The 72089-nt window shown below is 47.4% G+C and overlaps 2 protein-coding genes across 4 annotated transcripts in view; both read right to left on the bottom strand.

The window, feature by feature from the left end:
* The window catches only part of LOC115091768 (protein sel-1 homolog 3-like), a gene marked incomplete in the record, with an annotated part of 137261 nt that extends 119859 nt beyond the window's left edge, over positions 1-17402 (bottom strand). Inside the window, 1 exon segment of the mRNA XM_029601966.1 lies at positions 17091-17402.
* Positions 17403-26847: 9445 nt separating this feature from the next.
* On the bottom strand, positions 26848-70279 carry CHRNA10 (cholinergic receptor nicotinic alpha 10 subunit). Of its 3 annotated transcripts, XM_029601967.1 has the most exons (5): positions 70132-70279; positions 46355-46500; positions 36498-36652; positions 31737-32269; positions 26848-27864 (listed from the first exon to the last, which is right to left on the bottom strand). In XM_029601967.1, exons 1-5 carry the CDS (start codon positions 70187-70189, stop codon positions 27224-27226), a joined length of 1533 nt encoding a protein of 510 aa, XP_029457827.1. In that variant the 5' UTR covers positions 70190-70279; the 3' UTR covers positions 26848-27223. The 3 variants fall into 3 exon arrangements, with proteins under 3 accessions (XP_029457827.1, XP_029457829.1, XP_029457828.1); XM_029601969.1 differs by lacking the exons at positions 36498-36652; positions 46355-46500 and having other exon boundaries at positions 70132-70277; XM_029601968.1 differs by lacking the exons at positions 36498-36652; positions 70132-70279 and having other exon boundaries at positions 46355-46498.
* Positions 70280-72089: the final 1810 nt, after the last annotated feature.

Below are 72089 nucleotides of genomic sequence, written 5' to 3'. Positions count from 1 at the left end.
AAAGAGAGAGCTGCAAGGCAGCCCAAGGGCTCTTAGTCTGAGACTTCCCTTGTTGAAGCGTGCAGAGGACTAGTGCCAGGAGCAGGGCTCGTGTCATGCTCCAAGGACAATATAAATATACACTTATTTCTCACTGGAAAATGGACTGATGGGAGAGAGTTACTGTACGGGTCCAGCAACCATCAGACTGCACGAGCCGGGTGACGTCAGGCAGAGAGAGGGTGGCAGGGTAGGCGGATGCCACCTGCCCCCCGTAGATTGTGTGCCCATACAGCTCCGGGTCCGGGCGGCAGGCTGAACCAGCCCTGATTTTATCCCATTCAGTGACTGAGATGGAGATCTGATTTCCCTATCGCACTCTCTAAGAAAAGCAAGACTGCGTCTCCCTGCATGCCATGGGGAAAATGCAGAACTGACTCCAGCTCTCCCCCTGGACTTGAAGCAATAGCGCCACCCTACACACACACACATGCAAGGCTTCCATTCTCATTCACACACACACACACACAACCAGGCTCCCATTCTCTCTCTCTGACACACACACACACACACACACAACCAGGCTCCCATTCTCTCTCTCTGACACACACACACATACACACACACAACCAGGCTCCCATTCTCTCTCTCTGACACACACACACACCACCAGGGTCCAATTCTCTCTCTCTGATACACACACACACACACAACCAGACTCCAATTCTCTCTCTCTGACACACACACACACACACACAACACCAGGATCCCATTCTTTCTCTCTCTCACACGCACACAATCACAACCAGGCTCCCATTCTTTCTCTCTCTCACATTCACACACACAAAACCTGGCTCACATTCTTTCTCTCTCTCACATTCACACACAAAACCTGGCTCCCATTCTTTCTCTCTCTCTCTCTCTCTCTCTCACATACACACACACACACAAAACCTGGCTCCCATTCTTTCTCTCTCTCTCTCTCTCCCTCTCACATACACACACACACACACACAAAATCAGGCTCCCATTCTCTCTCACACACACAACCAAGCTCCCATTCTTTCTCTCTCTCTCTCTCTCACACACACACACACACCCTTAAGCTCCCTTTATCACACACACACACACACACAAAACCAGGCTCCTATTCTTTCTCTCACACACACACACCCTTAAGCTCCCATTATCACACACACACACACACAAAACCATGCTCCCATTCTTTCTCTCTCTCTCACACACACACACACAACCAGGCTCTCTCTCTCACACACACAAACAACCAGGCTCCCATTCTTTCTCTCTCTCACACACACACACACACACACATAACCAGGCTCCCATTCATTCTCTCTCTCACACGCACACACACACACAACCAGGCTCACATTCTTTCTCTCTCTCTCTCTCATATGCACACACACAACCAGGCTCCCATTTTTTCTCTCTCTCACACACACACACACACAAAACCAGGCTCCCATTCTTTCTCTCTCTCTCTCTCTCTCTCTCTCTCACATACACACACATACACACAACCAGGCTCCCATTCTTTCTCTCTCTCACACGCACACACACACACACACACAACCAGGCTCCCATTCTTTTTCTCTCCCACACGCACACACACACAAAACCAGGCTCCCATTCTTTCTCTCTCACACACACACACACACAACCAGGCTCCCATTCTTTCTCTCACACACACACACACACACAAAACCAGGCTCCCATTCTTTCTCTCTCTCACACGCATACACACAACCAAGCTCCCATTCATTCTCTCTCACACACACACACACAACCAGGCTCCTATTCTTTCTCCCTCTCTCTCTCTCTCTCACACACACACACACACACACACACACAAAACCAGGCTCCCATTCTTTCTCTCTCTCACACACACACACACACAACCAGGCTCCCATTCTTTATCTCTCTCACACACACACACACACAACCAGGCTCCCATTCTTTATCTCTCTCTCTCTCTCAGACACACACAAAATCAGGCTCCCATTCTCTCTCTCACACACAACCAAGCTCCCATTCTTTCTCTCTCTCACACACACACACCCTTAAGCTCCCATTATCACATACACACATGCACACACCCAGGCTCCCATTCTCATTCACATAAACTGCTAGACTCCCATTCTCTCACACATACACACACACACAATCAGGGTCCCATTCTCTCACTCATACACATACACACACACACACACTCAGGGTCCCATTCTCTCACACATAAACACACACACTCAGGGTCCAATTCTCTCACACATACACCCTTAGGCTCCCATTTTCACATACACACAGCCAGCTCCCATTCTCATTCGCACATACCCCCAGGCTCCCATTCTCTCTCACACACACACACACACACTCAGGGTCCCATTCTCATACACACACACACACACTTGGGGTCCTATACTCAGATGCACACATACAAAGGGCTTCTCTTTCACCACCACGTCAATGGGATCTACAGCAGCCTTGCTGCACCAGGCCCTCTTCTTCGTCACTGTAGGGATGGGCTTCTGCAGCGGCCATTCTTCAGGCCTCTTCTGGTGTTGGATGGCCCTGATTGGGTGGGCCTGAGCCCCAAGCGGGTGGGCCATGGCAACGCCACTGTTTTGCACGCGTACCTCTAAGTATGTATGTACGGCGATGGAGGGGGAAGTGATTCGATCAAGGTCTCAGACATGGTCAGTGGGAAAGTAGGATTTCCCCCCTGGCTTTCTGGCTCCCCGGCTGCTACTGTAAGCACTGGGCCATCCTGGACATCCTCCTCTCTTTCTATTCCCAGACTGTGCAAGCAGCTCTCGCAATCTCAGTTCCCAGTGGCTCAGGTTGTGACCGAATGTCATGTGGAAGAGGCTGATCCAGTCTTGGCTCTACCCTTATGGCGTTCTGATTTCCCCACCCCTCACCCTCCTGTCCCTTCTGCTTTTCATGTTTTCTGTACCAGACTGCGGCCCCTTTTGCCTATTGTCAAATTGCGTATTGCTGCTGCAGTTCTGGCTGTATTTCTCCCCTCGCTGACTTATTTTGGGCTGCGCCACATCCAGGACACTGGTCCTCCTTTAGCACCTTCGTCCTGGCTCTGGAGAAGGTCAGCTGCCCCCCAAGACCACGAGGCAAGGCTCGGAAGGAGGAATGCGCTTGGTGCACCAGGCGAAGGTCTGCTCTCTCCTCCGAGCAGAGCGCTGCATCCTGGTACCTTTCGCTGACCAACGTGCTCTGCTCGGTTCCTGTCCCTCCGGGTTACGTTTTGTCTTTGAACATTTAATATTTCCTGAGCCGTGATTTACCGTACAGTCCGTTACCAGTTTCTGCCTGGTGTTGGTTTAGATGCTTTTTTTCCCCTTTTTTCCACTTTGAAGGAGATGCTATGTTTGCATGCATTATTGACCCCAGCGGTGGGTGGCATCAGACGTCTAGAGATGTGATAAGAATCCAATTTTCCCACAGACAATCAGAAGTAAAAAAATTCCTTCATGCACTTGGAAAGCTTTCAGGCAGCTGCAGAGCCCGCCCTGCACTCTCTCTGCTGGTGCAAACGTCACACAGGTAGTGTGAGTCACCTAGGAGAGGTTAGTGGTCCAAGTCTTGCAGGCCAGGCTGAGTCAGTCAAGAAAGCAGGTGTTCCCCTCTCCAGAAAAGGAACAGGGACAAAATTCATAGCGCATCAGCCCTGTACCTTGTTTTACAAGAGCTGCTAGCCCTGTGTCAGGGAAAACCTCATTGCAGCTCAGAGATCAGTCCGGTCACGAGTTTCCAAGGTATCAGCCAGCCGGCAGTTCTGAGGGAGAGCTATAGAAGGGACAAGTATCCCAATCCCCAGGCTCAGGAAGACCCTCCAAATTACAAAACTTCTAACTAGAAAAATATAAAGAAATAGTGATGAAATAATAACTGCAGGGAATATCTGTGTACATAAAATCCACAGGTATCACCAGAGAGAATGTCTGTGCACCTATGGAATCCCGGATAATTTCAGAGGGAATATCTGTGCACCTATAGATCCCTGGATATCACCAGAGTGAACGTATGTGCACCTATGGAATCCCGGATAATTTCAGAGGGAATATCTGTGCACCTATAGATCCCTGGATATCACCAGAGTGAACGTCTGTGCACCTATGGAATCCCAGATAATTTCAGAGGGAATATCTGTGCACCTATAGATCCCTGGGTATCTCCAGAGTGAACGTCTGTGCACCTATGCAACCCTGGGTAATTTCAGAGGGAAGGTCTCTGCACCTATAGATACCCAGGTATCTCCAGAGGGAATGTCTGTGTGCCTATAGATCCCTGGGTAATTTTGGAGGGAATGTACATGCGCTTATAGATCCCGGGTAAATTCAGAGGGAATGGCCGTGCACCTATAGATCTTCATGTAATTTCAGAGTGAATGTCAGTGTGCCTATAGATCGCCAGGTAAATTCATATGGGATGTCCATGCAACTATAGATCCCCAGTTAATTTCAGAGGGAATGTCCATGCATCTATGGATCCCTGGGTAATTTCAGAGGGAATGTCTGTGTGTATATAGATCCCTGGGAATCTCCAGAGGGAATACCTGTATACCTATAGATCTCTGGGTATCTCCAGAGGGAATGTCTGTACATATATAGATCTCTGGGTATCTCCAGAGGGAATGCCTGTATATCTATAGATCCCTGGGTATGTCCACAGGGAATGTCTGTGTGTATATAGATCCCTGGGTCCCTCCAGAGGGAATGTCTGTGCATATATAGATCTCTGGGTATCTCCAGAGGGAATGCCTGTATATCTATAGATCCCTGGGTATGTCCAGACGGAATGTCTGTGTGTATATAGATCCCTGGGAATCTCCAAAGGGAATACATGTATACCTATAGATCCCTGGGTATATCTAGAGGGAATGTCTGTATATCTATAGATCCCTGGGTATGTCCAGAGGGAATGTCTGTGTGTATATAGATCCCTAGGTATCTCCAGAGGGAATGTCTGTGTGTATATAGATGCCTGGGAATCTCCAGAGGGAATACCTGTGTACCTATAGATCCCTGGGAATCTCCAGAGGGAATGTCTGTGTGTATATAGATCCCAGGGAATCTCCAAAGGGAATACATGTATACTATAGATCCCTGGGTATGTCCAGAGGGAATGTCTGTATATCTCTAGATCCCTGGGAATCTCCAGAGGAATGCCTGTGTGTATATAGATCCCTGGGAATCTCCAGAGGGAATGCCTGTGTGTATATAGATCCCTGGATATCTCCAGAGGGAATGTCAGTGTGTATGCAGATCCCTGGGTATCTCCAGAGGGAATGCCTGTGTGTATATAGATCCCTGGGTATCTCCAGAGGGAATGTCAGTGAGTATATAGATCCCTGGGTATCTCCAGAGGGAATGTCTGTGTGTATATAGATCCCTGGGTATCTCCAGAGGGAATGTCAGTGAGTATATAGATCCCTGGGTATCTCCAGAGGAATGCCTGTGTGTATGTAGATCCCTGGGTATCTCCAGAGGGAATGTCTGTGTGTATATAGATCCCTGGGTATCTCCAGAGGAAATGTCAGTGTGTATATAGATCCCTGGGTATCTCCAGAGGGAATATCTGTGTGTATGTAGATCCCTGCGAATCTCCAGAGGGAATGTCTGTGTGTATGTAGATCCCTGGGTATCTCCAGAGGGAATGTCTGTGTGTATATAGATCCCTGGGAATCTCCAGAGGGAATGTCTGTGTGTATATAGATCCCTGGGAATCTCCAGAGGGAATGTCTGTGTGTATATAGACCCCTGGGTATCTCCAGAGGGAAAGTCTGTGTGTATATAGATCCCTAGGAATCTCCAGAGGGAATGCCTGTGTGTATATAGATCCCTGGGAATCTCCAGAGGGAATGTCTGTGTGTATATAGATCCCTGGGTATCTCCAGAAGAAATGTCTGTGTGTATATAGATCCCTGGGAATCTCCAGAGGGAATGTCTGTGTGTATATAGATCCCTGGGTATCTCCAGAGGGAATGTCTGTGTGTATGTAGATCCCTGGGTATCTCCAGAGGGAATGTCTGTGTGTATATAGATCCCTGGGTATCTCCAGAGGAAATGTCAGTGTGTATATAGATCCCTGGGTATCTCCAGAGGGAATATCTGTGTGTATGTAGATCCCTGCGAATCTCCAGAGGGAATGTCTGTGTGTATGTAGATCCCTGGGTATCTCCAGAGGGAATGTCTGTGTGTATATAGATCCCTGGGAATCTCCAGAGGGAATGTCTGTGTGTATATAGATCCCTGGGAATCTCCAGAGGGAATGTCTGTGTGTATATAGATCCCTGGGAATCTCCAGAGGGAATGTCTGTGTGTATATAGATCCCTGGGTATCTCCAGAGGGAATGTCTGTGTGTATATAGACCCCTGGGTATCTCCAGAGGGAATGTCTGTGTGTATATAGATCCCTAGGAATCTCCAGAGGGAATGCCTGTGTGTATATAGATCCCTGGGAATCTCCAGAGGGAATGCCTGTGTGTATATAGATCCCTGGGTATCTCCAGAAGAAATGTCTGTGTGTATATAGATCCCTGGGAATCTCCAGAGGGAATGTCTGTGTGTATATAGATCCCTGGGTATCTCCAGAGGGAATGTCTGTGTGTATGTATATCCCTGGGTATCTCCAGAGGGAATGCCTGTGTGTATATAGATCCCTGGGTATCCCCAGAGGGAATGCCTGTGTGTATATAGATCCCTGGGTGCCTGTGTATCTCTGCTAAGGGTTCCCTCTGTAATGCCGGCTTCTCTTTTATCCAAACCCACATAAGAACATAAAAAAATGCCACACTGGGTCAGACCAAGGGTCCATCAAGCCCAGCATCCTGTTTCCAACAGTGGCCAATTCAGGTCACAAGTTCCTGGCAAGTACCCAAACATTAAATAAATCTCAAGCTACTATTCCTTATTGATTAATAGCAATTTATGGACTTCTCCTCTAGGAACTTATCCATAGAAACATAAAAATGACGGCATAAAAGGACCAAACGGTCCATCCAGTGTGCCCTGCAAGCTTATGGTAGTAACTGCTGGCCGTACAAGCCACCTTTACAATTATTAGGTTCCCAGACTATCAAAGTCAGGGCCCTTGTTGGGTGCTGTCTGAATCTAATTCCCCTTTTCCTCCCCTGCCGTTGAAGCAGAGAGCAATGATGGAGTTGCATCAGCAGTATGAAGGCTTATTGGTTAAGGGCAGTAACCACCACACCTGCAAGTTACCCCCATGCACTCTTTTCCTCATTCCCATCCTCTAACCTTTAGGCATCCACAGTGTTTATCCCATGCCCCTTTGAATACTTTCACTGTTTTTGTCTTCACCACCTCCTCCGGAAGGACGTTCCAGGCATCCACCACCCTCTCCATGAAGAAATATTTCCTGATGTTGGTTCTGAGTCTTTCTCTCTGAGTTTCATTAGGTGACCCCTAGTTCTACTGATTTTCTTTCCAACGGAAAAGGTTTATTGTTGATTGTGCATCATTAAACCTTCCAGGGTATCTGAAGCTCTGTATCCTATCTCCCCCGCACCTCCTCTCTTCCAGGGTATCTGAAGCTCTGTATCCTATCTCCCCCGCACCTCCTCTCTTCCAGGGTATCTGAAGCCCTGTATCCTATCTCCCCTGCACCTCCTCTCCTCCAGGGTATCTGAAGGTCTGTATCCTATCTCCCCCTGCACCTCCTCTCTTCCAGGTATCTGAAGCTCTGTATCCTATCTGCCCCGCACATCCTCTCTTCCAGGGTATCTGAAGCTCTGTATCCTATCTGCCCCGCACATCCTCTCTTCCAGGGTATCCGAAGCTCTGTATCCTATCTGCCCCGCACATCCTCTCCTCCAGGGTATCTGAAGGTCTGTATCCTATCTCCCCCTGCACCTCCTCTCTTCCAGGTATCTGAAGCTCTGTATCCTATCTGCCCCGCACATCCTCTCTTCCAGGGTATCTGAAGCTCTGTATCCTATCTCCCCCTGGACCTCCTCTCTTCCAGGGTATCTGAAGCTCTGTATCCTATCTCCCCCGCGCCTCCTCTCTTCCAGGGTATCTGAAGCTCTGTATCCTATCTCCCCCGCACCTCCTCTCCTCCAGGGTATCTGAAGGTCTGTATCCTATGTCCCCCGCACCTCCTCTCTTCCAGGGTATCTGAAGCTCTGTATCCTATCTCCCCCGCACCTCCTCTCTTCCAGGGTATCTGAAGCTCTGTATCCTATCCCCCCCGCACCTCCTCTCTTCCAGGGTATCTGAAGCTCTGTATCCTATCCCCCCTGCATCTCCTCTCTTCCAGGGTATCTGAAGCTCTGTATCCTATCTCCCCCGCACCTCCTCTCTTCCAGGGTATCTGAAGCTCTGTATCCTATCTCCCCCGCACCTCCTCTCTTCCAGGGTATCTGAAGCTCTGTATCCTATCTCCCCCGCACCTCCTCTCTTCCAGGGTATCTGAAGCTCTGTATCCTATCTCCCCCCGCACCTCCTCTCTTCCAGGGTATCTGAAGCTCTGTATCCTATCTCCCCCGCACCTCCTCTCTTCCAGGGTATCTGAAGCTCTGTATCCTATCTCCCCCCGCACCTCCTCTCTTCCAGGGTATCTGAAGCTCTGTATCCTATCTCCCCCGCACCTCCTCTCTTCCAGGGTATCTGAAGCTCTGTATCCTATCTCCCCCGCACCTCCTCTCTTCCAGGGTATCTGAAGCTCTGTATCCTATCTCCCCCGCACCTCCTCTCCTCCAGGGTATCTGAAGCTCTGTATCCTATCTCCCCCGCACCTCCTCTCCTCCAGGGTATCTGAAGCTCTGTATCCTATCTCCCCCCTGCACCTCCTCTCTTCCAGGGTATCTGAAGCTCTGTATCCTATCTCCCCCGCACCCCCTCTCTTCCAGGGTATCTGAAGCTCTGTATCCTATCTCCCCCGCACCTCCTCTCTTCCAGGGTATCTGAAGCTCTGTATCCTATCTCCCCCACACCCCCTCTCTTCCAGGGTATCTGAAGCTCTGTATCCTATCTGCCCCGCACCTCCTCTCCTCCAGGGTATCTGAAGCTCTGTATCCTATCTGCCCCGCACCTCCTCTCTTCCTGGGTATCAGAGGGAGTGTCCATGTACCTAGAGACCCCCAGGTAATTTCAGAGGGAGTGTCCACGTACCTATAGATCCACTCTAAGCTCTAGAAATTAAGTTCAAATTGTGCTAAACTGAAAGAATGAATGTACAGTTCAAGCAGAACCTGACCCATAACAGTACATCTGGTCTAAACAAAGCATTGAGTGTACAACCTAGGAAAATAAATTAAGTAAGCATAATTCTTGTTGGAGAATGGTTACAGGGAGGTGGAATTTACCTTCGCGTGGAAAAAAGGATTTACATTCAGACAACATCCAACAAGGCACTGATCTGTGCAGCCTGGGTAAACAAGCATCGGGGTAACTTGCTTGATGCGGCGGTTACTACCCTTAACCATTAAGCCTTATGCTCACCTTTGATGCAACTCCAACATTACTCTCTACATCAACGGCAGGGGGAAATGTGGAAAAGAGGATTTACATTCAGACAACAACCAACAAGGCATTGATTTGTGCAGTCTGGGTAAACAAGCATCGGGGTAACTTGCTTGATGCGGCGGTTACTACCCTTAACCATTAAGCCTTATGCTCACCTTTGATGCAACTCCAACATTACTCTCTACATCAACGGCAGGGGGAAATGTGGAAAAGAGGATTTACATTCAGACAACAACCAACAAGGCATTGATTTGTGCAGTCTGGGTAAACAAGCATCGGGGTAAATTGCTTGATGTGGCGGTTACTACCCTTAACCATTAAGCCTTATGTTTCACCTTTGATGCAACTCCAACATTACTCTCTGCATCAATGGCAGGAGGTGGCAGGAAATTTGAATCAAACAGTTACCAACAAGGGCCCTGAACTTGGTGGTCAGTGAAACAGCTAAGGATGGGAAAATAAGTGTGGGAGCTTGCTGGGCAGACTGGATGGGTCGATTGGTCTTTGTTCAATAGATCCCTATAATAGATCTGTTCAATAGATCCCTAGAAACGGGAGTGGTGCCGAATGATTGGAGAAGAGCGGTGGTGATCCCGCTTCACAAGAGTGGGAACAGAGAGGAGGCTGGTAACTACAGACTGGTTAGCCTCACTTCGGTGGTGGGAAAAGTAATGGAGTCACTGTTGAAAGAGAGAATAGTGAACTATCTACAGTCCGGAGAATTGCTGGACCAGAGGCAGCATGGATTCACCAGAGGAAGGTCCTGTCAGACAAATCTGATTGACTTTTTTGACTGGGTAACCAAGGAATTGGATCGAGGAAGAGCGCTCGATGTCATCTACTTGGATTTCAGCAAAGCTTTTGATATGGTTCCGCACAGGAGACTGGTGAATAAAATGAGAAGCTTAGGAGTGAGTGCCGAGGTGGTGACCTGGATTGCAAACTGGTTGACGGACAGAAGACAATGTGTGATGGTAAATGGAGCTCTCTCTGAAGAGAGAGCGGTTTTAAGTGGTGTACCGCAAGGATCGGTGTTGGGACCGGTCCTGTTCAATATCTTTGTGAGCGACATTGCAGACGGGATAGAAGGTAAGGTTTGTCTTTTTGCGGATGACACTAAGATCTGCAACAAAGTGGACACACCGGAAGGAGTGGAGAGAATGAGACGGGATTTAAGGAAACTGGAAGAGTGGTCGAAGATATGGCAGCTGACATTCAATGCCAAGAAGTGCAGAGTCATGCATATGGGGAGTGGAAATCCGAATGAACTGTATTCGATTGGGGGGGGGGGGGAAAGGCTGATCTGCACGGAGCAGGAGAGAGACCTTGGGGTGATAGTGTCTAATGATCTGAAGTCGGCGAAACAATGCGACAAGGCGATAGCAAAAGCCAGAAGAATGCTGGGCTGCATAGAGAGAGGAATATCGAGTAAGAAAAGGGAAGTGATTATCCCCTTGTACAGGTCCTTGGTGAGGCCTCACCTGGAGTACTGTGTTCATTTCTGGAGACCGTATCTACAAAGAGACAGAGACAAGATTGAAGCGGTACAGAGAAGGGCGACCAGGAAGGTGGAGGATCTTCATCGGATGACGTACGAGGAGAGATTGAAGAATCTAAATATGTACTCCCTGGAGGAAAGGAGGAGCAGGGGTGATATGATTCAGACTTTCAGATACTTGAAAAACTTTAATGATCCAAAGACAACGACAAACCTTTTCCGTCAGAAAAAAATCAGCAGAACCAGAGGTCACGAACTGAGGCTCCAAGGAGGAAGACTAAGAACTAATGTCAGGAAGTATTTCTTCACGGAAAGGGTGGTGGATGCCTGGAATGGCCTTCCGGAGGAAGTGGTGAAGTCTAAAACTGTGAACAACTTCAAAGGGGCGTGGGATAAACACTGTGGATCCATCAAGTCTAGAGGGCGTGAATAAAGAGGAGGCAGCAAAACACTGCACGGAGCGGCAGTAGCCACAGAGGCATTCACAGAGCGGGATGCCAGTGGCCAGTAGTTGGTGTTCCGCCTTCACGGAGCGGAAGGATGGAGGGCTGCTATCTCCAAAAAAATTAAAAAAAAATAAAAAAAACAAAACAAAACAGGGGTGGGTAAGGGTGTGGCCTGCTTGTTACAGCAGTTGCTACCCCTAATTGAGCTGGATGTCACTTGGATGCAGATACGGCGGCGCTGCTCTCTACATTGGTGGTGGGGTGGAGGGGAATTAGGGCTGGAGGGTACTGGAAGCCAATAGCAACAGGTGGGACAGAGAAAAAGGGGAAAAAAATGGATACAGTGCGTAGCTTGTTGGGCAGACTGGATGGGCCGATTGGTCTTTTTCTGCCGTCATTTCTATGTTTCTATATAAGACACAACCCAGTGATAGTAGAATTCTGGCTGTACAATTGATCAGGGACACATACTGAATTTTTCATATATTCTCAGAGAGACACACACACATCTATACATTCACCGTGTAAAACTGTCCTTGCTGTTTGCTGCACACGTCCTCTGTGGGGTTATTGGGAAAACAGCAGACAAGACTGTCAGAGGGATTGAGAGCACAAAGCCAAGAGTGTCTGTAAGTGTGTGTACGGGAAGCTTGCATTGCTGCTTGTGTGTGTCTGTGTCTGTATGTGTGTCTAGGGGAAGCTTGCACTGCGGGTGAGTGTGTCTGAAGTGTGTGTAGGGGAAGCTTGCACTGCTGGTGTGTGTATGTGTGTCTGTGTCTTACCCAATTGCCGTTGCCCGTGCAGTAGTTGGTCTGTGCTTGGGCAGTTTGTGATGAGGGAATGATTGCCTGAAGCTTCACTTTCCCTTCCCCATGGGACATCCCTTGCTCTCATTGTCCATGACACCTCCCACTCCCCCATCCCCAGGGGACACTCCCCGCCTGCGCTATTCCTCACACCTCCCACTCCCCCATCCCCACGGGACACTCCCCGCCTGCGCTATTCCTCACACTTCCCACTCTCCCATCCCCACGGGACACTCCCCGTCTGCACTATTCCTCACACCTCCCACTCCCCCATCCCCACGGGACACTCCCTGCCTGTGCTATTCCTCACAAATTAAGTAATCAAACTTATTGTTTGATTACTTAATTCTGTCCTATCTTCGGACATCCATGTTTTTACTCTCCCTGTTTTAATGTAACTTCTCATTTCCACCTATACGTTAATTGGTTTTCCCCTTGTTCTAATGTAAACCGGTACGATAAGACCTGGTCTGAGTGTCGGTATAGTAAAAGAAGTTAAATAAATAAATAAAATAAATAACTTCCCACTCCCCCATCCCCATGGGACACTCCCCGTCTGCCCTATTCCTCACACCTCCTACTCCCCCATCCCCATGGGACACTCCCCGTCTGCACTATTCCTCACACTTCCCACTCTCCCATCCCCACGGGACACTCCCCGCCTGCGCTATTCCTCACACTTCCCACTCCCCCATCCCCACGGGACACTCCCCGCCTGCGCTATTCCTCACACTTCCCACTCTCCCATCCCCACGGGACACTCCCCGTCTGCACTATTCCTCCCATCTCCCACTCTCCCATCCCCACGGGACACTCCCCGCCTGCGCTATTCCTCACACTTCCCACTCTCCCATCCCCACGGGACACTCCCCGTCTGCACTATTCCTCCCACCTCCCACTCCCCCATCCCCAAGGGACACTCCCCGTCTGCACTATTCCTCACACTTCCCACTCTCCCATCCCCACGGGACACTCCCCGTCTGCACTATTCCTCCCACCTCCCACTCCCCCATCCCCACGGGACACTCCCCGTCTGCACTATTCCTCACACTTCCCACTCTCCCATCCCCACGGGACACTCCCCGTCTGCACTATTCCTCCCACCTCCCACTCTCCCATCCCCACGGGACACTCCCCGTCTGCACTATTCCTCACACTTCCCACTCTCCCATCCCCACGGGACACTCCCCGTCTGCACTATTCCTCCCACCTCCCACTCCCCCATCCCCACGGGACACTCCCCGCCTGCGCTATTCCTCACACTTCCCACTCTCCCATCCCCACGGGACACTCCCCGCCTGCGCTATTCCTCACACCTCCCACTCCCCCATCCCCAAGGGACACTCCCCGCCTGCACTATTCCTCACACCTCCCACTCCCCCATCCCCACGGGACACTCCCTGCCTGCGCTATGCCTCACACCTCCCACTCCCCCATCCCCACGGGACACTCCCCACCTGCGCTATTCCTCACACCTCCCACTTCCCCATCCCCACGGGACACTCCCTGCCTGCCCTATTCCTCACACCTCCCACTCCCCCATGCCCACGTGACACTCCCTGCGTGCACTATTCCTCCCACCTCCCACTCCCCCATCCCCACGAGACACTCCCTGCCTGCCCTATTCCTCACACCTCCCACTCCCCCATGCCCACGAGACACCTTCCACTCCCCCATGCCCACGTGACACTCCCTGCCTGCACTATTCCTCCCACCTCCCCACTCCCCCATCCCCACGGGACACTCCCTGCCTGCCCTATTCCTCCCACCTCCCACTCCCCCATGCCCACGAGACACTCCCTGCCTGCACTATTCCTCACACCTCCCACTCCCCCATCCCCACGGGGACACTCCCTGCCTGCACTATTCCTCACACCTCCCACTCCCCCATGCCCACGGGACACTCCCTGCCCCTGCCCTATTCCTCACACCTCCCACTCCCCCATGCCCACGGGACACTCCCTGCCTGCCCTATTCCTCACACCTCCCACTCCCCCATCCCCACGGGACACTCCCTGCCTGCACTATTCCTCACACCTCCCACTCCCCCATGCCCACGGGACACTCCCTGCCTGCCCTATTCCTCACACCTCCCACCCCCTCATGCCCACGAGACACCTCCCACTCCCCCATGCCCACGGGACACTCCCCGTCTGCCCTATTCCTCACACCTCCCACTCCTCCATCCCCACGGGACACTCCCCGTCTGCCCTATTCCTCACACCTCCCACTCCTCCATCCCCACGGGACACTCCCTGCCTGCGCTATGCCTCACACCTCCCACTCCCCCATCCCCACGGGACACTCCCCACCTGCGCTATTCCTCACACCTCCCACTTCCCCATCCCCACGGGACACTCCCTGCCTGCCCTATTCCTCACACCTCCCACTCCCCCCATGCCCACGTGACACTCCCTGCGTGCACTATTCCTCCCACCTCCCACTCCCCCATCCCCACGAGACACTCCCTGCCTGCCCTATTCCTCACACCTCCCACTCCCCCATGCCCACGAGACACCTTCCACTCCCCCATGCCCACGTGACACTCCCTGCCTGCACTATTCCTCCCACCTCCCACTCCCCCATCCCCACGGGACACTCCCTGCCTGCCCTATTCCTCCCACCTCCCACTCCCCCATGCCCACGAGACACTCCCTGCCTGCACTATTCCTCACAACTCCCACTCCCCCATCCCCACGGGACACTCCCTGCCTGCACTATTCCTCACACCTCCCACTCCCCCATGCCCACGGGACACTCCCTGCCTGCCCTATTCCTCACACCTCCCACTCCCCCATGCCCACGGGACACTCCCTGCCTGCCCTATTCCTCACACCTCCCACTCCCCCATCCCCACGGGACACTCCCTGCCTGCACTATTCCTCACACCTCCCACTCCCCCATGCCCACGGGACACTCCCTGCCTGCCCTATTCCTCACACCTCCCACCCCCTCATGCCCACGAGACACCTCCCACTCCCCCATGCCCACGGGACACTCCCCGTCTGCCCTATTCCTCACACCTCCCACTCCTCCATCCCCACGGGACACTCCCCGTCTGCCCTATTCCTCACACCTCCCACTCCTCCATCCCCACGGGACACTCCCTGCCTGCGCTATTCCTCACACCTCCCACTCCCCCTTCCCCACGGGACACTCCCCGTCTGCCCTATTCCTCACACCTCCCACTCCTCCATCCCCACGGGACACTCCCTGCCTGCACTATTCCTCACACCTCCCACTCCCCCATCCCCAGGGGACACTCCCTGCCTGCGCTATTCCTCACACTTCCCACTCACCCATCCCCACGGGACACTCCCTGCCTGCACTATTCCTCCCACCTCCCACTCCCCCATCCCCACTGGACATTCCCTGCCTGCGCTATTCCTCACACTTCCCACTCCCCCATCCCCAGGGGACATTCCCTGCCTGCGCTATTCCTCACACTTCCCACTCCCCCATCCCCAGGGGACACTCCCTGCCTGCCCTATTCCTCACACTTCCCACTCCCCCATCCCCAGGGGACACTCCCTGCCTGCCCTATTCCTCCCACCTCCCACTCCCCCATCCCCAGGGGACACTCCCTGCCTGCCCTATTCCTCCCACCTCCCACTCCCCCATCCCCAGGGGACACTCCCTGCCTGCCCTATTCCTCACACCTCCCACTCCCCCATCCCCAGGGGACACTCCCTGCCTGCCCTATTCCTCCCACCTCCCACTCCCCCATCCCCAGGGGACACTCCCTGCCTGCCCTATTCCTCACACCTCCCACTCCCCCATCCCCAGGGGACACTCCCTGCCTGCCCTATTCCTCACACCTCCCACTCCCCCATCCCCACGGGACACTCCCTGCCTGCGCTATTCCTCCCACTTCCCACTCCCCCATCCCCACGGGACACTCCCTGCCTGCCCTATTCCTCCCACCTCCCACTCCCCCATCCCCAGGGGACACTCCCTGCCTGCCCTATTCCTCACACCTCCCACTCCCCCATCCCCAGGGGACACTCCCTGCCTGCCCTATTCCTCACACCTCCCACCCCCCCATGCCCACGAGACACCTCCCACTCCCCCATCCCCACGGGACACTCCCCACCTGCGCTATTCCTCACACCTCCCACTCCCCCATCCCCAGGGGACACTCCCTGCCTGCCCTATTCCTCCCACCTCCCACTCCCCCATCCCCAGGGGACACTCCCTGCGTGCCCTATTCCTCACACCCCCCACCCCCCCATGCCCACGAGACACCTCCCACTCCCCCATCCCCACGGGACACTCCCCACCTGCGCTATTCCTCACACCTCCCACTCCCCCACCCCCAGGGGACACTCCCTGCCTGCCCTATTCCTCACACCTCCCACTCCCCCACCCCCAGGGGACACTCCCTGCCTGCCCTATTCCTCACACCTCCCACCCCCCCCCACGCCCACGAGACACCTCCCACTCCCCCCATGCCCAGGGGACACTCCCTGCCTGCCCTATTCCTCACACCTCCCACCCCCCCATGCCCACGAGACACCTCCCACTCCCCCATCCCCAGGGGACACTCCCTGCCTGCCCTATTCCTCACACCTCCCACCCCCCCCCCCCACGCCCACGAGACACCTCCCACTCCCCCATGCCCAGGGGACACTCCCCGCCTGCACTATTCCTCACACCTTCCACCCCCCACCCCCCATGCCCACGGGACTCCTCCCACTGCCCCACGCGCGTGTCTGTCTGTCTGGGCGCAGGTTTATCTCCCACAATCAGCTGTCCCCACACCGAAGGAGCTGTAACAACTTGCAATCCCTCCCCGCAGGCAGAGCCATTGATAGGAACAGCAGTAAATGCGATTAACCTGATACTGCACCTCTCCGACGTCCAGAACCGGAACCGGGTCAGCAGCTGCTCCTCCTCCTCTCTCTCTCTCTCCCTCAGACTCCTCTCCCTCCCTTCATCCTCTTCCCCCTTTCAGCGGCTCTAATGATTGAGGAGCCAGAGGCGCCTGCACCTAGGAGTCCAGGAAGCAGGGATCCGGCTCCTGCTCTCCTCCCCCAGGGCAGTCCTGGCTCCTCATCTGGACACCCTTCCCTCCCTCGGGATCTCGAAACTCTCCCCAGGGCAAACTCACTGCTCGCGCTCTCAATTAACCCTGCCCGGCCCTCAGCATCCCTTTTACCACCCTCCCCCCCAACTCAAGGGAGACTCCTCCTCTCCACTCTCCCTGACACCTCCGGCTCCCCCCTCCCCACAGGACACTCCCGCTCCCTCCCTCCTCCCTACATATCCACCCCCCCAACCCCACGGGACACTCCCGCCCCCTCACTCTCCCTGACACCTCCCGCTTCCCCCTCCCCCCAGGACACTCCCGCTCCCCCCTCCCCACAGGACACTCCCGCTCCCTCCCTCCTCCCTGACACCTCCCGCTCCCCCCTCCCCCCAGGACACTCCCCGCTCCCCCCTCCCCACAGGACACTCCCGCTCCCTCCCTCCTCCCTGTCCCTACATATCCACCCCCCCAACCCCACGGGACACTCCCGCCCCCTCACTGTCCCTGACACCTCCCGCTTCCCCCCTCCCCCCAGGACACTCCCGCTCCCCCCTCCCCACAGGACACTTCCGCTCCCTCCCTCCTCCCTGTCCCTATACATCCACCCCCCTCCCCACGGGACACTCCCGCCCCCTCACTCTCCCTGACACCTCCCGCTCCCCCCAGGACACTCCCGCTCCCCCTCCCCCCTCCCTGTCCCTATACATCCACCCCCCTCCCCACGGGACACTCCCGCCCCCTCACTCTCCCTGACACCTCCCGCTCCCCCCAGGACACTCCCGCTCCCCCCAGGACACTCCCGCTCCCCCTCCCCCCTCCCTGTCCCTATACATCCACCCCCCTCCCCCCAGGACACTCCCGCCCCCTCACTCTCCCTGACACCTCCCGCTCCCCCCTCCCCTCAGGACACTCCCTCCCCCTCACTCTCCCTGACACCTCCCCCCAGGACACTCCCGCTCCCTCCCTCCCTGTCCCTACACATCCACCCCCCAACCCCACGGGACGCTCTGTTCCCATTATTCTTCACACTTCCCTCTTTTCCATCCCCTTAGGACACCCCTCCCTTCACTATTGCTTACACCTTCTCTCCTCCATCCCCATGGGACCCTCCCTCCCCACTTCCCCACTCTCTAGCTGTCAAGTACCTCCTCACCTCTCTCATCTACGTGGTGCCCTCATCGCTTTCCCAATACTTTTCAGCTCTCCTCCTCATCCATTTCACCTCTCCTCCTCCTCCTTCCCATCCCCATGGGGATCTTCCTGCCCCTATCTCTGCCTCCCTTCACTATCTCTTCTCTTATATAATCCCACCCCTTCTCCATAGGGCACTCCCTGCCCTCACTATCCCGTGTACCTCTCTCCCCTCCCCATCTTTTATACCGCCCCCATCCCTTCCCCTATCCCCATGGGGCTTTCTCTCCCCTCACTGTCTCTTGTACCTCCCTCCCCTCACAATCCCTTGTATCTCCATCCCCCCCATCCCCATGGGGCTCTCCTTGCCCTCGCTGCCTTTTCTCTCCCCCCCCTCCACCATGGCAGAAAAGCTTTGGTGCACGTGGTGTCTGAGCAGTAGCCTCACTTCTCCCTTAAAGGAAATCATAATTAATGAAAGTTAGGCGGAGGGTGACTTCCTCCTTCAGATGATTCACTCTCAAATCACAGGAGTAACATTAGGAGCTGTTTCTTCCCAGGCACAGTGACCGAGGCACGGAGTGGCTCCTCCAGCTCTCAGAGAGGAGTCCCAGCTCCCAGGCCTCATTCCCGGTTGCTCGGCCTCTAAGCCACCTGCAAAGAAACAACCCCAGCTCAGAGGGGGGGGGGCATGAGGAGGCGCCTGCTGGAGGTGGCAAACGGGTCACTTCCTTGTGGCCGAGGAGCAGGCGGGGCCGCAGGAGGAAAGTGAAGCCCAGCAGCCTGGGCCGCTAAGTGAAGGGGAGAGAAGCAGGGTGGCAGGACTGGAACTCAGAGCCCCAGGCGGAGGAGGAGGAGGAGGAGGGCCCCGGGGGATAGAGATAGTGCCGCAGGCTCCTGCCACCAACTCTTCTCCTCCCTCTTCCTTACTCCTGCTCCAATGGGTAAATGAAGGCCCCCACAACATTAAGTGGAGGCAAAAGAATTCAAGAAACGCCGAGGTCGGCGCCGAAGAGCCCTAGTTGGGATGAAGTAGCCGGGCTAGTCCACATGAAGGCACAGAAAGAAGAGATAATAAATAAAAGCAAAACATATACAAGGCAATACCTTTTTATTGCACCGGCTTAATACACTTCCAGGAGCATATGAAGAAGCATTTAGCCAGTAACTCAGAAGTTATACTGCTAAATGAAGATCTGGGCGCTTATCTCCCTAACTGCTGTTATCCGGATAAGTTAGGAGCACTCAAGGAGAGTAACTGGGAGGAGCTGAGTCGGGTTGGCCCATAGACCTGTCCTATAGTTAGCGGATGCATTGGTCGGGCGGGGAGGTCACACTGCTGAATATATAGGCCAAGTCAGTCAGATGAGTTTGTCCGGCTAAGCAGCCGAACTGCACAGCGGCTCCTCTTCCTGACCAGGGTTTGAGAGCCAATATCCCCTTTCCCTCTGCTCAGATTTCAAACCAGGAAAAGATGACACTGCCAGGAAATGTACAGGAGTGCGGCGCCAATAAGAAATTCAGGGAAGGGTGAGGGGGCTCCGGAGGATGATGAGAAGGTGACAGGCGAGACACAGGGTAATAGGAAACCTAGGTCTCTGGTGAGAGAAAGTGAAAGGGAAGCCAGAAATCAGCAGGGGGCTATGGCTTTGCACCAGGAAATAAAGCAGAGCCTCGCCGGCCCTAGGTTGTGTGGATAAGGGAGAGGGAAAAGAATTGAAGTAGAAAAGAGTCTGAAGCTTGCGCTGCGAGCTCGCTTCTTTTTCTCTCTGGCTCCAATGTCTGTGCCTGCAGTGATGGCGTTCTACCTCCAGAGGGCAGCAGTGGTCTACAAACTCAGACACGAACCGTGGCCTCTTGCCTGTGGTGGTAACAGCCGGTCCACGCTACAGATCCTTACTCTAACACGCTGGGAGAGGTTCCTGGCTTAGACTTAGGGGATTCACAGCCAAAACATTTCTGGGGAAAAAACAGACACCAGCACTGCTCCCCTAAGAGCCTGCATGGGCACCAGAACTGATAAAGATGGTGCCTGAACAGCTGGCGGCCTAGGTCAACAGCATCCTGCCAACATCAACCCAGTTGTTTTATTATTTTATCTAGATTTTTTATATTCTGCTTTTTCGCACTTTTTTCAGCACTTCAAAGCAGATCACATTCAGGTACTGCAGGTATTTCCCTATCCCCAGAGGGCTCACAACCTAAGTTTGTACCTGAGGCAATGGATGGTAAAGGGACTTGCCCAAGATCACCAGGACCTGAACCCCGCTCTAACCACTAGGCTACTCCTGCTGAAGAAGCATGGAAGCAATTTGCATACAACCGAGGCAGAGTGCATGCAAATCTCTCCCATGCATATTCATTAGGGATATCCTGAAAACCCGACCAGTTTTCAGCCCTCAAGGATCACAATTGCCCACCCCTGCCCTAGTCCTAGTGTTGTTTGAAAGGGTAAATAACTGTTCCCTGTTTACTCCTTCCACCCCACTCCCGATTTTATAAATCTCAGTCCTATCCCCTCTCACTCGAGCTAAAGAGCCCGGATCTGTTTATTTTGTCTCCCCTCTCTGTATCGTTTCCATGTCCGCTCTGGCTTTTTTTGAGATGGGGGCGTCCAGAACTGCACTCGGTACTCAAGGTGCAGTCGCACCATGGATCTGTACAAGGGAATTATTTATTATATTCCCAGTTTTGTTCTCTTCCTTCCAAATTATTTCTGACATTCTATTTGCTTTTTTTTGACGGCCGCCCTACACCGAGCCAAAGGTTTCGTGGTATTGTGTGCAAGGACTGGGAGGTCCTTCCCTGAGTGGTGATGCCCAACGTGGAACTCAACATCGTGTCCCTATAGCTGGGATCATGTGCATCACTTTGCACGTGTCCATATTAAATCGCATCTTCCGTTTAGAAGCCCAGTCTCCTAGTCTCACTAGGGCTTTTCTGCAAGTTCTTCACAATCCACTGCCATTTTAACAAACCAAAACAATTGTGTCTCATCTGCAAATCTGGTCCCCTCCCTTGTTTCTTGGTCCAGATTTATGAATATGCTAAATAGAACAGGTCCGAAGACAGACCCCTGGGGCACTCCACCCGCAACCCTTCTCCATTTGGAAAACTGACCATTTAGTCCTACCCTCTGTTTCCTGTCTTTTATTGCTACCAATCTACGAAAGGACATCGCCTTCTATCCCCATGACTTTATAATTTCCTGAGGAGTCTCTCATGAGGGACTTTGTCAAACGCCTTCTGAAAAATCAAGTATACTACATCTACCGGTTCACCTTTATCCACATGTTTATTAACCCCTTCAAAAAAATGAAGCAGATTTGTGAGGCAAGACTTCCCTTGGGTAAATCCCATGTTGACTGTGTCCCATTAAACCGTGTCTATTTATGTGATGAGTAATTAGTTAAGAATAGCTTTTACCATTTTGCCCGGCCCAGACAGACTGTTTATTTATTTATGTCGTGTCGTCTGCTACCTCCTTAAATAGTTTGGTGCGGATTACACCTTAAAACATCTAAAATAATCATACACTTCATACGATAACATCTGATACAGTAAAATCTCCAACTTGACCTGGAAATTCCATTCAAACTCTACTCCTCTAACAGACCAACCAGAGATACTCTCAAAGGCACTCTGAAATTCCCTCCTACTAAAGCCTCACGCCTCTCGATGACAAAGGACAGAGCTTTTTCGATAGCTGGCCCATCTATTTGGAATAGCATCCCATCAAGCCTCAGAGTAGAGCCTTGCCTGTTAACTTTTAGAAAACGACTTAAAACCTGGCTCTTTCACCAAGCCTTCGCCGACCCACCAGACAATCACTAGTTGTCCTTCACGCTTACCCGTCACGGTGTTTATTCTCACAAATGGACTCTGACTCTTCCAGATTAAAGCACCATTAAGCTTTAACCCGTACGCACTATGATATCACTTTGTATTTATTTATTTCCTGCCTCGTCTTCCTTCCAGCTTCCTGCAAGCTTCCAAGTTCTCTGTAACTTTGACTCATTCCTACCTATTGTTTACCTTTCGTTTACTTGAATTGCTACCCCAGTTATATTCTTGTTTATTGTAAACCGATCCAATATGGTTCTTTACTATGAAGGTTGGTATATAAAACTGTTAAATAAATAAATAAAAACTTACTAAAAACAGCTACTCAACTGGGAAGGGCAATCAAAACGGTGTGGGGTCTGTATCAGAAGACTTATGAGGAGAGGCTGAAGGAGCTGAATGTGTAAACCCTGGAGGAGAGGAGGAGCAGGGGAGATATATTTTTTTTTTTTTTTATTTAAAATCTTTTCTATGCCGTCGTTAAGCTAGTTGCCGTCACAACGGTTCACAATAAGGCACATAATTTCAAACTTAGATGTGTTGATTTATATTAAATACTGTAACAGTTTCATATTAAATAGTATTCAGTGGTTGCGATAAGTCATGTCTACTTTAAGTATATCAGCTGTAAGATAAATTAACACTTAAGTCTGGTCCTCTGTTGTTGCAATCTAATAGAGGTAAAGTAAAATAAAATATACACACACACACACCATTCGAGTAAGCTGATGTGTGTGTGTGGGAGTTCTTCGGACTGCATCATACAATTCCCTGGATTCTACTCTTCATTCCCTTTGTGCTATGCTTGCTTAAATAGCCATGTTTTTAAACTTTTTTTGAATGCTTTGATGTCCCTTTGTGTTCTGATTTCTAAAGGCATTGTGTTCCATATTATAGGTCCTGCTAGGGATAGGGCTCTATCCCTTACTTGCGTTAGTCTGGCTGTTTTTACTGAGGGAATAGTTAGTAGGGCTTTGTTTGCTGATCTCAAGTTTCTATTAGGGACGTGTACGTGAAGGGCTGTGTTCAGCCATTCTGCCTTTTCGTCATGTATTAATTTATGTATGGTGCAAAGAGTCTTGTATTGAATTCTTTGTTCAATGGGTAGCCAGTGTAGTTCAATTAGGTATCGGTGATATGGTCTCTTTTACTTTTACCAGTTAAAATTCTTGCAGCTGGTTTTATCGTGGTGTAGGGTAATCCTAGTAGAAGGGCATTACAGTAATCAGTGCTTGAAAAAATTAATGCTTGTAGTACTGACCGGAAGTCATTTGGTGTTAGTAGTGGTTTAAGTCTTCTGAGAGTCATAAGTTTGGCGTAACCTTCCCTTACTTTTAGAGATATATGTTGTTTCATACTTAGTTCCGTATCGATAATCACTCCAAGGTTTCGTACTTTCTCTGCTAGTTGTATTTTTTGGTTGTTATTGATTGTGATTGGGTTTTGAATGATTGTGATGTTTTTTCGTTCAAGATGTAGGAATTCTGTTTTCTCTATGTTAATAACTAATTCCATTTGGTTTAAGAGCTGTTTTATTATATCTAGATACATGTTGGCTAAGGTTAATGTTTTCTCAATTGAGTCATTAATTGGAAGTATTAATTGAATATCGTCAGCATATATGTAGTGTGAGATGCCCAGACCAGCTAGCAGGTGGCATAACGGCAGCATGTATATGTTGAATAGTGTGGCAGATAGGGCTGATCCCTGCGGAACTCCTGTTTGAAGGTTTATTCTTTCTGACATTGCTTTTTTGATTTGCACTTGGAAATATCTGTTATTTAGGTATGATTTGAACCATTTGATTGTTGTGTGGCATAATCCTATTTCTTCTAATCTATTTAATAGGATTTCATGATTTACTGTATCGAATGCCGCTGATAGGTCCAGCATTACTAAAATGTAATGTTTACCGCTGTCGAAACCTCTCATGATGTTGTCTGTTAGTGTGAGTAGTACTGTTTCAGTGCTATAGTTTTTGCAAAATCCATGTTGTGATGGGTACAGAATATTATTGTCCTCTAAGTGTTCCGCTAATTGATTTTGTACGGTTTTTTCTATTAATTTTGCAATTAGTGGTAAGTTTGATACTGGTCTATAATTGCTCAGGGTGAGTGGATCGCTGTTCTTTTTTTTCAAAATTGGTTTTACTATTGCTCCTTTTAGTGAATCTGGCATGTTTCCTTCATTTAGTGATAGATTAATGATTTTTGTTAAAGTCGGAGAGGTTGTGGTGGCTAGATTTTTTTATATCTGTGGTGGGTATTGTGTCATACACATGTGGGGCAGGGTTTAGTTTTTTTTAGCATCGATTCAACTTCTATTTCGGATATTTCACTGAATGTCTCCCATTGTTTAACGTCTCTTTTTTGCATTTTGATGTTTTGTTTAGTTATTTTTGGAATCTTTGTTTTTAGGTTCGTAATTTTGTCATTAAAAAATGTAGCTATTTCATTACATCTATTTACTGGACGGTTTTGTGAAGAGTCAGATGTATCATTTATGAGATTTTTTACTATGGTAAACAAGGCTCTTGGGTTGTTTGCGAATTTCTCTATTTTCATGCTATAATATTGTTTCTTTGCATTGAGTATTATTTGTTTATAGTAGGCTAGTTGCTTACTGTATTTAGTCAGGTTTTCAGTTTTATTTTTTTTCCATTCTTTTTCATTTTTCCTCAGATTTCTTTTGACTTCCTTTATCTTTTCGTTATGCCAGGGGTTTGTTTCTTTGGGTTCCATGACACTCATGTATTTAATTGGGTTGATACAGACCTTCAGATACCTGAAAGGTTTGAATGATGCACAATTATCAAACCTTTTCTGTTAGAAAGCAAACAGTAGAACTAGAAGCCACGATATGAAACTCCAGGGGGGACAACTTAGAACCAACATCAAGAAATATTTCTTCCCGGAGAGGGTGCTGGATGCCTGGAATTCCTTGCCTGAATGAAGAGGTGGTAAAGATGAAAACAGTAAATGAATGAAAAAAGGCATGGGATAAACACTGTGGATCCCTAAAGGCTGGAGGTGGAATGAAGAAAAGGGGCAGCAGTTACTACTCTTAACAGAAGGCATGGGGGTAACCCCTGGGCCTGTGAGCTTATTCTGGGGGGCAGCCTCTTACCTGCTGTCTCAGGTTCACAGTCCCCTGACCTTAGGGCTCATTAAGATGCAGCTTTCCCCATGATTGTCTCTTAGATCATCTCGGATATAATAAAACCTAATGAATTGGCCCCCGCTGGTTGCCAGTTCTGCTTCCTGCAGGGACAATGTCTCTCTCTTCTTGCACAGGAAACTGAGTTACTGGCTCTTTAAAGATGAATGGTTTTATTTGTTAGGTTTCCTACTTGTCTAACCGCAGCCACACTAAGTGACTTCGCCCATCTCGGTCTCCCACACGTGTCCCCACTGTCCCCTCCTTCCTGCACAGACCAGGAAAGGCGTGGTGGGTCCCGGCACAGGAGCGCAGGTCTCGCCTCTGGGAATCCCCATGATTGCCTCAGTCTGACGTTCCTGACTAACAAATTAAAAGCTAAAACTGCGTTTATGGGACACACTTATCAAAGATGGGGTCAGAGATTTCTCACTGAAAACAGAGAATGCAAAAGGTAGAGGAACAATGAAACTTGAGAACATGCATCCTGCTCCAGTCCTTCTGCAGCAGAGGGCGGGTTAGCATGAGTTTGGGGTTTCAGGAGCTTTTCTGTGTTTAGAGGTTTTTTATGCTGATATACGGGAGGAAAGATAACGCCGCTAGAGGCTGGCTCCAATTTAAACTAAAAGCCCAAACGAGCAGGAGGCACCTGTTAGGACAAGAAAACTACTTAATACGGTGCATGCAGAGCAGCCAGGCTGGCAGACGAATCACACCTTCTCCTCTTTAGGACGGCCCTAGACCTGAATGTATTTGGAGGAGGAAGGGGCATACCTGGTACTGATCCTGCCAGCTCAGGTAACTGCCATATTAGATTTTTTTTCCCCTTCCTGTCTTGGGCCCATGCCACCAGAATAGTGTTGCTGAGAAGGCTTGAATATCGCACAGTGGAGATGGGTTAGGGCCACCAATTAACTCCAAGACAGGAGGAAAAGGCAGAGCCAGTCATAGTTTTTCATGTAAAACCAGGACTGGCTCTCCTTCTCACTACTGACATGGAGTTCTGTGGTAATGCTAGTTGGTAATAGGGTTGTAAACCATCCCAGGTCATAAGAGCAAATTAAGCCAGTTCTGGTTTTCCCCCATGACATCTCTGCGGAAGTTTCACCTTTTCAAAGAATAGCAAGAATTACAGTTCCCAAGATGCAATGGGGCATAAGCAGAAGAGGCCCTGCCTGTCCCTGATGACATGGCTTTGTTGGCAGCCTTTGGTGGAATCAGGTTTCCATAACCCAGCCCCCACATCCTGGCTCATGTCACCCATTAGGAACAGCAGCATCATGGGAAATTCAATTCTTACGGCTACATTGCAAATGACCTTCCAAGCTACATTTCTCAGGCTGCCTAGGACAGTTCATGTTTTCAGATGTGAAGATCGCTTTCTTAGTCCTCAGCCAGCTACCCAATCATCTCAACAAAAACACAAGCAAATTCATTGCTTTTGGGAAGCATTTATTTTCTGTCATCAGGACAGTCCAATCTGAACTGGAGTTGTGTACGTGTTCGTAGCTTGTTTTAATTAACATGGCATCATCGTAGAGAAGTGCACCAGCAGGAGAATTTTAAGGCATGGAGCAAACTGATTGGCAGATCGTTTTCCATTGATTTATCAGCCTCTCACTGCAGATCAAATTAACATATCGTCAAGCTGCCTGATAATTTCAAACAAGTCATTGTACAGAGCATCTGTTCCGGAAAAATGCCCCATCATATGATTGTATTACTGGCTTGCTATGCCGTAGGGTCCACAGTTCCTATTCTAAATGCACAATTTCTTCCCCTGCAAAGGTCTTGTGTACTCTTGTTATCCTTCAGATGGCTTTGCCCATGATGAGAACGCTCATGAAGAACACCATAATAAAAAATACCCACATGAAAAATCGATCCATGACCTTAGCAACCTTCTTCCACTCCCCAATCCGCTTCTGAGCTGCTTTTTGTTCTCGGAAGCAATTGGCCATGTACTCAATGTTTTTGAGGAGGCTCTCATGGTGGCACAGACACTGGCTCTCTGGGCAGCCTTTGCAGCTACCCTCCTTGCCAGCCCCACAATGGTCTATGTTCACATATTTTGCACTCTCTTGCCAGCTGCTATAGCCGTGTTTGGACACATCTCTGATTTCTGGCTCCAGCTCTTCTGTCCTGTCTTGGCTCTTTGAGGCAAGGTTTTGTGGACAGTTCATCACTTTGGCTTTGAGATACTCCTCCTTGGCCTGGCCATTCACCACCTCTACTCTGGGCGGTTTCTCCGGCTCTGGCTGGGTCTTGGGGCTCGTACAACTCTCACCAACCTCATAGACGAAGAAAATGCGAGACATGTACTCAAGGATGAACTTCTTGGCCCATCCGGGCACGGGTTTAGCTCCTGGTCCACAGTGGTGGATGTTCATGATGAATATGGTCAAAGCAGTTGAGGCTGTGATCATTGTCATAGTAGCAATGTAATACTTTCCTTGAGGAAAAAGAAAAATAAAAGACAAAAGGGCATCAATGGACTTGCTTCTGATTTCATTTTAGTTTCACAGTTTTTCTTTATTACAAAAACCACCACACAGCAGCAACAAAGTGAAGGAACTCATCAGGGTAGGGTCGTTTTCCTTTATGTTAAAGTCTACTGGGAGATGACCCCTTGCCTCAGATCACTAGGCCATGTACAGTGTTCGGGGAGGATTCAGGTTTAGATACCCTAGAGTAAAGGTGAGAGAGGGGAGATATGACAGAGACATTAAATGTCTCCAAGGTTTCCATGCCCAGCAGGCTCTAGCATGAAGGGGTCATGGGATGAGGGTGAAATGGGAGAGACTCAGGAGTAATGGGATAGACATGGAGGGTTTCTATAGTTTTTGTGGATGGGAAGACTAGAAAGGCTGTCATGGTCTCTCTCTCTGATATCCTGATTCGGTGTTTCCCTGTTCATAGGGCCTGACATGAGAGGTACTGCGCTCAGACACAGTAAAGAGAGCTGCTGCTCCGGGCACCCCCGACTTACCATCCAGGAAGGAGAAGAATCAAAGATGGAGGAACAATGACAAGGAAAGAGACCCCCAGAAAAGTGCATGGGAGAAGTCTCAAATGCCCACACCTTGCAGTCTGAACCCTTTGGTCAAGCTTGGCATCTGGGACGCTGCTTCTCCTAATCCTCAAAACACTGATGCCTGAGGCAGGGCTTCTCGCAATTAACACAGTCTTAAACGAGGGCCCCAGCATGGAGTAACTGTCTTGGGACATTGTGGGGGTCTCGCTTCTTCTGGTGGAAATCTAGAGCCGCCCAGGACAGTCTTTAGGACTTGCATCTGCTGGGAGGAGGCGCTCGGAAGGTGCACGAGATGGATTCTAGTGCTCATGGATAAAGATTCCCCCCTGTGCTACGCCTCGCGCAGTTTCGCTCTGACTGCCGTCCCTGGTCCTGCCCTGAGTGGTGCTGGAATGGTCGATCGGGCTAAATTCTGCCCGGGCACGCAACAAATTAACGGAAGAAAAGCTTGAAATGAATAAAGCGTTCTCCTTATTCCCCCCCCCCACGCTCAGATTGCCTCAATGCTATTAGCACGAGCAGTTTGCATTAATGTTCCCCCTTGGCAATAACAGCTTCGGTGTTCGACTGTCTCCTTTTCAGGTATTGCTCGCTCTGTGCTTGCTCGCCGAGTTCCGGCTCAGTTCACTGTGTAAAGTTCACTGTTCTTGCACACCTGGGTTATCGCATGGTGAAGCGCACGATGCGTTCTCTCCGTAGTGGATGTCGGGGATGTCCGGGTACAGGCACACGGGCAGTTCTGGGATTGCACCGATGCAGTCCCAGCGTTATCCGGCTAACTTAAGACCTAGATTCATTAAGCCACAATCATGGGAGGTACAGGCCCCTCGATATTTTATCCTTCCCTGCCAAAATATCGCGACGGCATCGCCGTGCTCTTTTGTCTCGAGGAAAACATCTGCGAGACACAGGAACACGGCAGGGGCCTAGTGAACATGCAATGGTGGCCCCCAAGTACAGGGGACGGCCATTGCTTTAAAGGGCCAGGCAGCCCAGTGAGAACCCCCTCCCCCCAAAAAATGTTAAAAAAATGCCATCAAGGGTCTTACTAGAGCCCATCTCCACCTTGGGGCCACCATTCCAGATAGTCCCCCCTCCCAAAAAAAATTATTAAAATATGCAGCAAGCATCATGTGATGACGCCCTGCCCCCTGCCCAAACTCGACCCCATTACATCCAAAATCCCCCCAACCAGTACCAGACCCCTTTAATCAAACCCCCCAACTCCCTTTCCAGTAAATAGAAAGCCCGGTAGGGCCACCCCTCCCTCTGGGCCCAGTTGGCACCAATTTGCAAAATGGTGCAGACTGGCATTCGCCCTACTGTGTGATAGGTTCAAAGGTCAAGTGGACTTTTTTTTTTTAATAAAGGGAGGGGTTCTGAGGTGGGAGCACTAGCCCAGCAGGGTATTTTTGGGGGGTTGGGGGGCTTATGTGGTTCTCTATTTACTGAAAAGGGGGGGGGGGATCTAGCATTGTAGCGGGGGGGGGGGGGGGGTGCGTGTAATGGGGGTTTGAGCACGCAGTACGGCATCGCCGTGCGGAGCTTGCTATTTATTTTTACTTTTCTTGATGGGGGGCCACCTCAAATGGTGACCCTTGAGAGGGAAGTCTAGTAAGACCCCACCCAGTGCTTTTTTTTAAACTTCGGGGTGGTTGGTGGTGAGTCACGTGGCCCTTTAATTCTAGTCTGGGAGCACTGGGACCTGCATTAGGTACTTCCGCTCTACAATTAAGTTTTGACAAAAGCTGTAGATAAAATAACGTGGCTGAAAAATGTCTAAGTCAGCTGCGTTATTTACATAGAATTACTTAGGCATTACTTACTTTGCATGTATTGTGTGATTTTATGCATGCAAATGCATGCAAAGCAGCTGATTGTAATAAGAGATGATTTTATGCTAATACAACATGCAATATTGCCCCGACAGAGCTATATCACATGATATACAGTGTTTATCACATGATAAATGCTGTTTAACGCATTTTATAGCTCTATCGTGACTTCATAAATCTCCCCCTTAGCCAGGTAACGCTATCAGCTAAGTTAGGCAAGTAAAGGCCTGATTCAGCAAGGCATTTTCCCATAGACACAGAATGGGAGAAAAGAATTAGGGAATCAGGCAGTACGACTGCTACATCCCAGAATACCCTCAGCTCACCCCCTGACTTATTATCCGGCTAGGTTTTTAAACCAGATAACTACTTAGCTGGATAAGTTGGGGGCAATGAAACCAGCGGGATTTTCAAAACCCACTGCTTGTCCAGATAAGTCCTGAACTTAGTTGGACAAACCCTTTGAATATGGACCCCCAGTAAGAATAAGCATTAGTAGTAGAAGTAGTAGTAGAAGTTGAAGTAGTAGTACAAGTTGAAGTAGTAGTAGAAGAAGTAGTAGTAGTAGTAGTGGAGGGTTGTTGCTGTTTGGGTTCCGTGAGCTAGTGCTGTTTTGGTATGGCAGGTTTGCTATATGGGTTCCGATGCCAATGATCTGATAGCATCTTCTGCAAAAAGAGCTCTGCCTGAGGCCTGCATCAAACCTTCCCTGTGTAACAAATGAACATGTGGCCCACAAAACATTACCAGTGGCCTGAAGAGGAATGGACTGGAAAGCACGGACAACCTGAAGCTCACATGATTAGCACCTGTACCAGAATATATCAGAGGTCAGAGAGTCTTTGCTTAAAATTAAGACTCTGCTGGAATGCCTTTTCTAGATCTGTGATTTTAGACTTCAGAGAGTCCACAGGGCACAAGTAGCCTGAACAATACTGGACCATATCAACAATGAGGCATTTTAACAGCAGCCCTGGCTTTTCAGCTTCTTTAATAATATGGCCCTTTAGGAAGAGCATCTCCTGGAGTTAGTGATATTGGGAAAAGGGGAGGTACCAGATCAGCCATATACCGTATACTATGCCCTCCAGCAGCCCCTGGATCGGGGTGAGACCAGGCCTTCTGTTTGGCAGTTCAGTACATTAACTGCTGGGTCATCAGTAGAGTTTATAACTCGCCTTTCAGGGAATAATCAGAAAGCAATATCATCTCACACCTCTCTTAGCGGGTGCTGAGGCTGTCATGTTCTGCAAAGTATTGGGTAGAACATTTACCGGTTGGAGCTGGGAGAAACAGATGCTCTTTCCCCCCCCCCCCCCCCTTGAAATGAATTAAACTTTGAAGTCTCGGAGCTGGAAGACTGGAACTGTTTCTCCCTCACAGGAGTAGCCGACAGCTCCACCCAACCCATTAGACCTCGCTCTCTATAATGGGTCAAACAAGTTCAGGACTCACCAATCAGTGGGACGTTTTCTGATGGAGGCATGCTCTCTGCCACCAGCAGCTGGAACACGGTGAGGGCCAGCAACACAGTCACACCCAGGGAGACCTTCTCGCCCGAGTCTGCCGGGAGATAGAAGCCCAGAGGGGCGAGGAAGGAGATCATGATGCAGGGTAGGAGAAGATTGAAGATGTAGAAGGATGCCCGCCTCTTCAGCATGAGGGTGTAGGTGATGTCAGGGTATGGCTCGGAGCAGCAACCGTAGGTGATGACGTTCTTCTTGGCGGGCATGCCTAGCACCTCCCACTCCACATTCTCCACAAAGTCAGTCAGATCGCCCGTGTCCAGATGGTTGAGGATGTCTATCTGGTTGCCATTGTAGGTCCAGGAGCCAAAGGTCAAGCGGCACTGCTGCCCATCGAAAGGAAAGAAAGAAACATCCACTTTGCAGGAGCTCTTGGTGATGGCGGGGGAGTCCCACATGATCTGCCCATCATATCGGATGACAACATTCGTCTCCAGGGAACCCGTGAACTGGTCATCGGCACTGAGGGGGAAAGAGGACAGAGGTTAAAGTTCAATTACATGTGGTCCCTTCCCTGCTAGTGATCGCTGATGTTCTACATTCAACACAAAGCCTTCCCTTCTCAGAAAACGCCTTTGGGACCAGATAAAAATGTTTAGTAGAAGGAGTTCCATTCATTACATTCCAAGGTTGGCCATGTTGGAGCATGGGAAAGAGGCTACACAGGATTGAAGGCTCACCAGGTCTTAGGAAAGAGAAAGGGAGCGTTTAGAAAGGAAATCTTCTAGTAGCCCAATGCCTGTTCTCCCCACGCGAGAGCCATTCCATGGAATAATATGAAAAATTATTCAAGGGAAATATAACATAAATAAATATATATATATATATATATAGTGTTATAGATTTGTGCATAGATTTAGGGCCACCATTTGTGTGGCTTCACGTAGGACGACAAATGTAGCCGGTTCGGTGGAAAATCGTGCTAATCCATGAAATGCAAAAACCCCGACTTGGCCCCTCTATCACTGATTTTGTGCAAATGGATTTTAGCTGGATGAGGGGATTTCTAACCAGTTAGATTTATGCAAACAAACGCCAGTTTTAACTGCATGAGTCTTTTGAGTTTTGGCCTGTTAGATTTAAAACTTTAGCCAGTTAGCCGCAGCTGAATATCTGGACTAAGTTAACTGGTTAGCGTTGTTGCTTGGTGGTGTTTTTAACCCATTTCCCATACTACTTGTCTATGGCAAGGCTCATGAATGAAAGAATCGGGCACCAGGACCAGATGAAGGCTCTTCTAAGGTTGCGCCACAGGAAACATGACCGCTGCACCCTGCTTTTCAGGAATCAGGTAGTGAAAAGGCTGATTCCTCTGCACTGGCTGCAGTCGCTTCTGACCTCCAGATCCCACTGTACCTGTGCTGGTTAGCTTAATGTCAGTTCTGGAGAAGACACTGCAGGTCTCATTATAAAGTATTCCTGTAAGAGACCCTTTGCAAGATTTATACTTTCTGTTTCTATTATATTTTATTTTGCCTTTGTAAGCTTAAAAACCTGAGACCATTTCAGAGAGGTAGGCAATTAACTTCTGTCCTTACAGATGTATCCTGTGAGATAGAGGCACAGAGCCATTTCCTAGCTCAGAAGTTAGAAGAAAAGCAGGAAACTGAAGGGAAGGGGTGGAATGGGTCAGTAAGATGAATCTGAGTTTAACTGCACCAGATATCACACAAAAAATTATATTATAGCAGATTATGACTTGCCAGTATGAAGAAAACAAGAACTTGAGATCTATACAAGACACAGCACAGAGTGGCAAGATGTCCAAACAAGTACCTGCAGATATAAAGCCTAGGAAAGTACCATGGATATTTCGATAATCAGACCATGATTATAATTAAGGTCTGACATTGACAGCCTTGCCATCCAATCAGATTTGAAATGAACTCTAGCTAATTGGTAACTTGCTGACATTGCAGAGTGTCCCTCGGGTCATCACAAGGCTCAGTCATCCCCAATGAGGTATCTGGAAGGCCAGTTAATGAAATGTCTATGAACTGGCTAACCAATAAAAGAGGCCTATCATCAGAAAGCAGCCGTGTATAAGCCAGATACTGATGACTAAGCTCTGCCTATGATAAATGCATGAAAAACCACCAGCACCGAAGTCTAAACCAAGAAGATTGCAACCAGACAGTAGGAAGTTCTAGGAGCACAAGACATTACAGAGAGCAGTTTGCCCTGCTAAAGATTTCGATTTGTCCGCACTTCAGAAGCAGCTAAACTTCAGGTGATATATATCATAGTCAGGGTTAGCAATTTTAGGGTAAAAACTAAAGTAGTAAGCTTTGTTAATACATTTTGGGTGAATTCTATTTTTACATGATAGTCTGGAGCTGCTATACTTATAGGAAAAGGAAGGATCACATAGCCTATAATTTGTTTGTACATGGCTACAGAACCTGGGAAGTGGAGGGGGTCCACTAAGGGTTAAGCCCATTCGTACATATAAGTAGCCTGGAGGTTAATTTGGGGCAATAGAAATGCAAGATTTTAATATTAAGCTTCTGATTTGCATTCCCTGCATTTACTGTATACAATTTAAGCTTAGAATAACATGTTTTCAAATGTCTAGAAATGTTTATACCTATAAAGTAACAAAGAATATACAAGTTATTAAACTCACACTGGCATTTGTTCAGTAAGGGAGAGGAAGTGAAGCCTCTATTGTGTACAATGACATTACTAGCTGTATTTGCATTTACTGGAATAATTAAACAGGAAAATGATTAACAATGCAACTATATATTCTGTTTATTGTCAGAAAACCTCTGCTAATAGAACTTGGATGCTTTCTTATCTATCTGTGCCTGAGAGAAGATGGCTGGAAGAAAGGGAGAATGATTAGGAAGAATCAGCAGAGGTTAGGGAGCAACAGGTCTTACCTCATTGATAACAAGGCTTGATTTATGTAAAATGGAGACATGGCAGCCATTTCATGAATTTGGGGATTATAAAGGGGCTCAAGAGACTATGCTGACCTGATAACAAGGCTGAGGACATGAATAGAACTGGCACAGGTAAGTCTTTGTAAGGAAACACACCAGAATGCAGATATAAAACCAAGAATTGACATTACTATAAGACCTGGATAGGTGCCTGGTTGGGTCTCATATCCACCCCCTAATCTCTCTCTCTCTGCATACATCAGCCCAGGAATAATGATGTATATGACCAGGTAACCGCAAGGAGCCCTTCTGGCTGGTTGCAGCTGAAACTGGCCATTTGAGTCATGCATCCTTGTCGCATCTGAACATATGGTAAGACTGGAAACGTGCAACCTTTTTACTTTTGACCTCATATGTAATTGTCAGTTATAAAGCGAGTAAAAAACAATTCAATATGTGACTCTTGTGGTGTTGGTAAGCGACTCTAAAGTCCAGGCTAAGATTTGCAATCCCTCTTACAATATAACTGTGTGAGGGAGTATTTAGAAAAGTCCATCAGACTACCTTAAAGGACTGGGCCACAGCTGTCTCGCCTGGTCCTCTTTAAAATACAAACTCACAGTGAATCCTGGATGAGAGGAGCCGCCCCTCATCAGAGTTTAAGAACTCAGGCCCTGGAAAGTTGAGAGAGGTGCCCAGGAGCATGAGAAAACCTGCTGTGTTTGAGGACCGTGTGTCTACCTGAAGTTAAGGTGAGTTGTATCATTTGTTGATTTTGCGTTATTCTTTATTCTCTACTCTAAATCAATTGCACCAATGGGAAACAGCCAGAGTCTGCCTCCTTATTCTTTCTGGCTGTTTTCAAGCCGCTACTGCCAAGTTACCACAATAACGTTATTGTTTTCAACAAGCTTTGACACGCGAAAGATGATTTCTAGAGTACATTTGGATTTTGCTAAAGATTTTGATTTGCTGCCCCATGAAAAATTGATTTTCCAATGACAGAAGATGGGATTTAATGATTGCATTCTGAGCAGGTAAGAAACCAAAGGGATGTAAGGCTGGTAATGATTACATATTCGTTGTCCATTTAAAATGACTCCTGCATGAGGTGGAGGAGACGAAAACGATAAAGGAATTCAAAATATCATGGGATAAGGACAGAGGATAGTAAAAAAGCAGTGGGGTAACCTGCACAGGGCGACAGTTGCAAATCAAAAAAAGCAGCTCTCTCTCTCCCTCTGTGTTGGTCATCTAAGTACTTTGTGACTAAGAGTCAGGAAAAGTGAGGCCTATTCCCTAGTTGTACAAATCTTCCTCCCAAAGGAAGAAAGCAGGATTGGATTGCACTGGGCCATGATCTACCATACATTTGGGAGTCACAGCCCAGGTTAGGGGTAGAAGTGGTTAGTATGGAGGGTTTGGACAGCAGAATGGATGGTAGGAGGAGTCAAGAATATCCTGAAGGAAAGGGAGCAATACGGATACAGGATGAAGGGAACATCAGTGGTTGAACAGAAGGGGGACTGAAGAAGAGGTATGAGTGGCATACAAGAGGGGTGAAGGGGGAACACAGAGTTAAGACGAAAGAACGGAAGGTGGTAGTGGTGAGTTGGAAGTGGGAAGACAACGTGCAGAGAAAAGCCCCTCTCTCTCATGAATTGTAGAGTAGCAATGAAGAAATATTAGCCCCTATCCCAGCCTTCGTGCTTCTTCCAGAATTTGGCCGTGGCCATGCCTGAGTCCTGGCTATAAAAGTGAATGGGAGCGAAATGATGCTGCCCAAGACCAGTCCGACCTACTTGTTATATAGGACTATATCAGGTTTCCATACATAACTACTAGGTATGCGGATGGTGTCGAGCCCATCATAACCATCCTTATTCCAGCGCAGGTAGGCATCAAACCACACCTGCCGGATCCACAGGTAGGCAATCAGGATCTGGTTCCTCTCATCCTAGAGCACAAGACAGAGACAGGGAAACAGTTTAACAACTGGAGGTAATGCCGAGCAACTTCTACCTCTCTGAGTCTTGAATCAGTAGCACTATTATGTAATAACAATGCAATGACACCCATGGAGCAGCTGACAGATTGTTTCTTACCAGCGGTAAATGTTTAATCTTACACATTTCTCTGTGGGGCAACGTCTCCTCTGGAACATTTTAGATGTGATAAGAGTTAAGATGGATGATGTAGGTGTTCCCGGTAGCTAGAATTAGAACTATTGATGGTATTTCATATTTTTTTTAAGATTAAACTTCTCTTGCTGGTGTTTTGCAAGAGAATATGTGTGTGGGGCTGTGAAAAGGAGAGTAAATATTCATGATTCTTGCAATAACAGAATCAAGGTGCTTGTATCCTTCTCTAGTAAGGTATGATAAGTTTTAGCAGTCCAACGAGAATAATCAAAAGATGCAGTACATGAGAACATATCGAAAATATCTGATACTTAACCTTACCTCTCTTGGTTTACAATATCACCCCTAAAATTATGACTCCAGACATTTTAAACAAGTCTATTCGTTAAACTTGACTTTCCCAAAGTTACCCTCCCCTTTTACCTGGTTGACCCATTTGACATACCCTGTTAAAATGTTACGATTAATTGTAATAAGTTTTTATCTGACTCAGTTACTGTTAAATGGGATTTCCACGCTCACAAGATTCACGACCTTACCTTCGACGCAAGAGCCCTCTTCTCCTATGTCTTCGAACTAACACAACCTAACACACCATCTATCCCCAATGAACAAGCACAATCCAAAGCCGATGAACTAGCCCTATTCTTCCAAAGTAAAATCACTAATCTCTTAACCCTCTTGCCACCTAGCCACACCCCTCAGACTAGCTCCTACCACCTACTCAACAAAAGAATCATACTGGATTCATTCGAACCTACCACCGCCTTAGAGATCCAGTCTCTGTTAAGGAAAATGAAACCTTCCTCCCATCCCTTTGACCAAATACCATCAAAACTGCTTCTGCTAATACCCGAAACCATCTCCAAACCACTAGCGGACATTATAAATTGTTCCTTAACACAGGGAATCTTCCCTGACGCCCTAAAAACTGCCTCTCTTAAACCGCTACTAAAGAAGCCGGACTTGGACCCCAAGAACCCAAACAACTTCCGCCCAATCTCCAACCTGCCTTTTGTAGCAAAAATATTGGAAAAACTGGTCAACTCGCAACTCTCTAACTACCTTGAAGATCACCAAATACTACACCCCACACAATACGGGTTTCGCAAGGCTTTAAGCACTGAAACCCTACTCCTATCGCTAACAGATCACCTCATCATGGGCTTGGACAAAGGACAATCTTTCCTACTAATTCTACTGGACCTCTCGGCAGCGTTCGACACTGTCAACCATGCCACCCTCCTCAACCGCCTCTTGGACATAGGAATAACAGGCTCTGCTCACACATGGTTCAAAACATTCCTTTGTAACAGAGGTTACAAAGTTAAAATCAACAAAAAAGAATCCCCCCGCTACAATTCCTCACAAGGAGTTCCTCAAGGCTCCTCACTATCCCCAACACTATTCAACATATACCTTCTTCCCCTATGCCAACTGTTAACTAACCTGCAACTAAAACATTTCTTATACGCGGACGACGTTCAAATTCTGATACCCAAAGAATCTATCACAAAAACTCTCAAATACTGGGAAAACTGCCTCCAAGAGATCAACGGACTCCTCGCAAACCTAAACCTGATTCTAAACTCGGCCAAAACGGAACTCCTCCTCATCACCCCCGACAACAGCAACTCCCCACAAATTGCTCCAATTAACACCATTGTTACACAAGCAAGAGACCTAGGGGTAGTAATAGACAAACACTTGAATCTAAAAACATTTATTAACAATACAACCAAGAACTGCTTCTACAAGCTGCAGGTAATCAAAAGAATGAAACCACTACTACACTTTCATGACTTCAGAACAGTCTTACAATCCGTAATATTCTCCAAGATAGATTACTGCAACTCTATCTTGCTAGGTCTCCCGTCTTCATCCATCAAACCACTTCAGATGCTCCAGAATTCGGCAGCCAGAATCCTAACGAATACCAGAAGAAGAGACCACATCTCTCCCATTCTAATAAATCTGCACTGGCTGCCAATACACTACAGAATCCTACACAAGTCCTTCACCATCATCCATAAATCAATCCACTCCCAAGCCCCTCTCAACCTCCAAATCCCCCTCAGACTACACACATCATCCAGACCCATCAGAGAAGCCTACAAAGGTTCGCTGACTGTTCCCCCAACTAAATCTACACACCATATTGCACTCAGAGACCGGGCCTTTTCTACAGCGTGCCCCGCTCTTTGGAATACCTTACCACCAAATCTCAGATTTGAACCTTGCCTGCTAACTTTCAGAAAAAGGCTTAAGACTTGGCTATTTAAACAAGCCTTTCCCTTGTCTAATTATCTAGGGAGACATCTAGGGAGAGATCCTACGGCAATATCCATTGAGAGACCTTACCGCACAATGTAAATATCCATAAAGAGACATTACTGACAATGTAAATAATATACCTCTGTAAAGATTATATAATTCTTGTCTATTCCCGTCTCCTTCCTCCCCCAGTTCAACAATCTTGTTATAGTGTAACCTTTTTTTACTTCCTCTGCACTGGTTAAAAGAATAAAGTTATTGCACCCCCTGTTATTTGTAAACCGGCATGATATGATTGTATCATGAATGCCGGTATAGAAAAGCTTTAAATAAATAAATAAATAAATGCTTACTGTCAAATGTAATTGATTGTTGTATATGTAAACCACGGTGAAGGCATCTAGCCATACCTCGGTATAAAAAAACCTTTAAATAAATAAAATAAATAAATAAATAAATGAGTTTTCAAGATCTTAGGTCCCTTGTTCATGTGAAGATGGATCTTTCGTGGTCTGAAAAGCTCGTAAACTTCATCATTATTTGTTTATTTTTAAGTTGTTCCAATACAAGCAATCACAGACTGGTAGGATCCTGTTTTGTCCATGACCAGTGTGGCTACCAGTACTCTTGCCTTGATCTAGAGAGATGGGGAATGTCCTCTTATTTTGTTCAATGCATGCATGTCTTGTTTTTGGTATGGTAAGAATAATTTAACCTGTATTTTCATTTTGCCTTTGAAGCTAATCAGTTACTTCAAAGTGGATTACATCGTTGATGGTTAGTCACTTAATGCACAATATTACAGGCTGGCAAGATTAGGAGGCATAATATTATTACAGGCATTTAAACTCACTCATGTGCTGCAAAACTGAATTTCGAAGCACTGAATCATTGCCCATAAGGGTACACATTAGTCATGTGCCACAGACATTGCCAGTCTGGTCAAGCATTGCTTTACTAAACTAACAGCACAGAAATGTTAGTATCGGAAGCCTCCTTTAATACCATACACAGTGCCTGCATTTTTATTTTCATGAAGAACCACTGTACTTGTGGGCATGACTGCAATGGCACAAATCTGGCATTATTCAACTAGCTGGGCATATTTCATAGGTAACAATGGTAGTCAAGGTAATTGTAAAATACACAAGAAAGACATCCCTAAACCATGACCACCAGAAACTGGACGAGGCTGAGAGCAGATGGATAACTCCATGCATGCCCTATCCTCACACACCTCCACCATGCACCCTCTGCCAACCACATAATACTGGGCCAGATGAACCTTTGGTCCGACTCATTTGGACAGTACTTATGTCTGGCCCATGAATTAGTGAACATAAGAACATAAGACCTGCCATACTGGGTCAGGCCAAGGGTCCATCAAGCCCAGCATCCTGTTTCCAACAGTGGCCAATCCAGGCCATAAGAACCTGGCAAGTACCCAAACACTAAGTCTATTCCATGTTACTGTTGCTAGTAATAGCAGTGTCCATTTTCTAAGTCAACTTAATTAATAGCAGGTAATGGACTTCTCCAAGAACTTATCCAATCCTTTTTAAAACACAGCTATACTAACTGTACTAACCACATCCTCTGGCAACAAATTCCAGGGTTTAATTGTGCATTGAGTGAAAAAGAACTCTCTCTGATTAGTTTTAGATGTGCCACATGCTAACTTCATGGAGTGCCCCCTAGTCCTTCTATTATATTATATATTATATTATATATAATATTGTACATATTGTATATAGGCTATATGCCACTTCTATATACCCACATTTAATATTTAATTTTAATTTTATCCATATGTTACAATATTCCTTATATTAATTGTTTAATCAACTGTTATCTTGTTACAATGTAAAAATAGGGCAGTTCTGGCTCTATTCAACCTGTTATCTGGAAACCGATGTGATATCTCGATCGAATGTCAGTATACAAAAGAAATAAATAATAATAATAATAATAAGTGTAAATAAATGATTCACATCTACCCGTTCTAGACCTCTCATGATTTAAAGACCTTTATCATATCCCCTCTCAGCTGTCTCTTCTCCAAGCTGAAAAGTCCTAACCTCTTTAGTCTTTCCTCAAAGGGGAGTTGTTCCACTCCCCTTATCATTTTGGTTGCCCTTCTCTGTACCTTCTCCATCACAATTATATCTTTTTTGAGATGCGGTGACCAGAATTGTACACAGTATTCAAGGTGCGGTCTCACCATGGAGCGATACAGAGGCATTATGACATTTTCCGTTTTATTCCCCATTCACTTCCTAATAATTCCTAACATTCTGTTGCTTTTTTGACTGCTGCATTTATAACCTAAAGAATGGTTAGTATCTTCAGTAGAGGTACCGGACATTAGAGCTTGGCAATTCATTTACAATACCCTGTATTGGCTTTTATGTTATGCCTGTCGATCACAGACGCCTGCAATCTTTCATGCTCACCTCTTTTTTCCCCCGCTCCATCAAGTCTTGGAAGAATGGTGGTCTCTTCTAGTCCACACCGATATCTCCAGCATGCCTGGGACAGCATGGGCGCTGCCGACCGCCATCTTGGACCCGGAGTTAACTAGACTCACGAGCGCACACAAGGGCCTCATTTGAACACGTCATGACGGGAACCTCAGGGGCGTCACTGCCTGATGACGTCAACCCGCCAGAGTATTTAATCTGACCTGCCCTTGTCTTCGAGTTAGCAAGGAGTTCCGTCTTGCTGTATTCTCCACTTTCAAGGACTTCCTGTTCCTGACTCAGTCTTGGCAAAGGGACGCTCTGAGTACCCGCTCCTCGGGGGCTCCCCTGCGTTCCCGGCTATCTGCTCCTCAGAGGGCCTTCCTGCCTGACTGCTACTGGACCTACTTCTCAGGTCTCTATCCCTCTCCAGGAACCACCTACTGTGAGTACCTCTATTGACTTCTACCATACAGACTGCATTGTGGATGCCACGTGGCGTACCCCGATCCTCGGGCCACTACCACCTTTCTTCTGTGGAAGTCATTCACCATCTTGCTCTACAGAATACCTACACACCATCTACAGGAGCCACTTCCGACATCGCTACCAGTTCTTCAACATCTACTGTGCAGACATCCTTGGCATACCCCGCTCCGCGGGCCACTACTGGATCTGTATTCCTGAAGCTGCCTACGCTTGTCAGAGGGAATCCTCGGCGTACTCCGCTCCGCGGGCCACTACCGGATCTTCTCAGCTGTGTCTCACTCTGGGTAATTCCCATTGCCCAGGACTGTATGAATATATCTCCATTTCTGTGGAGACTACTTCTTCCTTCCTATTTAATAAAGTCTTCATTCCTAGCTGTGTCCCACGTCACTGAGACTGTGCCTGCTGACAGTGAGGCTCACAGAGCTCCTCCCTATGGGCGGAGACATCGCTCATCTCAGCCCAGGGGTTCACATCCATCCTTAAACACAATAGTTTACTTTATTCTTTATAACAGTTTCCATGATTTCTCCCTGTACTGAAGTCAGGCTCGCTGATCTATAGTTTCCTGGATCACCCTGGAGCCCTTTTTAAATATCAGGGTTACACTGGCCATCTTCCAATCCTGTACAATGGATGATTTTAATGATAGGTTGCAAATTTATTGAAATACATCTGAAATTTCATTTTTTAGTTCAGAACTCTGGGGTGTATACCATCTGGTCCAGGTGATTTACTACTCTTCACTTTGTCAATCTGGCCTACCACATCTCCCAGGTTCACTGTGATTTGGTTCAGTTCATCTGAATCATCACCCTTGAAAACTGTCTCTGGAACTGGTATCTCCCCAACATCCTCTTTAGTAAACACCAAAACAAAGAAATCATTTAATCTTTCCACCATGGCCTTATCTTCTCTATGTGCCCCTTTAACCCCTTGATCATCTAACTGTCCCACTGACTCCCTCGTGGGCTTTCTGCTTCAGATATTTTTATTTGGTTTTTTAAGTTTTTACTGTGAGTTTTTGCCTCTACGACCAACTTCTTTTCAAATTCTCTCTTAGCCTGTCTTACAATGTCTTACATTTAACTTGCCAATGCTTATGTTTTATCTTACTTTTCTCTGATGGATCCTTCTTCCAATTTTTGAATGAAGATCTTTTGGCTAAAATAGCTTCTTTCACTTCCCCTTTTAACCATGCCGGGAATCATTTGGCCTTCCTTCCACCTTTCTTAATGTGTGGAATACATATGGACTGCGCTTCTAAGATGGTATTTTGTAACAATGTCCACGCCTGCTGTACCACTCAACCATTGTAGCTGCACCTTTCAGGGTTTTTTTTTTTGTTTGGTTTTTTTTTTTTTAACTATTTTTCTCATTTTATCAAAGTTTCCATTTTGGTTGCCTTTGTCTGTACCTTTTCTAATTCTGCTATATTTTTGAGATACGGTAATCAGAAATGCACACAATACTCAAGATGAGGTCACACCATGGAAAGGCATTATAATATTCTGTGTTTTATTCTCCATTCTTTTCCTAATAATCCCTAGCATTCTATTTGCTTTCTTGGTGGCTGCTGCTCACTGAGCAGTACATTTCAATGCATTATCAATGACGAAGCCTAGATCCTTTTCCTGAATAGCAACTCCTGTGGAACCTTGCATTGTGTAACTATAATTTGGGTTACTCTTCCTTAAGTGCATCACTTTGATCTATACTTTCCTGGATCATCCTTTGATCCCTTTTTAAAAATCAGCAATGCATCAGCAACCCTCCAATCATCAGGCACCATAGATAATTTTAATGGTAGTTCACGAATTACTAATAGTAGGTCTACAATTTCATTTTTTAAATTTATTTCAAAACTCTGGAATGTATACCATGTGGTCCAGATGATTTGCTACTCTTTAGTTTGTTAATTTGCCTTATCGCATATTCCAAGTACTCAGATGTGTTTCAGTTCTGGACCAAGATGGACATCAATCATCAGAATGGTGAGTGGACTCGTATTATACACAGTAAGACCCCCTGATAGACTGATCTTGCAAAGTCACATCCATTAACTCCACATCTGTGAGTCAAACACCATCACCGACTCCTTCACCAAGGCCAGGAAATGCATCACCAGTTATTACCCATCTGAAGATGTACAACAAGGTAGACAATTCTGGTCCTTGATTGCCACAAACAGGTCTGGCTTTCAGGATATCCATAATGAATATGCATAAGATATATCGTATTTGCGTGCACTGCCTCCATTGTATGCAAATATGTTTATCGTGGATATCCTGAAACCCAGTCCTGTTTGCGGTACTCAGGGACCAGAGTTGCCTATCCCGTTGTTCCTTCTAATGAAGAATATGCATCGGTCAACACATCAGTTGACTTCCATGTGCTCAAAGTTACAACGTTATCACTGCCAACACTGATCACTACACACCTATTCAAATGAAACATAACACTGCTACATTTTCAAATTTGCCTATGATAACTGAACTAGAAAGGGGGAGGTGCACAGTGTACTCTGCCTAGCTAAAAACTTTAGCACTAGTCACTCGGTGGCAGCCAAGTGCATCTTAGCTGAGAGGACACTGTAGCTCTTTTACCTGAGTGATGTAGGAGCAGCTTTCTAATAACATGTTTTTGTGTGTCTGCAAGGGCTATGCATGCTCACCTGAATTACCTGAGTAGGGCAAGCAAGAGAATGATAAAAACAGGAAGCGTTCGGTAGTTGCAATTAGCTGCATCCCTTTCAGCAAACAGAACTGCACGTATTTGACATTTGCTGGCATGCAGTCCATACATCCCTCTTGAACCTTGAATCACCGCTGAGACGACAAAGTTCACAAGAGGGAAGGGAAACACCTGCTGGCGTACCTTTTGCCTCTCCTCAATCACTGTAGATGGTAGCACACTCTGACCTGCTGAACATCTGCACATGGTCCAGTGGTTCATCACTGGAGAGCAACCTTCCCATGGACAGCTGTGTCTGAACGTTACTGTGTATTGTGCGATATGTAATGGATTAATCACATTCTAGACAGTTTGGGCAGCTAGAAGTTGGGGGTTACCAGAAAGCCTATCCTGATTGGGCCCTATTGATTTATGGATTTGTTAATCCTGTTTGTCTTAGAAAGCCTGAACTAGAAACCAGGGGTTTCAATAGAGCGAAACCAGGACTGGCTCAGCCTGTCCCAGATGACGTGGAGCTACCTGATAACTCTACCAGAGGTGTTCAGGTTCTCTTCATACTCCCCTCATTCAAGCTTAGAATTGACAACTTCAATCAGGTCAACCCTAACAGTTTTTGCCCCATTGCATGCATGGAAATGTAGTTCTGATTTCCCTACGAAAAAGCAGGATAATATCTGCATGAATGCAATGGGGCAAAGCCAGAACTGGACGAGTCTGTTCAGGTTGACCTGGATGAGCAGGTGGCCACAGAATATGGTTCTTAATAGAAACATGGAACATAAAGGCATAGAAAGACCATAGAGCCCATCCAGTGACTTCCTCAGCCTCAGAGATTCTCTGTGCTTGTCCCATTTTTTTCGTTCATTTTGGTTCTCATCTCCAGCACCTCCCCAGGGAGGCTATTCCATGATTCCACCACCCTTTCTGTAAAGTAATATATCCTGAATGTATCCCCTTTCATCCTCATTTATTTATCAGATTTATATTCCGCTTTTCAGCACTTCAGAGGGGATTACATTCGGGTACTGTTGATATTTTCCTGTCCCCAGAGGGCTCACAATCTAAGGGCATTCAGTTTGTTTATAAGTCGCCTACATGGAACCATGTCAAAGGCCTCGTTAAAATTCAATACTCTCCTCTGACCTGTCATCCAGTCAAAAACAATTGCTCAGATTCGTCTGACAAGATCTACCTCTGATAAAACCACGCTGCCTCAGACCTAATAATCCATTGGCTTCCAGAAGCTGAACTATCCTCTGTCTTAGCAGAAACTCCATTCATTTAATTTGTGATTGTTTTCCACCTTTCGAGAGGCTTCAAAGCTGATTACACTCAGGCACTGTTGGTATTTTCCTGTCCCCAGAGGGCTCACAATCTGACGCATTATGCAGGGTGACGGGACTTGCTCAAAGTCACAAGGAGTGTGAGCTGGATTTGAGCCCTGGCTTCCCTGCTCTACTGCTACACATTTGCCGCAGTATCTGAAAACTGATACTGGAACTCCGCATTCTCCTGGAAAGAAATAAACTGGACAATGTTAACAGTAGGCTTAAATCTGCCTCTCCCATTTTAATAGCAAAAGATTTCCTGCCTCCCCCTTACCATGTCGATGATCTGGGAGAGGGTGATCTGGAGTGTGACATTCATTGCTTTGTCCATGTCCTCTACAGGTCGCAAGGCATTGGTGTAGTTGTCAAACAAATCTTTCATCAGCTTGTAGGCAAATCTCCCCTGTGCCCCCAGGCAACCTGAAAGCAGGAGAGAATTCACTAGTTATCTCGTGACGCCTAGTCATGCAAGAGTCATGGAACCTGAGCACCAGGTTAAAAATGAACTGCTTCCCACACGGGAGTATGTACCTCTTCCAGATGTTCTGACCTCCAAGTTAGCATCTACGTGGAACAGGCATTATGGAGCCCAGAAACTATTCCAGATCCCTGAATGCCCATTGCAGGGACCCAGACTCATACTGTGGATCCCCTAATAGCTGCTCTGAATATGTAGATAAAAAGATGGAACACAAAATAGTCATAAATGTGTCTTGGTCCTGATATTGGATCCTCTTCTAGCATTCAATATTAACCCAGTCCCAAATTCTGGTGAGGCTCCTAGGTCTCGTTGCCAAAAAGCAACATATTATACAGGACAGACTAGGCCTTTATTACAGAAACTGGGACTCTAAGATTCAGTGAGGTTAAACCTGAACCGACTGACCTGCCCTTTATGTCAAGGAACTCATTGGCCACCCTACTTCTAGGGCTAATGAATTTCTTGTCCATCTTCTGAACTTTCCCTCAATGGGAAAATGTTTAACCTTCATTAGACTACACAAGGCCTAGGAAGGCTGTTTACCATGTTATTTACTGGGTAGGCAACTCCTTTTACAGAAGAGAATGTATGGGAAGAGCTAGGAAAACTGAAAGTGGACAAGGCCATGGGGCCTGATGGGATTCATCCCAGGACACTGAGGGAGCTCAGAGATTTGCTGGCAGGTCCGCTGCATTACCTGCTCAATAGATCCCTGCTAATGGGAGTGGTGCCACAAGATTGGAGAAGAGAAGTTGTGGTCCTGCTTCACAAGAGTGGGAGCAGAGAGAAGGCTGGAAACTACAGGCCGGTTAGCCTCACCTCGGTGGGGGGGAAATTAATGGAGACTCTGGTGAAGGAAAGAATAGTGAACCATCTACAATCCGGTAAGTTGCTGGACCCAAAACAGCATGGATTCACCAGAGGAAGGTCCTGTCGGACAAATAGGATTGATTTTTTTGATTGGCTGATTAGAATATTGGATCGAGGAAGAGCGCATGATGTGCTTTACTTGAATTTCAGCAAAGCTTTTGATACGGTGGAGGCTTGTGAATAAAATGAGAGTTTGGGAGTTGGTGCCAAGGTGGTGGAGTGAATTACAAACTGGTTGACTGACAGGAGACAGTGGGTAATGGTAAATGGAACCTACCCTGAAGGGAAAGTTGTGTTAAGTGGAGTGCCACAAGGATCGGTATTGGAGCTGGCTCTGTTCAATATCTTTGTGAGCAACATTGCGGAAGGGATAGAAGGTAAAGTTTGTCTATTTGCAGATGATACCAAGATCTGCAACAGAGTAGACATGCCTGAAGGAGTAGAGAATGAAAAGTGATTTAAGGGGGGGTGTGCTCTAGTGCAGCTACAAGATGGCCGCCCGATCCTTTAGCAGAATCTAACATCACCCGTGTTTTCAATACTCACATTATCTCTTTGCTGATATCCTGCAACCTTGTGATGTTGGGACCCAAATCAGGGGAGATTGAGACTGCTTCTGCAGTTGCTTCTGGCACTAAGCAGTCTAAACAGGATCCCCTGACTCCAGAAAATGCAATCTAAAACCATGGCATTGATGGATTTGGTGCTGGAAGAACTTAAACAGCTGAAGGAAATAGTACATCCAAACATGAAAAATACTGCAGCTATTCATAACGTCGCAGTGGCCATCCTCTTTCCAGACACGGCTTGAAGAGGTTGAAGACAAAATTGCATCACTGGTTGTGGCCACTCACAAGACTGAGCAATACAACAGGACCTGGAAGATATTACCAACCCAAACCGCCAGAACAATGTACGCATGTTGGCCATCCCAGAAAGGTCAGAAGGCCCTGATATGATCAGCTTCTTAACCACCATGATCCCGGAATGCCTTCATATTCAATTTGCCTTACCCTTTGAGATCGAGAAGGTGCATTGGATTCCTTCACAGTCTCTAAAATATTCTCGCCACCCAGGGCCAATCATCTTCAAACTGCTTCGAAACCCGCAGGTCCTTGAAATTCTCTCTGCAGCTCGTAGCAAGGCTCCCGTCACCTTTAAGGGTCACTCGTTGCTCTTTGTGCCAGATCTTACTAAAACCACCGCGGCAAAACAAAAAGCTTTCCGGCCTATAGACCACATTTGTAAGCCTTGGTAGCCCAATACGGCTTGCAGCTCCCAGCCCAAATGCGAGTTACGTGCCATAACAAAACCAGTCTCTTGATTCACCCGATTACGAACATTTTTCTTTTTCTCTTTGCTAAGCATAAGCTTATAAACTTAAAGTGTGCTTTAGCATTTTTTTTTTCTATACCGACCTTCATGGTTAAATTTACTTTACTTATTGTGACCATGATGCTGTTTAATGTTTTACTGGGCGATGTTCCTGGTTATAGTTGGGGCTAGATCTTGCTTGGCTATGGCTTCTTGCCATGAGGCCCATGTTGTCCAGGCACTGCCTATATCTAGTGTTGTGGATTTTGCTCATTATCCTGAAGTATTGGCTTTTAGTTTTTCTTATTTTCTTTTTTTGAGGGTTAATCATACAACTCTTATAATGGAGTTTTTTAATTTCTGCATTCCAGTTGGTAAAATGTGGCACTTGTATGTGGTTAGCTTTCTTCTATATGGCTTCCACTTCTGACATTCTTGCTGTCTCTTTGAAAGTTAATGGTCTCTCACACCCTATTAAGCGCAAACAAGTGTTAACATATTTGAGATCACTAAAAGCTGATGTGGCTATGATACAGGAGATACATCTCTCCTCTTTAGAATCAAACTAAAGCAAGATTGGGTGGGTGGGTGGGTGAAGTGCTTTTTTGCCCAACAATTAAGACGAGGCAGGGGCGTTGCTACTTGGGGCCCAAGTTCCGAGCCACACAACTGATAGATGGGAGATGGGTTTCTGCAATGGGCACTATTGGAGGTGAAAGAGGTTGGTTTGTTTTTTTTATCTATATGCCCCGAACTCTGATGACCCCATTTTTTTCCAGCAGCTTTCCTCTCACATAATGGGAGTTGAGCCTTCCAAACTAATTGTAGGGGGAGATTTTAATCAAGCTCTAGATTTCATTTTGGATAAGCAGTCATAAGCCTTATAGATTCTCTTGGTCTAGTTGACCCCTGGCAATTATTACATCCCACTGACAAGGATTATACTTTTTTCTCCTTTCCTCACTCTTCTTACCCTAGAATTGATTACTTTTTGATCTCTGGGAATTTGATTCCTGATGTTAAGTCTGCTTTAATCCATCCTATTTTAGTTTCAGATCATGCAGCAGTTACCCTACATATCATTATTTCTTCTTCGGTGGCAGTGGATAGTCCATGGCTGTTTAATCAGAGTCTTTTGGAAGACGTATGAGCTTTTTCAATGTACATTCAAGAAAGAATTGAGGAGTTTTCCTGCGTAATGTTACACCTGTTTCTTTCCCTATGGTCGGCAAATTATTAGCTACAGTATCACTGTACATAGGAAGCTAAAGGAGGAGTTCTCCCACTTACAGACTTCTGTTGAATGGTTGGAGAAAGCTCACATATCATCCTACTCAGGATACTTTCCCTTCAGAAAGCCAGGTATGATTATAATAAGTTAAGTATGCAGGCTGGGAAGTCTGTTTGTTCAAAAGACTCTAAATTATTCCAAAAATAATAAATGTGGATATCTTTTGGCTATTTTAAAAAGAAAAGAAACACATCCATGCGATACATACTAAAGATGGTCGACTGATTTCTTTGGACATTCTGGAGAAGTTTAAGGAATTTTACCATACTCTATATAAATCCGAATCAAATGACTCCTCCACTTCTATTAATTTCTTTCACAGGTGGCCACCAGACTCTCCATCCAGATCAACAAAGCAGGTTTGGTAGACCTATCTCAATGGAGGAGATATCTACAGCCCGTTCTGCATTACATGGGGGAAAGACACCAGGACCAGATGGTTTTTATGTTGATTTTTACAAAGCTTTCCAGAAATCTATTGTTCCAAGATTATATGTTTACTTTTCTAATATATATTGTCATCTCCTGACAATATATCAGAAATATTGAAACCCTTTATTCTCTGAAGCCTGTGCTACCAAAGCCAGGGAGAGACCCTAAGCTAGTTTCTAATTATAGACCCATCTCTCTACTTAATACTATTATAAAATATTTGCTAAAGTTTTAGCTTTAGAGTTGGGAGACACTATAGGGGATTTAATTCATAAGGATCAATCTGGTTTTATTAAGGATAGTTATATTTCTAATAATTCTAATTTATTCCTTCATATTCTTGAATTGGCTAAAATGTATCTTTCTCCGCTGATAGCTCTCTCCCTAGACGCTGAAAAGGCATTTGACAGGGTTGACTGGGAATATCTCTCTGTTATGCTACAATGGTTTGATTTTGTTCCTTCATTTTTGACTGGGGTAGAGCAGCTTTATCATCAACTGTTAGCATGTTTATTTGTTAACAGACTCGTCCCGATTCGAGCTACATAGAGATACCAGGCAGGGATGTCCTCTTTCTCCCTTCCTTTTCAACCTGGTTTTGGAGCTTCTATTGTTAGCTATTCGGCAACATCCACCTTTAACTGGAGTGAGGATTTGGAGAAAGAGGTAGAGTCGCCACTCAGCCTTTGACTGGAAAGGCAACAAACCTTAGCAATGGCCTGGATGCCCTCTCACAATACCAGGCAGCAGCACCCCCCCCCACCGTCCTTCTTCTACTGCCTACACCTAGCTCAGGGCTGCCCCTTTCAACATCAGTGAGGAACAAGACCGAAGAGCAGCGTAACTGAATCTCTGGCAAAGTGGAGGTTTGTAATTACATGCACAGGCTTTCCTGGGCGGATGGAGAGGCTGAGACGGATTAACGGACAGAGAGCAAAGTGCAGAGATTAATTAATGTATTCTGATCTCAGACAGTTCACCAGAGTTATCACAAGTACGTCCTGTGAAATCCCCAGAGCCTGCTGTCAGATGCCAGGAAATATTTCACTTTTCCAGGTTCCAGATTAATTTAACGAGAGAAGGAAGGGATTGCCCCGGGCGAGAGCTGCCCCCTCATCGCAGCTGGACGCGAGCACCAGAGGGGGAGGTGTAGAAAGCTCACAGGGGGGGCAATCCAGCACCCTCCTCCTCCTCCTCAGTGGCAGGCAAGCTCACAGGAGTGTGCAGAGTCTGCAAATCGCAATCATTTTCTCAGCAGCTCTGCAGAAGGGGAGCGAGGAAGCTGCGGGTTCTCTGCTTTGATGCTCCCTTGCATGCATTAACAGGCACCGCTGCTCCCTACAGACACGGACCTTGCCTCTCAGTTTTCATTTGATGTTTCCTGCGAATTTATCAGCGTTCGTTATAACAAAGAAGAATGGGAGAAAATACTGGGGAGGAAAGGACTTTTTTTCATTTACACTGATGTTTATTTCTGTTCATTGCAATAAACTGATACATTCCCAGAAAAATAAAATCAAAACTAAAAACAGAGGTCCCTCTCTCAAAAGACGGGTTGCAGACACAGTTTGCACCGATTCATTCTTAGCAGTTGTTCCTCATGCAGTCGGTCCATCCCATTGCTCTTCTAGAGCTGTGCAAACTCAAGTAGGAACCCTCCTCTCCCTCTCACGCAGAAAGAGAAAGATCAGCAGATAACTGTGGAGAGACGAGGCTGAGCGCAGATTCAGCCCGGGAGCTGCTGGCATGCCTCTGCTTACCCTGGGGTCCTCTCCAGACCACACGCAGGCGGTGCTAGCATGCACTTCACACCTTGGATGGGAGAGCTCTCACGCTGAGGCTTGCTGGCGGCGCAGTCCTCCACACCCCCTTTGCTTCAGCAGGAAGCTGTCCAAGGTACTGATCCATTGCGGAAGGGAGGACCCACCATCAGTCTTTCCAGGGTTCCTCCATCCCTGGGAAGGATGCAAGCACCTCCCTCAGATGGTTTTTGGAGGTCACCAAGGAACTGCTAAGGGTGCAGGACAAGAAAGGCATCGGGAGCTGCAAATGAGTGACCTTTGTCCACCTGAGGCACAGGAGTATTCCAGCAGCTCCCAGTGAAGCTCAATAGTTTTCTATAGGAAACTGACCAGCACTCTATCCCAAATACTGCTCCTCTCCCATACACACCCCCTCCCAGCACTGCCACAGAGCAACACAGGCAGACAGACACACGTGCACGCCTACAGACACACTGACCAGCGCTCAATTCCAGACCCCCCCACACACACACCCCCTCCCAGCACTGCCACAGAGCAAAGACACATCTCTTAACACATACATTCCATACCCAAACTCCCACATATCCACACCCGCTCACAGTACATACACCTGATCCCAGCACACCCAGTTCAACAGCCCCCTTCCCACAGCTTCTCAATCCACCCACACACACTTACCCCAATCACATCCCCAAACCACCTCAACTACACCTTTACCTACATACACACACACACACAATCCCAAACACACCCAAATCCAACCCTGCCAAATATTAATAACCCCCCACACATATGTACCCCAATCACATCCCCACACCACCTCAACTACACCTTTACCTACACACACACACACACAATCCCAACAAACACACCCAAATCCAACCCTGCCAAATATTAATAAACCCTCCCCCCCACACACACACAAAGCTGCCAAAATATACACATCCATCTCCAACACTCACTCAGTGTTCAGTGCTGCTCCCCAAGGGGAGGAGCTAGCAATCTGTAATACTCCATAGGCGGGGTCAATGATCTGTTGTGGGTTGGCTCCCACAGAGTGGCAGTCTGTATGATACCGCTCTAGTAGTGTAAGGAATAGACACTTAGTGGAAATTGGTGAATCCTTGGGCTCATGGCAGATGACAGCGCCCCCAGAGGAAAATCTTGAGAGGGACCACCGGCTAGGCTGGAGTATGGAGACAGGCACAGATAGTTCTTTATTAGACAGGAAGTAGAACCATCAGAGGTGGCAGTAGTGAGCTGATGTGCCCGGCAGGGCTCAAGTCCTTCAGATACTGGAATTGCAATCTAATTGTAGATATTTGTAATGGTTTCTATGCAACAGAGAGTCTTCAGTATATTCAGGAACAGGAGCCAAAGGCGAGTACTGGTTCCTATATGCAGACTGGAATAAGAACTCACAATATCTATGTATGAGATGGCTTCTGAAATAGAAGAGAGTCTTTGGAGGGTTTTAGGAACATAGGCCCTCGTGGAGCGAGTACCGGTTCCTATCTGCAATCTAAAATAGTAATTCACAATCTCCGTACCTGCGATAATGTCTCAGACAGAAGAGCGTCTTCAGAGTTAAGAACATAGGCCCTCGTGAAGCGAATACTGGTTCCTATCTGTAATAGAACTCACAGTGTTCACGTCTGCGATCGCTTCCAGGCAGTAAGGAGTCTTCTGAGCATTCAGGGACGTAGGCCCTCGAGGAGCGAGTACTGGATCCCGTCTTCGCAATCTGAAAACAATAAGAGAGAGCGGAGCCTCCCGAGGAGCGGGTACCCCTGGTAAGTACAAGAAGGCAGAGTAGCTTGGGCGAATCGTAACCAGGAAGAGAGATTCGAGTCCTTGCTAACTCGATTCGTAGTTGCAAGCAAAGACCTTTTAAGTTGGAAGCGGATGACGACACTACGGGAGGGACGCCCCCGAGGTTCGCGCCCTTGCTGGTACAACGTCTGGAGCACGCACGCGCGCATGCCCTTATGTCATCAGGAACATGGTGGATCCGCAGCGTCAGGCCAGCCCGGGGACTCCAGAGAGACGCAGAAGGGGAACGCCACGGCAGCAGCTGTCCCTCAGACCTGGAAGGAGTCGCCACACAGGTAGAGAGGGTGGAGCGAAGGCGAAGAGCAGGCACGAATGCAACAGTACCCCCCTTCAAAAGGTGATCTCCTCTTCTAGTACCAGGCTTAGGTTTCAAAGGATGTGCGAGGTGAAACTGACGAAGCATCTCTTTGTCCAAGATACTGGCCTGAGGCTCCCAAGAGTTTTCCTCGGGGCCGAAACCTTCCCACTTTAAAAGGTATTCCAAAGTCTTGCCTCTTTTATGAACATCTAAAATCTCTTCGACTTTGTATTCTAAGTCGTCTTCAGCATTGACGACTGGTGGATCTAGGTTCTTGGGAAAAAATTCGCTGAGTATGAGTGGTTTTAATAGTGAAATGCGAAATGCGAATGTGAAGGCCAGGTCACATTGACCTTGCCAATACGTTGAAGGACTGGAAATGGTCCCACGTAGTAAGGAGCAAATCGAGAAGAAGGTAGCTTGAGTCTAAGGTGCTTAGAAGACAACCAGACTTTGTCCCCTGGCTTAAAGACTGGGGCTGGCACATGGTGCGCATCATAATTTATTTATTTATTTATTTAACATATTTATATACCGTTTTACCAATCAAGGATTGAACAAAGCGGTTTACAGCCATAAAAATAAAATCAAATAATAAATTCAGATAAAAATAATACTTCTTAGCATGGTCATTTGCTTTGATTAACTTAACTTAACTTAACTTGATTAAATTAACTTAACACCGGGGGACCCGGTGTTAAGTTAATTCCGCATCTTTGAGCAATGGAGTTGCCGATTTGATGAATAAAAATACTGCATATTTAAAAATTTGGATGCTCTGGGACTGATTTAATTCTTCTGTCTCTCCGTGGTGATTTACATATTGTTTGTGGAGAGCAGTTTACGCTCCTTTTGATGTTTATGGACTTCATTTGCTTTGATTAACATGTTTTTTGTCTGAACCCATAGTTTATGGATATCATCAACAGTGGATTAAGCTGCTGGGGATGTCACAGAGTTTCAGTGGAAGCGTCGGTGTTGGAGAACGTCCAAATACCACTTCAAAGGGCGATAGTCCAGTTGATGTTGCTAGATGAGAGTTGATGGCGAATTCAGCCCATGGAAGTAATTTGGCCATTATTTTGTCGGGACGTGACATAGGCTCGTATAAACTGCTTCATAGTTCGATTCATCCGTTCCCGTCTGGCCATTTGACTGCAGGTGATAGGCTGAAGTGTAGTCTAAAGTGATGTCAAATAACTTGCACAAAGCCTTCCAGAATCGTGCCATGAATTGAGACCCACGGTCTGATATGATATGTGAAGGTAGGCCGTGAAGGCGGAATATGTGCGTTATAAAGAGCTTTGTAAGCTCTAAGGCTGAAGCTAGGCCCGGAAGCGCCACGAAGTGTGCCATCTTGCTAAAGCGATCTACAGTCACCCAAATGGTATTCATTCCTCCGGACGTAGGTAAATCAACTACAAAGTCAGTAGCGATGTGCGATCAGGGTCAATTCGGAACTGGCAAAGGTTGCATTTGCCCCCACGGTGGTCCAGAGGCCAGTTTGTTCTTGACGCAATTGGTACATGATGCCACATAAGAGTAGGTATCCTTTTTGATGGTAGGCCACCAATACAGCTTCTGGATTCTGAGCAGAGTTTGGCGTTGACCAGGATGACCAGCCAGTTTAGAATCATGCGCCAAGAGCACTTTTTCCCTGAGGTTTGGAACAATAGTCTTACCAACAGGTACAGACTGGGTAGTGACCAAAACGATCTTCTTAGGATCAATTATGTCTTGTGGCTCATCATGCATATCCTCCCACATCGTCTCTTCGTCCATATCAGATGAAAGGTCAATTTCTTTTTCGGGTAGGACCGAATTAAATCCTGAACCCACAGTATTCTCACAGGACCTCAATAGAGGAATGGTCTCCGTTACCTCTTTAAAAGATTCATCTTGGGAAGGAGCCTGCTGATTTAATGGTTCTGGTTCCGCTGAAATATTAGACCTACATCTAGCTGGTGAAACCTCCTTGAAACATTTCTTATAACAATCTGGGCCCCAGCATGAGAGATCCGAGGATGCCCAATCAAATTGAGGTTGATGCTCTTTCAGCCAGGGTAACCCCAGAACAATCGGATGCATGGCCTTCTCTAATACAAAGAAGGAGATTATTTCCGTATGGATTGCTCCAGTACGAAGCGTAACTGGTACGTCTCACAGGTTACATCGCCTGGCAAGGGCTCCCCGTGAATGGAAGATAACAGTGGTGGACTTTTTAAGTAGATGAGGGGAATCCTCAGATATTCCACTAGACGTCTAGAAATGAAGTTACCTCCTGCCCCTGAGTCCATTATGGTGGGAGTCTGAATCGTGACTGATCCATAGGTCAGAGAGACTGGAAGGGAAAGAGTAGAAGATGCGGTAAGTCCCACGAACAGTCTTTCCGCCGGATTTGAATTCCTCTGGTCTTCAGGAAAAATGGGGCCTGTAGAGACATCATGGCTGGACTGACCACAGAACATGCATGAACTACGTTTTCCCTGGGACCTTCTCTCCTTAAAGGTCAAGTGACCATGACCAAGTTGCATCGGCTCCTCTTTATCAACAGCAGGATTTGCTGGACCCATCTGAAAGGCAGGGGTACTAACCTGCTTTAATCTAGGTAATACCTTAAGCAGAAGTTCCTTCACCTTGTCTCGGAGCCACCAGTCAATCCGAGTAGCTAAGGCTATTAGTTCTTCCAGCGAGTCAGGTGTCTGACGAGCAGCCAGCTCGTCCTTTACGCGGGTGTCCAGGCCTCTGCGAAAGAGTGTCTTCAGACATCTGGGGTCCCAGCGAAGTTCCGCTGCAAGAGTTTTAAATTCAATGGCAAATTCCACCAGAGATTTGTTGACTTGCTTCAGGTCCACCAACGCAAACCAACAACAGACATACGAGTAGGGTCATCAAAAACGGATTTAAAGAAGTCCATAAATCCTTCTATGTCCTGCAAGATAAGGTCCTTGCGTTCCCACAAGGTAGATGCCCACGATAAGGCTCTCCCATCCAAGTACGCTGGTCTTAGAAAAGCCCGTGGGAAACAATGAAGGCTGTAAGGTGAAATGTAAGCTGCACTGGTTCAAGAAGCCCCAAGTCTTTTGGAGTTCTCCGGAGAATCGCACAGGCGCCGCCAGTGGTACAGCTGACTTTAAAGTTACCTCTGGTAACTGACCTTCTTGTATAGAAGCTGTGCTTTCTGTGTGTGAAGCTGGTGAAAAGCTGCAGTAAGTTTCTCCAAGGTTTCTTGCTGTTCTGAGATGCGATGAGCCAGGCCCGGAATAGCCTGCAAGGCAGAAAGGTGAGCTAGGTCCATGGCTACCGACATTAAATACCTTTAGCTGGATTCCCAGGAGTACTGTTTCTCCAAATACTTTTAGCTGGATTAACGGGAGTTAGCAATCTGTTCAGTGCTGTTCCTCAAGGGGAGGAGCTAGCAATATGTAATACTCCGTAGGCTGAGTTAATGATCTATTGTGGGTTGGCTCCCACAGAGTGGCAGTCTGTATGATACTGCTCTAGTAGTGTAAGGAATAGACACTTAGTGGAAATTGGTGAATCCTTGGGCCGACGGCAGATGACAGCGCCCCCAGGAGGATATCCTGAGAGGGACCACCGGCTAGGCTGGAGTATGGAGACAAACACAGACAGTTCTTTATTAGACAGGAAGTAGAACCACCAGAGGTGGCAGTAGTGAGCTGATGTGCCTGGCAGGGCTGAAGTCCTTCAGATACTGGAATTGCGATCTAATTGTAGATATTTGTAATGGTTTCTATGCCTCAGAGAGTCTTCAGTATATTCAGGAACAGGAGCCGAAGGTGAGTGCTGGTTCCTATATGCAGACTGGAATAAGAACTCACAATATCTATGTATGAGATGGTTTCTGGAATAGAAGAGAGTCTTTGGAGGGATTTAGGAACATAGGCCCTCGAGGTGCAAGTATCGGTTCCTATCTGCAATCTGCAAAAGTAATTCACGATCTCTGTACCTGCGATAACGTCTCAGACAGAAGAGAGTCTTCAGAGATTAGGAACATGGGTCCTCGTGGAGCGAGTACCTGTTCCTATCTGTAATAGAACTCACAGTGTTCACATCTGCGATGGCTTCCAGGCAGTGAGGAGTCTTCTGAGCATTCAGGGACGTAGGCCCTCGAGGAGCGAGTACTGGATCCCGTCTTCGCAATCTGAAAACAATAAGAGAGAGCGGAGCCCCCGAGGAGCGGGTACCCCTGGTAAGTACAAGGCGGCAGAGTAGCTTGGGTGAATCGTAACCAGGAAGAGAGATTCGAGTCCTTGCTAACTCGATTCGTAGTTGCAAGCAAAGACCTTTTAAGTTGGAAGCGGATGACGTCACTACGGGGGGACGCCCCCGAGGTTCGCTCCCTTGCTGGTACAAAGTCTGGAGCGCGCCCTTACGTCATCAAGAACATGGCGGATCCGCAGCATAAGGCCAGCCCGGGGACTCCAGAGAGACGCAGAAGGGGGATGCCGCGGCAGCGAGCTGTCCCTCAGACCTGGAGGTAGTCGCCACACAGGTAGAGAGGGTGGAGTGAAGGCGAAGAGCAGGCACGAATGCAACACTCAGTTACACCAACACCCCCGATATATACACACACAGCCATAACCCCACTCACCCCCATGTACACAACTCTACTACGCACATCCAACTTGCACACAACCTCCACCCACAAACACAAACCCTTCTAACCATATCTGCTGCCTATAAACACAAAGCTATACCCAGTGGTCATTTTCTAAATAAAAGGGTTACTGGGCCAGGTTCTGCAGCAGCCCCCATTTTCCAGATTTACCCCAGTGGGAAAAAGGAAGCAAGTTGAAAAGGAGTTCAGGTTGAGAATCTGGCAGAAAACCACACTGGTCATACCACCAAAAAACCATATCCAACCCACATACACAATCTCTCTACAACTTCCTGTCCACCCAAAACCAACCACGCATCCCCCCCCCAGATACTCCACCACACATACACCTACCTACTCTAAATGCAGTCCTATATCCCCACACACACCCCCTCAAATCCAAATACACACCTCCATTATCCACATCCACCCACACATCCTCCCCAGATACTCCACCACACATACACCTACCTACTCTAAATGCAGTCCTATATCCCCACACACACCCCCTCAAATCCAAATACACACCTCCATTATCCACATCCACCCACGCATCCCCCCCAGATACTCCACCACACATACACCTACCTACGCTAAATGCAGTCCTATATCCCCACACACACCCCCTCAAATCCAAATACACACCTCCATTATCCACATCCACCCACACATCCTCCCCAGATACTCCACCACACATACACCTACCTACTCTAAATGCAGTCCTATATCCCCACACACACCCCCTCAAATCCAAATACACACCTCCATTATCCACATCCACCCACGCATCCCCCCCAGATACTCCACCACACATACACCTACCTACGCTAAATGCAGTCCTATATCCCCACACACACCCCCTCAAATCCAAATACACACCTCCATTATCCACATCCACCCACGCATCCCTCCCAGATACTCCACCACACATACACCTACCTACGCTAAATGCAGTCCTATATCCCCACACACACACCCTCAAATCCAAATACACACCTCCATTATCCACATCCACCCACGCATCCCCCCCAGATACTCCACCACACATACACCTACCTACTCTAAATGCAGTCCTATATCCCCACACACACACACCCTCAAATCCAAATACACACCTCCATTATCCACATCCACCCACGCATCCCTCCCAGATACTCCACCACACATACACCTACCTACGCTAAATGCAGTCCTATATCCCCACACACACACACCCTCAAATCCAAATACACACCTCCATTATCCACATCCACCCACGCATCCCCCCCAGATACTCCACCACACATACACCTACCTACTCTAAATGCAGTCCTATATCCCCACACACACCCCCTCAAATCCAAATACACACCTCCATTATCCACATCCACCCACGCATCCCTCCCAGATACTCCACCACACATACACCTACCTACGCTAAATGCAGTCCTATATCCCCACACACACACCCTCAAATCCAAATACACACCTCCATTATCCACATCCACCCACGCATCCCCCCCAGATACTCCACCACACATACACCTACCTACTCTAAATGCAGTCCTATATCCCCACACACACCCCCTCAAATCCAAATACACACCTCCATTATCCACATCCACCCACGCATCCCTCCCAGACACAATTACACTCAACCCACAGAGCATATAGAAACACACAGCTTGCCTCAGCAATCTGCTACATTTTCTTTTTGAAGGGGTTAATAAATATATGGATAATGGTGAGCCGGTGGATGTAGTGAATTTGGATTTTCAGAAGCTGTCTGATAAAGTGCCCTAAAAAAAATCAAAAAAATTCACGGAACAGGAGACAATGTTGTATTGTGAAGTGCATGCTGGATAAAATATAGGAAACAGACAGTGTACAGCATCCAGGATCCTCCCTGCAGCCAGTTTTAAAGATCGGGTTACATTGGCCACCCTCCAATCTTTGGGTACAATGAATAATTGTTAGATAAGAATTTGCCATGAAAACAGCCAGGCTTGTTATCACTGGAAAGAGCTTTTTCTGCGGCCGGCCCCCTACTTTGCAATGCTTTGCCCGATAATTTGTGTGCTTGTACAGAGTTAAGCACAAAATCCTTCTCATTTAAGAAGGCCTTTAACATTGAAATGCTGCAGAATAACTTCTAAACTAAAGTAGCCCAGAATTTATTTTTTTTTAATCAGGGAGCAGCATTCCTGCTATACTCAATGTTTCTGAAGACAGTAACAACTTTTTGATCTTTTAAAAGGCTGTTTCAACCTGTATTGTATGTTTTTTTATTATTTTAATGTAATATTTGTTTAATTTGTTTGAATATTGTGCCTGTAACTATGTAAACCGCTACTATCAAATCATTTGGAAAGTCCAGTATACCAAAAATTTTTAAATAAAAATAAAATAAATAATGATAGTTTACAAATAAACTAGTAATATTTCTGCATTTTCATTTTTTAGTTCTTCCAGAACTCTGGGGTACATACCATCTGGTCTGGGCAATTTGCTATTTTTTAGTTTGTCAATCTGCCTTATTACATCTTGCAGCTTCACCGTGATTTGTTTCATTTCTTCTGAATGATCACCCTTGAATACAGCATCCAACATCTTTCCATCATGGCCTTATCTTTCTTAAGTGCCCCTTTAACCTATCATCTAACTTTCCATCCGACTGCCTCATAGGCTTCTTGCTTTGAATATATTTTTAAAAAGTATTTATTATGAGTTTCTGCCTTTATGGTCAACTTCATTTCAAGCTCTCTCTTAGCCTGCCTTATCAATGTTTTACATTTAACTTGCCAACGTTTATGCTTTATCCTATTTTCTTCAGATGGAACAGCTCCCCTATGAGGAAAGACTAAAGAGGTTAGGACTTTTCAGCTTGGAGAAGAGACGGCTGAGGGGGGATATGATAGAGGTGTTTAAAATCATGAGAGGTCTAGAACGGGTAGATGTGAATCAGTTATTTACTCTTTCGAATAATAGAAGGACTAGGGGGCACTCCATGAAGTTAGCATGGGGCACATTTAAAACTAATCGCAGAAAGTTCATTTTTACTCAACGTACAATTAAGCTCTGGAATTTGTTGCCAGAGGATGTGGTTAGTGCAGTTAGTATAGCTGTGTTTAAAAAAGGATTGGATAAGTTCTTGGAGGAGAAGTCCATTACCTGCTATTAAGTTCACTTAGAGAATAGCCACTGCCATTAATATTGGTAACATGGAATAGACTTAGTTTTTGGGTACTTGCCAGGTTCTTATGGCCTGGATTGGCCACTGCTGGAAACAGGATGCTGGGCTTGATGGACCCTTGGTCTGACCCAGTATGGCATTTTCTTATGTTCTTCCAATTTTTGAAAGACGTTCTTTTGACTAAAATAGCCTCTTTCACCTCACCTTTTTACCATGCTGGCAGATGTTTGGCCTTCCTGCTACTTTGTTTTAATATGTGGAATATATCTGGACTGTGCTTTCAGGATAGTATTTTTAAATAATGACCATACCTGATGTAAACTCTTACCTTTTGTAGCTGCACCTTTCAGTTTTTTCTATTTCCTTCACTTTATCAAAGTTTCCCTTTTGAAAGTTTAATGCTAGAACTGTAGATTTCCTTTGTGACCCCCCTTCCAGTCATTAAATCTAAATCTGACTGCACTATGATCACTGTTGTCGAGCAGGCCCCACCACCGTTACCTCTCGCACCAAATCCCACATTCCACCAAGAATGAAGTCTAAAACGGCTTCCCTTCTCATCAGCTCCCGGACCAGCTGCTCCATGAAGGGAATGTGCTTCAGAAGTCAGAAATCATCATCGAAAATTTGAAAACAAAAATTCAAAAGGGCTGTGGATCCCTAAAGGCCAGAGGTTGGAAATGAAAAGGGTGCATAAGAACACAAAAAGTTGCTATACTGGGTCAGACCAAGGGTCCAACAAGCCCAGCATCCTGTTTCCAACAGTGACCAATCCAGGCTACAAGAACCTGGCAAATACCCAAACATAAAATAGATCCCATGCTACTGATGCCATTAATAAGCAGTGCCTATTCCCTAAATCAACTTAACTAATAGCAATTTATGCATGGGGGTAACCTGTACGGAGCAGCAGTTACTCCCCTTAACAGAAGGGATGGGGATTACTATCCTTAATTAGCCTTGATGCTTTTGACGCAACTGCAGCACTGCTCTCCACTTTGACAGCGGGAGGAAAAAGGAGAATTGGATTCAAATGACAGCCAACGCTATGCAGACAGAGAAAAAGCACAGGACTGCTTCTACAGCCAAGTACAAAAGCGAAGAACAAGCACGTCAACAGCATTGTCTGAATTATCGAGAAGGCCCCTCGCTAGCTGTAATTGTGTTCTGGGTTTGACAGTTGCTTGGTTCTGATTGTAAATATTACGGCTTGGCTTTTTTTACGTTCTGCTATTCAGGTACTGTAGATATTTCTCCATCCCCAGAGAGCTCACAATCTTTGTGAATTGGCCAAGGTCACAAGGAGCAATAGTGGGATTTGAACCCTGGTTTCCCTGGCTCGTAGCCACTGCTGCTCTAACCACTAGGCTACTCCTCCACTCCTAAGCTTACATTTTGGGAGTCTGGGCTGATGAGGAGGGAACGGCTTCCTGCTGGCTCTGTGACCCCTGCCACACCCCAGTGTGTCCTGACAGGGCTGATATATTGCTACCAGCATTAGCCAGTTTACAAGGGAAGCCGGACTGCTTCCAAGGTCTCAAAGGGTCTTTTATACACCACTTTAGGAGATATCCCACCCGGATTCTGAACACCAGTGCTGGAAGCGTTTCTGGCATCTCAGCTGAATGTACAAGAAAATGACTCTAAATGCCCTGAAAAAGGGGGGGAAATGATTGTTTTACTATGAAAAAAATGTGACCTCTGCCAAGGAAATCAAATCTATTTAAGAAAAACCCAAACCTGCTACTCACACCTCAAACACCATCCCCACCAAAGCATCCCCTCACTGATATAATCAATTGCTCCTTCTCCCATGGCAAAGTCCCAGACTCCCCTCAAACTTGCAGTTACCCTCGATCCCACCAACCCCTCCAACTACCGTCCTATCTCTAACCTTCCCTTCCGATCAAAAATTATGGAAAAGGGAGTCAATTCCCAGCTTTCCGACTACTTGGAAGACCATAATATTCTGCTCCCTTCCCAATTCGGCTTCCATAAGTCTCGCAACGCAGAAAGCCTCTTCCTCTCACTCACTGACTCATGGACCACGGACAATCCTTTACCCTGGCCCTCCTCGACATCTCGTCAGCCTTGGATGCTATCAGCCATAAAATCCTCCTTACCCGCCTGAGATTGGCATCTCAGGCCCAGCCCTCCACTGGTTCTTCTCCTACCTGAATAATAGAGATTACACGGTAAGAATTGCTAATTCTGAATCCTCCCACGTCCCCCTTACCCAGGGCCTCCCTCAGGGCTCCTCCTTATCCTCCACTCTCTGTTGCCGCTCTGCCATCTCCTCTCCGACCTTGGTCTCAAGTTTTTCCTATATGCTGATGACCTCCAAATCCTCATCCCTATTCAAGAACCCCTCCCTAAAGCCCTTAAATTTTTGGAAAAAATGCCTCACTTCCATAAACACCCTCCCCTCCAACCTCCACCTTGCCTTAAACACTTCTAAAACTGAACTCATCATATCTAAGCACCCGGACCTTACGCCACCCACCGCTTGTGACCTCACCCTCCCCTCAAACTCACTCCCCCACTCCGTACGAGTTCTTGGTGTCTCCACAGACAACCAACTAAACTTCGAAATCACATTCATTCAATTATAAAGAGAGGCTTCTTCAAGCTCCACATCCTCAAAAAACGTAAACCCTTGCTCTATGCACAGTCTTACATTTATTTATTTATTTATTTAAAGGCTTTTATATACCGGAGTTCATGCACTAGTGCATACCACTTCGGTTTACACGGAACAAGGAACAGAAAATTACATCAAACAGATTGAACAATTAAACAAATATACAATTACATCCAACAATTGGGTATAAATAACATGGCTAACTTAGTAGGAACTTAGAGTTAGAGGTGAAGGAGAGAAATAGTACCAAGTGGTAATAGAACAATGTTAATAGCTAAATAATAAATATAAATAGTAAATACAAGTTCTTATAATAAATACAGGTGTTTACAGATTACAGTCTTCAAGAAAAGTTTACGTCTACAGAATAGGGTTAAGTAAATAAGAACTGGCGGTTATTTCTATAGGAGTGAAGACTTCAAAAACTAAGGTTACATCTGGATTAAGAGGTATTGGTGTAGCATGTTCAAATATTTAATGATTTGGAATTGTGAGACCAAGGATAAAATTAGGAGTTGTTTGATATGATTATAAAAGCGAGAATGATTCAAGTTCTGGGATGTGGTTCTGAGCTAGACCTTTAAGTGTAGGCTTTTGTAAAGAGCCAGGTCTTGAGTTTCTTTTTGAATGTTCGAGTACACGTTTCGAGGCGAATGTCCGTGGGGAGGGCATTCCAATGAAGGGGGCTGGCAGTCGAGAATGCACGTTTCTTGAGTGAGGACTTGGCTGAAGGTACGTGTAAGGTGCCTAAGTATCTGTTTCTGATTGGTCGTGAAGACTCGTGTAGGCGAAGTGGAAGGCTTAGATCTAGCGACGTTTGTGAATGGATGTTCTTGTGTGTTATAGTTAGCACTTTGAAAATGATTCTGGATCTGATGGGGAGCCAGTGTAAGTGTTTTAGTATGGGTGTTATGTGTTCACTTCTGCTGGTGTTAGTAAGAATCCTTGCGGCGGAGTTCTGCAACATTTGTAGAGGTTTTGTGGTTATGGTTGGAAGGTCTATAAGCAGAGAGTTGCAGTAATCGATTTTGGAAAATAGTATTGTTTGGAGGACTGTTCTGAAGTCCTGAAAATGCAGGAGAGGTTTCAGCTTTTTCAGAATATGTAGTTTATAATAGCATTCTTTCGTTGTGTTCTTGACAAATTCTTTGAGGTTCAGCCTTTTGTCTAAGGTGACCCCAAGGTCTCTTATTGAGTGGAATTGATCATTGGTGGTGAGGTTAGGTTGTTGGTAGGCTGAAGGTTCTCATCTGGAGTGATAAGCAAAAGTTCTGTTTTTGACGTATTAAGTACTAGGTTAAGGCTAGATAGGAGTGAGTTTATGGACTGTAGACAATTGTTCCAGAAGTTGATGGTGCTGGAGATGGAGTCAGTGATTGGCAGCAGAATCTGAACATCGTCTGCGTATATGAAGTGTGTGACCTTAAGACTTGAGAGTAGATGACATAGGGGGAGAAGATAGATGTTAAAGAGGGTGGGGGAGAGAGAGGATCCTTGGGGAACTCCGAAAGAGGATTTGACCGGGAGGGAATCCTTGTTGCTGATTCTGACCTTGAAAGTCCTATTGTGTAGGAAGGATCTGAACCATTCCAGGGCTGATCCTGAGATGCCTATGTCTGAGAGCCGGTCGATCAGGATAGAGTGTTTTACGGTATCAAACGCAGCTGATAGGTCGAGGAGAATCAGGAGGTATGGGGTCTTTTTCTCCAGACCTACGAGGACTCTGTCAGTTAGAGAGGTTAGGAGGGATTCCGTACTAAGGGATTTGCGGAATCCGAATTGGGCTGTTGTGAGTATTTTATGCTCTTCTAGGTATACATGCGACAATACCGTCAGAAGTGGATTACTGCAACTCCCTACTCTACCATTAAACCCCTTCAAATGTTGCAGAATGCCATGGCCACAATCCTAACTAATACCCTCAAAGTGACCACATCACCCCCATTCTTAAGGAACTCCACTGGCTTCCCATCTCCTCCCGCATCAGATACAAAACCCCTCACCATTATTCATAACTCCCTGTGCAACCACAACCGCTCCTGGCTTGAGGATGCGTTTCGCTTCCGCTCCTCCAACCGTCCCACCAGAACCGCACTCATAGGAACCCTCTACACCCCCACCCTCAAAATCGCACACCTCGCCTTTCCATCGCAGGCCCCTCCCTCTGGGACGCCCTGCCACTTCAGCTCCCATTACAATCAAGCTCTCGGAAAGTCACTACAGGGCATAAGACATGGCTCTTTAAACTGGCCTATCCTGACTTGGACCCTACTTAGTCCTTCTGCCCTAACCCTTCCCCTCCTCTCCCTCCCCCCCCCCGATCTCCTTTTGCCTTGCCATGTTGTTGACTGTATAATCGGGCGTGATTGTACATAGTGCCTACCCCCTACCCTCATCCCCCCTACCCTCCTTTCCCTCCCCTTTTCCCCTGGGCCTTGATTTGATTGCACAATTCCGTAGCAGTGCATATTTTCCCCTTCCACCTGCCCCCTAGACCCCTTACCTTTTTGATTGCATAATTTATAATGTTGTACATAGTGGGGTAGATTTTTTAAAAAAGCGCGTTAGCGTACTTTTGTTTGCGCACCAGGCGCAAACAAAAGTACGCCTGATTTTATAAGATACGCGCGAAGCCGCGCGTATCTTATAAAATCTGGGGTCGGCGCGCGCAGGCTGCGCAAAATCGACAGCCTGCGCGTGCCGAGCCGCGCAGCCTGCCTCCGTTCCCTCCGAGGCCGCTCCGATTTCGGAGCGGCCTCGGAGGGAACTTTCCTTTGCCCTCCCCGCACCTTCCCCTCCCTTCCCCTACCTAACCCCCCCTTAACTTTGCGCGCGTCAGCTGGGTGCCCCACTCTGTAGACGGTCCCGGGGGTGTTCCGGAGGCCACGGCCACGCCCCCGGAACACCCCCGGGCTGAAACCACGCCCATGTCGCCGCCCCCGAAACGCCACGCCCCACCTCCTAAACGGCACGTCATCTCAACACACCCCCGACAGGAAGCCCCGGGACTTATGCGCGTCCTGGGGCTTACGCGTGCAGGGCCTTTGAAAATCCGCCCCATAGTGTTTTTTGAGTGTATAATTTACAATGTTGTACATAGTGGGGTAGATTTTCAAATTGCGCGAATAGGCGTACTTTTGCTGGCGCATCAGGCGCAAACAAAAGTACGCTGGATTTTAGTAGATACGCGCGTAGCCGTGCGTATCTACTAAAATCCGGGATCGGCGCGCGCGCAAGGCTATCGATTCCGTATAGGCGGTGCGCGCCGAGCCGCGCAGCCTACCCCCGTTCCCTCCGAGGCCGCTCCGAAATCGGAGCGGCCTCGGAGGGAACTTTCTTTTGCCCTCCCCTCACCTTCCCCTCCCTTCCCCTACCTAACCCACCCGCCCGGCCCTGTCTAAACCCTCCCCTTACCTTTGTCGGGGGATTTACGCCTCCCGGAGGGAGAAGTAAATCCCCGCGCGCCAGCGGGCCACTAGCGCACCGGGACGCGACCTGGGGGCGGGTCCGGAGGGCGCAGCCATGTCCCCGGACTGCCCCTGGCTGAAACCACCCCCCCGGGCCCGCCCCCGAAATGCCACATCCCGCCCCCAAAACGCCGCGATCGGCCCCACCCCCGACACGCCCCCCTCGAAAACCCCCGGGACTTACGCGAGTCCCGGGGCTCTGCAGGCCGCTGGCGCGCAAGGCCCTGCTCGCGTAAATCCGGGCGGATTTACGCGAGCAGGGCTTTTAAAATCCGCCCCACAGAGTATATAATACTTATCGGATGGTTCATTCATCTCTGTACCGGTTCCCCGCCAGGTACTGTTGCTATATTATTTCCATCTGTCCTTTTATCACCCCCTTTCCTCGATCCTTCTCACTTCCTAGCTGCTCCCCTCCGTGTTTTTTGTATTTTCCTGCTTTAGTTATATGTAAACCGGCTCGATGTACCCACGAATGTCGGTATAAAAAAGCTAAGAAAAAATAAAATATAGACTATAGAACTGCAGAGGCCTGCTGCATGTAAGCTGTGGTTTGACTTCAATAGTTTGGAAGACTACACAATAAAAAGCTAATTAGAAAATAAGAGAGAAAATAGTTACTTTTTCTACTTAACAAGAAGGGAAGGGAATGGTTTGCCCTTAATACCCTGTTGCACGTAGCAAGGAGCTCTGTTTGACATTAGTAATTCCATTTCATTGTAGCGCTATTTGAATCCTTTCATACCCCTCCTTAGCGCTAAATTCTCGGAGGGAACCAAAACCCATTATATTAGCAGATGAATACAAACAGTTGCAAAATAGCAGCAATAAAAGACGCTTTGACCCATTCCAGCAGTATTCGGCACTGTATCCTGGGGGAGCTCTTTAGTACATTAGAAACGAAAAAGAGAGTCTAGGAGAAGGGAGGGTCCCAGCCATACGTCCCCTTCCAGCTCATGGTGGGGATTAGACAAGCCCACCCGGCTGAGACTAAATTATTTTTTTTCTAACAGAATATTCCTTGCACGCATCTTTCTCAAAACACTGACATGGGGGGGGGGGGGGGGTGGCTAAGCTTTAACCCTTTTCCAGAGAATAAAAGTCCAAGCCCTTGACCTCTGATCTTTTCACTTCAGCAGGGGGAAAGAATGCTAATTTCCCGGCGGTAGCCATGGCGATGTATGAGATTTGGCAGCTGCTAGGCGGACGTGAGCCGATCTGTGTAACCCTGCCTGCCTTCGCATCTGCTCTTCGCTTTTTGCTGCCCGCTTATCGCTCCCATCTAGCGCGCGGTGACACGCGGCAGGCACGTGCCTGTCCCCTGCAGCAGCGCCCCGTGCCCTCGGCCAGCTGGGGGCGCTGCAGCGCCATCGCCCCCCTCCTGCCAGGCTGCGACCCGGGAGCTCTCCCGTTTCACCGATTGGGTGCGTGCAAGACTTCCCTTTGCAGCTGCTGAATGCAAGCGGCTTCCCGGAGGCTGGGGCCTTTTTCTTTCTCTTTTTTTAATGTTTAATGAAGACGTATTTCGTTTCCTTGGCAAACGAGTCTATTGACATCTTATGTGGCAGCTTACAGCTCAAGACAACGTTTGCAAGCAGCGTCCGGCTGCATTTCAAAGGCCACAACGCAACCACAGAGGATCCCATTACAGGTGCCTGGAAGGCGCCGAGCCAGCACCTCCGGGCCAGAGAGAGCGATGGGACCCCCTGGCCCCCCGCGTAGGACGGGAAGGAGCCCGGTGCACGGAGAGCAGAGCGCGATCTTTCTGCAGATTCTCCGGGCTCCCCGCCAGCAGCAGCAGCAGCCGCCTCTCGCTCCTGGCTAAAGGCGGGTTCAAGGCGCCCGTTGGGAAGTGCGAGGAGTCCTACCTGGCAGCAGCAGGATGCAGCAGACGCGGAGGAAGCGGCCGTCGGTCCCCGCTCTCATCCTGCGCCCCGGGAGCCGCTTCAGATGGTGCACGGGGACGCTGCAGCGAGGTTTGGGAGCCGCATGCCAAGCCAAACTCCTGCAAATCTCTGGGCAGCAGGGTGAGGGCGAAACCTTAGCAGCTCAGCCCAGGGAGCCGCCCCCGCCCCCCTCTCCCCCCCATCCAGCTGCAGGGCGCTAGCACTTCCAGGAAGACGAGGGAGCCCTTCGCACTGGGCTTGAATGCAAAGCCGGTTTTATTGTAAAGGTGGGTATTAAAAAAATAATTGAAAAGAAACCCGTCGGCAAGCACCTGCAGAAGAGAGAGAGAAAAAAACTATAGCCCGAGAGAAGTGTGAAAAAGTTAATGGTGAGGCCCATCTCAAGGAAGTCGCGTACAACAGGTGGCAGAGTTATTCCAAGCAAACGCCTTGCTCCATGACCCATGCACCGCGGCTTCTGGAGAGCAAAGGGGTCAGGGACCCAACAGAACCTGCCACAAAATTCAGATTTTCTGCAAAAAAAAAAAACGAAACCCCACAACATTCCCTATCCCCTGAAAAAAAAGATTTTTTTTTCATGATAGCACAGGAGGAGCCACCTTTAAGTTCAAGAGGAGATCATTCCATAAGGTTGGAACAGAGAAAGACAAATCTCTTTTCCACATGTGATAAGGTCTTAACTGCCAGCATGCAGAGGAGCCGTTTGATGAAGGGAGATTCCTGCCCCTGCAAACGTTTTCCAGCTGTTTTAGCCCAATGTCTCCTAGGCTCTTGAATGCTATCATTAAGATTTTAAATTTAGGGTACATTTCTCAAGCACCGGAAGCCAATGGACCTGCTGGAGTCAGCCTCAGGCTTCCCTTTATATTTTGAATCACCTGCAACCTCCACATCGATTTTAAAGAAAGTCCCAGAAATCATGCAGGGCAGTAGTTAATATGCAGTTCCTCTGGGCCACCCTTCAATGCTAAAAGGTCTAAAAAACAGTCTGACAAATCTCAGCATCTTGACTCTGCAATCAACATTTCTCATTACCAGTGAAAGATGTTTTCCATACCAACTCTTGCATAAAATGTCACTCCCAATGACCTTAGTTGTTGGTTAGGAGTAACCTCTCCCTCTTAATATCAATGGCTTATCCGATTCAGACTCTCCCAAATCTAGGAGCTTGGTTTTAGCAGCATTTACTACCAAGCCATTAGATCTCAGCCAAGTTTCGGCTGCAGTAATACATGTTACTAAATTCCTATAACCTAATTCTAGGTCTAGACCCAAAGGAGCAAATATTTGCAAATCAGCAGCATAGATGTATGGTTTAAAGCCAAAATGTCTAACAATCCCACCCACTGCGCTCAAAAAATATTAAAAAGGGGTGAAAGCATTCAACACTAGGGTACACCTTACTTGATCTCAGGTGGTTCTGTTATCTTTCCTTGAAAAGAAAGTTTCCTTCCACACAAAAAACCCCCCGAAACTAACCACTTTAGAGCACAGCCCTTCAATCACATTTCTTCACATCTCTTCAACAATAAGTCACAGTGCACTAAAGCAAGGGCACTGGACAAATCCGAGCATAGCAATAGCGCTCTCTTGCCTCCGTCAACTGCAGTAAAAAAATGTCCTCCAATCAGGACAGTAATAACGATTCAGTGCTACATCCACTTCCAAAGCCTGCTCGTGCTGGGTCTAGACAGTCAAGTCCAAGAAATCAGACATCGGGTCAGTAGCTGCTCTCTCCTTCACCTTAGCAAGAACAGGAAGATTATGCTCTGGTTATAGACCAGTCTCTAATCTAGGAGCCGAATCTTCCTTCTTCAAAACTGGGAAAATCACGGAGGTTTTACCTACCTCTGCTAATATTCCCCTACCCAGAGAGCAATTAAGCAAAGCCTGCAACCAAGCCCATACATACATGGTCT

The sequence above is a fragment of the Rhinatrema bivittatum genome, chromosome 5 (assembly GCF_901001135.1).
Source record: "Rhinatrema bivittatum chromosome 5, aRhiBiv1.1, whole genome shotgun sequence".
Lineage (NCBI taxonomy): Eukaryota > Metazoa > Chordata > Amphibia > Gymnophiona > Rhinatrematidae > Rhinatrema > Rhinatrema bivittatum.
This window is presented reverse-complemented; position numbering and strand designations above follow the sequence as displayed.

Excerpts from the sequence above, each read along its gene's own strand:
- CHRNA10 (XM_029601967.1), bottom strand. The coding sequence starts at position 70,189 with ATGAGAGCGGGGACCGACGGCCGCTTCCTCCGCGTCTGCTGCATCCTG. Across the intron at positions 46,501-70,131 it reads CTGCATCCTGCTGCTGCCAG|GTTGCCTGGGGGCACAGGGG; the intron begins GTAGGACTCCTC and ends TCCTGCTTTCAG. Across the intron at positions 36,653-46,354 it reads TCTCCCAGATCATCGACATG|GATGAGAGGAACCAGATCCT; the intron begins GTAAGGGGGAGG and ends CTTGTGCTCTAG.